General features: G+C 38.5%; 1 protein-coding gene and 1 pseudogene across 3 annotated transcripts; both read left to right on the forward strand.

Annotated features, from left to right (window-relative positions):
* Positions 1–284: 284 nt before the first annotated feature.
* On the forward strand, positions 285–28,024 carry LOC148873487 (isocitrate dehydrogenase [NAD] regulatory subunit 3, mitochondrial-like; annotated as a pseudogene). Its single transcript, XR_016105560.1, has 4 exons — positions 285–830; positions 24,358–24,597; positions 26,902–26,980; positions 27,523–28,024. The product of XR_016105560.1 is annotated as an isocitrate dehydrogenase [NAD] regulatory subunit 3, mitochondrial-like (transcript).
* Positions 28,025–36,092: 8,068 nt separating this feature from the next.
* Positions 36,093–56,678, forward strand: LOC148873488 (FRIGIDA-like protein 3). Of its 2 annotated transcripts, none has more exons than XM_088976904.1 (4): positions 36,093–36,465; positions 47,970–49,029; positions 50,250–50,422; positions 56,020–56,678. In XM_088976904.1, the coding sequence occupies exons 2-4, from the start codon at positions 47,982–47,984 to the stop codon at positions 56,428–56,430; spliced, it is 1,632 nt and encodes a 543-aa protein (XP_088833030.1). In that variant the 5' UTR covers positions 36,093–36,465; positions 47,970–47,981; the 3' UTR covers positions 56,431–56,678. The 2 variants fall into 2 exon arrangements, with proteins under 2 accessions (XP_088833030.1, XP_088833036.1); XM_088976910.1 differs by lacking the exon at positions 36,093–36,465 and adding an exon at positions 36,468–36,896.
* The last annotated feature ends 8,735 nt before the right edge of the window (positions 56,679–65,413 follow it).

Below are 65,413 nucleotides of genomic sequence, written 5' to 3' on the forward strand. Positions count from 1 at the left end.
CATTGTTATAAAAGCAACCTCACTACATCAGAGTAAGATGGGATTTTTGGTGCAAAACCAAACTTCTCTTTCTCAAGCTCTGGTTTTCAACATCTATCAATCATGTGCTCTAGACCAAAATAGCTTCCCGGTTTTATTAAATGTTTTAAAGATAATATATAGTTAACCAGGGAAATAGGAGCTGGTAGAACCTACTATTTTTTTTTTTGTTGAGGAGTTGTAGGATTTATCAACTGTTATCTCTTTCTGGATCTTACTTTATTAGGTAGAAGAGATCTCCATCCATGGCAAGAAGAATAGTACCAATTCTGAGGCAACTCCAAAAATCATCAGCCTCTATTCCACCCAACTCTCTTGTTCCAGGGCTGGGGTTACGTTTTGAGCCAAAGAGGTTTGTTACCTACATGCCTTGACCTGGTGATGGAACTCCTAGAGCTGTAACATTAATTCCGGGCGATGGAATTGGTCCTCTTGTCACAGATGCAGTCGAGCAGGTCATGGAGGCAATGCATGCACCGGTATACTTTGAGAGATATGAAGTTTGTGGTGACATGAAAGAAGTTCCCAAGGAGGTAATTGATTTAATCAAGAAAAATAAAGTCTGCTTAAAAGGTGGTTTGGCCACACCAGTTGGTGGAGGTGTCAGCTCATTGAATGTTCAATTGAGAAAGGAGCTTGATCTCTATGCATCACTTGTACATTGTTTCAATCTGCCTGGACTCCCAACAAGGCATGAGAATGTTGATATTGTTGTGATACGAGAGAATACAGAAGGAGAATATTCAGGGCTTGAGCATGAGGTGGTTCCTGGTGTAGTTGAGAGCCTCAAGGTATTCCTCTTGATCCATTTTCTGCCTCTTTTTTCTTTTCCTTTTTACCTTCTCTTGTTAATCTTGTGATCATTGCATTTGTTGCAAGTTCTTTGATTAACAAGTAACTCTAATGTAGTCAGAGTCAATATAAATTAAACTTTAAGGTTTATGGATTTAGTTAAATTTTAAAAGGAGTGTCACTAGAAGAGTTAAGCCATCTAGTTTCCCTTGTTTTTTCCTATTTTGACTTATAATTTGGTCTCTGAATGATTTTGAACTAATGAATTACATTAGGCCAAAAAATATGAAGAAAGGAAATTCAAAACTTATCTGTCTCATATAATTCCAATATCCTATTTATTTAACTTGGCTGTATTTCATAGGTAACAAGGAATCTAAATCAATTAGGATTTCTTGTTTTCTTGTTGCCAAAATATCTGACAGATGAATGTCTCAAAGCATTGATATTCCCCAATTTTCACCAAACAAAAATAAATGCCAAATGCAAGATAAAACCTACTTTTTCTCATTTTTGTATCTTAAATTTCCATGAAATTTCCTAAAGAACATAGTTTCAAAGCAAGCTAGGCATTATCATGAACTGAAAAAAAAAATGAAGCCAAAAAATGAAAGAACTGAAAAAAGAAAAGAGAAGAAAAGGATTTGATAATTCTCCTTCCTCATTGAGTTAATCATTTTTTGTTATAATGAAGAAAAGGATTTGACTAATCATTATTGCCATGTTCACACGTGCAAATGGATGATGCATTTTCTCATTTCATGGTTTTTGATGCGACAACAGTAGAGCAGTAAGAAGTAGGAATCTGGGGAGGATAGTAGAGAGTTAATTAGATGGAAGGTTGAAAATAGGAGAGAATGAACAAATTGTAATTACCGAGATGTAGAGAAGAAGACAAATTAACTTATAACGTGAAGTTGAGCTAAAATAGAGCTCAAGAGTTTGTTGAGAAAGGAAAAACTGTGATAAGAAGAAGAGAAATTCTATATATGCCCAGCTTGCAAGATTGTCTTCTAGCTTCAACTTGGGAACCCCTTTAGTCAAGAAATCAGCCAAATGATCAGCTTTGCAAATAGGATGCACACCTCTCCACTAGTTACTCATTCACAGATAGAATGTCCGCCCACTTCTATATCCTTGATACAGCTATGCTGAACCAGATTGTGGGTAATGTTAATGGCTGCTTGGTTGTCCCAGTAAAGTGTCATCAGTCTCTCGAGTTGAATATCCATCTCAATAAGGAGATTCTTAAACCATATCAACTATGATACACCATGAACCATTGCTGTTTGCTCTATTTCTATGCTAGACTGACCTGCAATGGATTGCTTCTTACTCTATTTCTTGTGTTGATATAGGCTCCCATTCTTAGATGTCCATGGTTAGCATACAGCAATACTTTCCTTGGGTTGTGTTTGTTTGCAATGCAAACGCAAATATGTACACTACATATTTATGCATTTTTCGGTTCATGAATGCAAATACGGTTCACATTTTAAACCGTTTTTGCATTCATCCTGTTTGTTTGAAATCGGTGCAAAGGTGTGGGCCCATCACTAAATGCTCCAACTATCTTATGCTCCAAATTCCTCAACTTTGGTCAAAAAGTTAATTATCAAATGAACACAAAATTGTATCCAAAAAATAGGTACAATAATGCTCTCTTTTTATAGTACAAAAGTGTCAAAAAATGCATTTTTGCTCTGATAATTATTACTTTTTTACGTTTCAAACAAACACTCGCAAATGCGAACCGGGGTGCATAAATACCCCAGTTTGGCATTTGTATCGCAAACAAACGGAGCCTTGGGGTGCCTTCTAAGTAGAACATAGTTATATCTACATGCATGTGAAAGGTCCTAAGCTAATGCATAATTTGACTAACCACACTAACAACATAAGAAATATAGAGTCCTGTTAACTAGAGATACAGTGACTGCCACCAACCTCTGATACATCCCTTTGTTAGGTTGGATCTCCCCATCTTCAGTTTCCAATCTGTGGTCAGGATCCATAGTGTGTCAATTGGTTAGGCACCTAGCTTCCTTGCATCCTTAAGAAGGTCCAAAACATACATATACTTTCTTTGAGGGACAAATTTCCCCTTCTTGAATCTTACTACCTTAAATACCCAAAAAATACTTGAGATCTCCAAGGTCTTTGATCTCAATTTTAGATACAAGGAATGCCTTTTGAATTTGAGATCTGAAACAAATTGTCCTAGTGATCACAATGTTGCCAACATACACAACCAATATGGTTTAAGAATCTTCCACTCTTTATAAAGAGAGTATTGTCGGCATGAGACTGTACAAACCTATACTTATAGACAACTTCTCTAAATCTATCAAACCACGTCCTCAATAATTACTGGAGGCCCATAAATCGACTTTCAAAGCTAACAAACATTTACCTAGCTATCTAGAGTACACATTCAAGGTGGTAGATCCATATCTATTTCCTTTTACAAGTAACCATTGAGGAAGGTAATTTTGATGTCCAATTGGAATAAGGACCAAGAGTGGTTTGTTTCCAAAGAGAATAAATTAGAGGATTTTATCTTGGCCATGGGAGCAAGAATCTCTTGGTAATTAATGCCATAGTTCTAGGTATATCTCTTTATTACAAGTCAAAGTTTATTACAAGAATCTCTTGGTAATTCTTGCCCTTGGGTAAAGATTTTCCATGTCTAATTATTTATGAGAGCACCCATCTCTAGGGTCATAGCCTCCTTTCATTGAGGTGACTCCAATGCCTCTATAATAGAACTAGGAATAGGAACAAAGGAAATAAAAGAAAAAAAAATGCATAATAGGAGGTAACAATAAATCATAAGAAATATAAGTAGATATAGGATAGGTGGCCACACATGTAAACAAACACATTGTCTTTTTTTCCTTTGTGCATAGAAATGGGAAGGTCAATGTCAGGATCAAGAAGGGAACTAAGTGGAGCGGATAAAACAAAAATAGGGGGCTGATGTTGATCACCTGAGTCCGATGAATCAGATTGTGGTGGTTGCTCAATATGCAAAGTCACCTTGTTGAAGTCAATAGATGTCATAAACTGTTCTCAAACTGCCCAAAAAAAAGATAATCAGTGCTGGGTAGCAAATACAGAGAGGAGAAATCATTACATATCCTCCAAAACTCATCCAATCTTTGTGAGGCAACTTCTGATCTTTTAAAAATGTCTCCCAAATCATCATTAACATCCATAATCCCCAAAAAACTTTATAGGGCACCAACAAATCCAGAAATCAAAGATTGCATTTTTCACCAATTTCCACATGTAAAATATAGAAATTAGGAAACCTCCTTGTTAGAGTTATCCAAATAAGGGTAGATTAGTCATCTCACCTTGGTTAAGTTATGAGCTTATGTGGCAGTCTTATTAGAGGTTCTCTGTCCCATACTTAAGTAGGGGCAGTTTAGTCCTTGTACATTTAATTAGAAGCTAATCACTATTAAGAGGTCGACTGATAGGGTTTAGCTATCAAGTTTGATAGTTCTTTCATCTTCTTCTTCTTCTCTTCTCTTTCTTCTTCTCCTTTGGTTCGGACTACTGTAGTAAAAAAAAAACAAATTGAATTGAAAACTATATGGAAGTTCTTCGAAACTCAATAACTATCAGGGGTATGGTCGTCTTCTTTTCAGGCACCAGCAGATCATACAGCCTGCCAATGTCAATCGCTAACAATGACGACATCAGCAACCAGCAACTCTCCTCATGACCAATGTGTTAGAGTCTGATCTGAGTCTGTAAAGCTAGAGGAAGAAGAAGACAACAACAGATTTGTGGGTGTGTCGAATAGAATGATCAACACCCTAAGAAACAATATTTATATTACTGTCAAAGGACCAAAAAGTCCTTAGAGTACAAAAGAAATAGTGTACAAGAAAAATAAAATACAACAAGAAGTAAATTACAAAAGTAGCCTCCTCGGCTAACTCTCTTCATCTCTACACACCCCCTCAAACTGATGCCTAGGAATGAGCATTAGTTTGTCCATAAGGAATAGATGTTGTGCCCGAGTCATCACCTTTGTCAGAAGATCAGTAAGTTGGAGGCCAAAGGACATGTGGGAAAGAAATAGTGCCAACTTGAAGAAGATCATTAATGAAGTGGCAATCAACTTCAATGTGCTTTGTGCGCTCATGGAAGACAGGATTAGAAGCAATTTTGATTGCACTGACATTGTCTGCAAAGAGAGGAACTGATTGTCGCAACTCCTATAGTATGTCATGTAGAAGAGCTCGTAGCCATATAATCTCACTACATACTGAGGACATAGCTCTATATTAAGCTTCAGTGGAAGATTTTGGAAGTGTAGTTTGTTTCTTACACTTCCAAGAAATGAGGGAGTTACCAAGGAAAACACACCAGCCTATGGTGGATCATCGACTATTAGGGCAACCAGCCCAGTCGGCATCCTTATAGGCAGTAAGGCTGATGGATGAAGAGGAAGAGAAGTATAAGTCATGAGATAAGGTTCCCCTCAGATACCTAATAATCCGATGGACTGCGAACAAGTGTGGTTGTCACGGAGATGACACTGTTAGAGGGAGGATTAGTTCGAACTCCTCATCCTCTAACTCTCCTTGCCGCAACTCTCTCTCTCTCTCATTCTCTAATCTTCTCTTGTTAGTTTTCTGGTTTTCTTGCATAGTCCCATACTTCTAGGACTGTTTTTCAACTTGGTATCAGAACGAGACTGAGCTTGGTGTGGCTCTCATGTGGTTGTAGTCCAGCCAACTGCATGAGGGTGTTTTAGGGTTGGAAGTTTAGACTCACTTGCCTGACTCTTGGAGGTCATTGAAGGGTGCCCAAGACTCAATTCACTTGGAGATTAGTTCGGTGACCAGGAAGAATCAGATAGATAGATTGTTCGACCTGATTTGAAGCTCAAATGAGAGATTCATATGACTATAAGTTGCTTCAGTTATTGCTGAGTTGTTGCTGGGTTATTTTTCTGATTTGGGGAGCTATTAAAGTACTCGAAACTCCTCTATATCTGCTCTACTATTCGGCTGTTGCTGGATTGTTTTTATTCAGATATTTCTAGGTTATTTTCTTATCTTATTGGACTATCAAGTGGCCAAAACTTATTTGGGCTCAGTGGTACGAGTCTCTACTTTAGTTCAGCTACTTCTTTGACCTATACGGAGTGTTTTTGAAGTGATTCCTGCTAGTTAACAGTGAAGTGTTGACTGCTGCATATATAGTGTTTGTAAAAAGGCCTCTTAAGTACTGTGGATTATATTTTTTGTTCTCTTTGGGAAATTATTGTTGGGAACCAAGAATACATTGTGTTTGGAGGTCGACTGATTGTTCCTTGAAGGCTGAATCAGGTCTTCTTCTTCTTGAAAGTGCTGCCACCGAACTTGGTTCTCACGGCTGTCAGGCCTGAATTGAGTTTGTGAGTTGCTGTGTTTGTTGTTGATTCAACTCAATTTGAGTTCTTTAAAATCAGTATACTATTGGAGGCTTGCCAAAACCCTAATTGAAGTTGTTACAGAATCGACTTCTCAGAAATTGAGAACAAGAGTACTGCTGAATATGGGCATACTTCGGGAACTACAACCGATTCCTTGTTGGCTGTAACTACAGTTAAACTAGATGGAACCAATTATTTGGCCTGGTCACAATCCGTAAAAAATCATATTTGCAGTAGAGAAAAGTGGGGGTTTATCTCTGAGAGCAAGAAAGCTCCCCTAGTGGATGATCCCTCTTATGAGAAATGGGTGCAAGAGAATTACACAGTGATTGGGTGGCTTGTGAATTCAATGCAATCACAGATTAGTCAGCATTATCTCTGGATGAATTCGGCTAAGGAAATCTGGGATAGTGTCGTAGAAACGTACTCCTAGAAACTGAATGTAGCCAAAACCTATAAACTAAGGAGTGATGTGAAGAATCTAAGACAGGGGAGAAATCCCTTGCAGCATATTTCTCCACCTTGAAATCTCTGTGGCAAGAAATTGATCTAATAGAGTTAGTGACATAGGATACTCCCAATGATGCAGAGACCTACAGGAAATTAGTTGAAAGGAACTGGGTTTTTGAGTTCCTAACTGGGCTAAATTCTGAATATGACATTACAAAACAAAATATTCTATCCAAGGAAAGTGTCTCACTATCACAAGCATATGCTTTAGTTAATAGTGAAGAAAGCAGAAGACAGGTACAGGTACAAGGAGTTGGCACTAATGCATTTACAAAGGACCAGTGCTGGAAAGAAAGAGGTTGTCTGTGAATATTGCAATAAGCCGAAGCATACCAAGGACAAGTGCTGGAAATTACATCCCGAACTTGTTCCTGCTCAATTTTAGAAGAAAAATGATAGTAGGAAGACAGGGAGTGCAAATGCAGCCACGGGTACAGATGCTGAAATTGAGTATGCCTGTGCACAATTGGCAGCCATGAAGGTTGAGTATGAAAAGTTTGGAAAGATGATCAGCCATCTTGAAGGAGTGACCTCATCATCCAACCCTTTAGAAAATTCAGGCACCACTGCATTTGCTCACTCAGGTATAAGGGCTTTTGCTAACCATGCAACCACCTCAGGTAATCCTAAGATCCCTTGGATCATAGACTCAGGTGCTTCTGATCACATGACCAATCTTTCCACTTTGTTTGTTTTATATGATTTGCTTCCTGGTCATAACAAAATCACCTTAGCTAATGGCTCTCTTGCCTCTATTTCTGGCAAGGGAACTGTCAAGGCTACAGGCTCCTTACTCCTATCCTCCACCCTTCATGTACCTAGATTGAATACTAATTTGTTATCTATAAGTAGCTTAACCAAGTCATTGAATTGTTGTTGTTTCGACTGTTGCTATAGTAGTCCGAACAGGAAGAGGAGAAGAAGAAGAAGAAGAAGAAGAGAAGAAGGGTCTTTCGAAAATCTAATGGGTTAACCCATTCAGTCGACCTCCTTAATCTATATTAGATTCTAATCATAGTTACAAAGACAGAAATAACCTTACTTAAGTGTGGGGCAGAGTAACTCTAATAACACTGCCACATAAGCAAGTTACTAAATAAATAGAAGAAGACTAAACTACCCCTATTCGGCACATCTTAACACTCCCCCTCAAGCTGGAGAATATATGTCATATAATCCCAGCTTGTTACATAGATAGTTCACTTTCCCTGAGCTTAGAGCTTTTGTAAACAAATCTGCCCACTGGTCATTGGAACCCACATGTTCTGTATTTATCTCTCTGGCAAGAACCTTCTCTCTCACAAACTGGCAATCAACCTCTATGTGCTTTGTTCTCTCATGAAAGATAGGATTGGATGAGATATGTAGTGCAACTTGGTTGTCATAGTACAATTTCATAGGTTTATCCATGTGAAACCCAATTTCTTGTAGGAGATTCCTCAGCCACACTAATTCACAGGTAGTGTGAGCCATGGCCCTATATTCGGCTTCAGCACTGCTTCTGGCTACAACCGTCTGCTTTTTACTCTTTCATGTCACAAGATTTCCTCCCAGAAATGTGCAATAGCCTGTACTAGATCTTCTGTCACTCACTGAGCCTGCCCAATCTGCATCTGTATACCCAACTACTTTAAGTTTTCTTCCTGGTTTATACAATAGCCCACGGCCTGAAGCTCCTTTCAGATACCTCACAATTCTAAGGACTGCATCCCAGTGAGGTATACGAGGGTTCTGCATGAATTGGCTCACCACACTAACTGCAAAGGAGATGTCGGATCTCGTGATAATCAGATAGTTCAGCTTTCCCACTAGTTGTCTATACCTTCCAGGATTTTCAAATACTTTTCATGTATTGCTGCTCAACTTAACATTTGGTTCCATAGGGGTCTCAGTCGGTTTTGCAGCTAACAGTCCTGTTTCTTCCAATAGATTAAGGACATATTTCCTTTGGCATAGATTCACACCTTGTTTTGACCTGGCAACCTCTATTCCGAAGAAATACTTTAATGTTCCAAGATCCTTTGTTTGAAAATGATTTTGCAGAAATACCTTTAGTTTGTCAATCCCCAATTTATCACTACTAGTGATGACAATATCATCCACATAGACCACTAGTAAAATCTTCCCAGCTTCTGAGTCATAGTTGAACACTGAGTGATCAACCTGGCATTGTTTCATTCCAAAACCCTTCACCACTTTGCTGAACTTCCCAAACCAAGCACGTGGAGATTGCTTTAACCCATAAATTTCTTTCTTCAGCCTGCACACCTTACCAATTTCAAGAAGATGATGATTCTTCCGTTCAGCCACCCCATTTTGTTGAGGGGTGAAAGCACACGAGGTCTGATGAATAATGCCATGTTGTTCTAAATACTGTTGAAATGCAATAAGAAAGTATTCACGACCATTATCTGAACGAAGAATTTTGATTGGAATACCAAATTGTGTGCGTATTTCAGCATGGAATTTTTGAAAAATGGAAAATAATTCACTTCTTTCTTTCATTAAGTAAATCCATGTCATTCTTGAACAATCATCAATAAAGGAGACAAAATACTTGTACCCATTATAAGACCCTATTTTGATTGGACCCCAAACATCTGAGTGAACCAAAGAAAAAGGACTCAACATACAACTCTCAACTCTTGGACTGAAGGACACACGGCGGTGTTTACCAAACTGACATGACTCACATTGTAAAACTGACAACTGACTCAATGATGGAACCAACATCTTGAGAACCTTGAGAGATGGATGTCCCAGTCGGCAATGCCATTGTAGAGGAGTAAGGGAAGTCTGAAGTGCAATTGAAGATCCACCGCCATCAAGGTAATACAATCCACCAGCTTCATTTCCCCCACCAATCTTCTTCCTCGTCTTGAGATCCTGAAAAACACAAGTGGAAGGAAAGTATGTAACAAAACAGTTAAGAGCTTTGGTTATTTTACTAACAGACATAAGATTGAATGGAAACTTAGGTACGTATAAAACAGATGATAAAGAGATAGCAGCCAAATCAACATTACCAACACCACAGATGGGAGATGAGGACCCATTGGCAAGTGTAACAGTTTGTAGTGTGGAGGTTTCAGCAAGAGAAGAGAACACACCTGGAGTCCCAGTCATATGATCTTAGGCTCCAGAGTCAATAATCCAGGAAGGAGTTTTAGATGACATGCAAGCGATACCTGATTGGGCATATGTGGCAGTGGTATGCTGTGAAGTAGTTTGAAGCAACCGTTCATACTCATCACGCGGAACACTCACCATCTCCCTCCCAGAAGTAGATGTAGAGGTGGAAGGTGTTAGGTCTGCCAGTTTACTATCACTAATAGCAACCTCGCCTGCTACAGCATGATTAGCCCATTTAGAGGGAGGGCCATGTAGATCATAACAGAAATTCACTGTGTGTTCATCTCTACCACAATGAGTACACTTCCTTGTAGAGTTATTTTTTCCTCTGCCACGGCCTCCCCCTGAGTCACGGCCACCCCTACCAATCATGGAATTGCCACGGCTCCCTCTGGAATGACCTCCCCCTCTTGTACTATGTCCACCACCTCTAGCTGTCACAAGTGCTGATCTATCATACTGTGTGGGGTTCTCTGTCTGGCCCAAAGAGATTCTACGAAATCTTGAGAATACTTCCTCAAGTGTAGGAAGAGTAGAGCCCCCCAATATTTGAGCTCTAACTGGTTCATATTCCGACTTCAGCCCCACTAAAAATCTTGTAACATCTAGTTGCTCCCTTTGTTGTTGCTGAACTTGAATATCTGGAGTAAGGGGATGATAGACATTGAGTTCATTTCTTATATTCTTCATGCAGGCATAATACTCTTCTATTGTTTTGGTTTCTTGTTGTAAATCAAAGTACTCCTGATACAACTTATATACTCTTGTTGTGTTATCTTGTACAGAATATATCTTCTTAGCATGCTCCCATATATCCATAGCCGTATCAAGGAACATGAAGTTGGCACTGATTTTTGGTTTCATACTATTCCACAGCCAAGTCATGATTTGAGCATCTTCTTGTTCCCAATCATCAAACCCTGGAGAGTCAACCGGTGGCTTATCATCTCTAACATGCTTTGCTTTCTTCTTTGCCTTGAGAAAAACTTAAACTGATTTAGCCCATGGAACATAGTTCTCCCCATTTAGCTTAATTGAGGTCATTTGTACTCCTAAGTAGTCGGAGGAAATTACTACACTAGGTTTCTGATCATTGTAGCCATCTCCTATTGCTGCCATTGTACTCTTTCATAGTTGTCTCTAACTTTACTTCTTAGCTACAAGCTGATTGATGTTGTTCACAGTTTGATATTTCAGCACCTATTGCAGCCTCTAAACACCACTGCTGACTTCACACACTTGTTCTTATTCACACTACTGCTGACTTCACACACTTACGTCCCACATAAGCATCAGTTTACCATTCACCAATCACAAGTAGAGGCCCTCTTACAACCACTCAAGCACCACAACACAGCCAAATTTGCTGCACCCAGTTCAGGCTTATTTAACACACTTAAGAGGGCATTACACAACCACAATGAGTTCGGCAAGATCACTGCATTCTACCTTACACCACTCGGCTACTTATAGCAGCCCTAACACCATTCAACGACTTACAGCAGCCCTACACCATTCGGCTATTGCACACACAGCCCTTCCTAGGGCAACAATGAACCTAGTTCTCTAGGTTCTACTCAGTACAACAGTTTCTTGTAGGGTTTCTACCCAGAAATATATGTAACACTAAAAGAAGAGAGAATCAACCTTCCTATGAGAATATCAATCAACCATTCACTACTGAAGTCACTTTCCTTGTTGAAGAAAGTTATGCGTAGCAGAGAGACAAACTGTAGTGTTTCTGACCTAGGGCGAACCAGTTCTCTCCATCGACTGATCAGAAACAAAGGTGAAGAGTCATGAACAATGCTGAGGTGCTTTACCAACTGACTTAGGTCAGGAGCATGGCTCTGATACCATGTTTTGACTATTGCTACAGTAGTCCGAATAGGAAGAGGAGAAGAAGAAGAAGAAGAAGAAGAAGAAGAAGAAGAAGAAGAAGAAGAAGAAGAAGAAGAGAAGAAGAAGGGTCTTTCAAAAATCTGATGGGTTAACCCATTCAGTCGACCCCCTTAATCTATATTAGATTCTAATCATAGTTACAAAGACAGAAATAACCTTACCTAAGCGTGGGGCAGAGTAACTCTAATAACACTGCCACATAAGCAAGTTACTTAATAAACAGAAGAAGACTAAACTACCCCTATTCGGCACATCTTAACAGTTGTGTAACATTTTTTCCTTCTCATTGTGTTTTTCAGGACCTAGAGTCTCGGAAGGTGATTGGGAATGGTCATGAAACTAATGGAATATACCTGCTTGACACTCCTGGATAATGCATTGATCATCCTAAGAATGCTGCCTTTGGATCTACCTTGTCAGAGTCTGTTAGTCGAATCATGTTGATTCATTGTCGTTTGGGTCATTTGTCTTTTTCTGCTTTAAGTCATCTATTTCCTGAACTATTTAAGGGAGTCAGTGTGTCCAATCTTAATTGTGAGTTTTGTCAGTTATCAAAGCATTGTAGAAACAATTACCCTTTGAGCAATAAAATATCATCTTCTCTTTTTAATATTGTGCAATTTGTTGTGTGGGGGCCTTACCACTTATCTCCTATGGGGGGCTACAGATATTTCATCCTGTTTATTGATGACTTTTCTAGATTCACTTGGATATACCTAATGAAATCTTGTGAAGAAGTTCCAAGACTTGTGAGGCAATTTCATGAATTTGTTTTAACTCAGTTTGATACCAGAATCAAGATTTTCAGATCTGACAATGCAAAAGAGTATTTTGAGAAGAGTTTATCCTTGTATCTCTCTGACATGGGAGTTGTTCATCAAAGTTCCTGTGTTAGAACCCCTGAACAGAATGGAGTTGCTGAAAAAAAAAATAGGCATATTGTTGAAGTTGCAAAGAGCCTTTTGTTTGCCTCACATATTCCCACAATATTTTGGGGTGATGTTCTCACTGCTACTTATCTCATAAACCATATGCCATCCAGGGTTCTAGGGTTTAAATCCCCCTTCAGTCTTCTTCATCCAGACAAGGATCTCTTCCCGATTCCTCTTCATGCGTTTGGCTGCACCTGTTATGTTCATATTCCAAGTGCCCAGAGACATAAGTTTGAACCAAAAGCCCTCAAATGCATCTTCCTTGGTTATTCCCCCACACAAAAGGGTTATTGTTGTTTTGATCCAAAGACCGGCACTTGATATGTCTCCATGGATGTTACCTTTGATGAACTTTCTCCTTTTTATGGGTCCTCTCAGGAAGGACATTGTCAACAGGGGGAGAGTTTGTCACAAGTGTTTGCTCTTCCTCTCCCTGTCCCAATTGAGTCTCTTGATGGGCCTGTGTCCTCACAAAATGAATCAAGGGAGGACCAATCACTTCATTCTTCTTGTCCTAGTACTCCTATCTCTTTACCTCCTCGTCCTACCCACAATCCCAAAGTGTATCAAAGGCAAAGGTCCAAGAATAAGCAGGTTGTTTCTTTTACGGCAGATGAGCCTCATACACTTCCAATCGCAGATGAGACATGTGTTGTTTTAACCTCTTTGGAACCATCTTTCCCGGATCTTGATGTTCCTATTGTTGTTAGGAAAGGAAAACGGAAGTGCACTGCACACTGCATTTCCAAACACCTTTTTTATGACCTACTTTCTCCTTCATACTTTGCCTATCTCTCTTCAGTTGCTTCTAACCCTATTCTTAGATCTGTGTCAGAAGCTCTTGAGATTCTAGAATGGAGAGATGCCATGCAATCTTAGATGGATGCCCTACACAAAAATGATACTTGGGAAGTGGTGGATTTGCCTGAAGGGAAGGATCCGGTTGGTTGCAAGTGGGTCTTTACCATTAAATACTGGGCTGATGGGACTATTGAGAGGTATAAAGCCAGACTGGTTGCCAAAGGGTACACACAGACGTATGGGATTGATTACTTGGAGACCTTTACTCCTGTTGCGAAGATGACATCTGTGAGAGTTCTCTTATCTCTGGTAGCTCACTTTGATTGGCCCCTTTATCAGTTGGATGTAAAGAATGCATTTCTGAATGGTGACTTACATGAGGAAGTCTATATGTCTCTCCCTCTAGGAATGCATGGAAATGAGATGCAAGGAAAGGTATGCAAATTGAATTAATCTCTTTATGGCCTCAAACAGTCTCCTAGAGTATGGTTTGAGAAATTTAGAACAGCACTTGTTAAATTTGGCTACACTCAGACACAATCAGATCATACTCTTTTTGTGAAGAGAAATGAATCCCTGGCAGTCTATCTCATTGTGTATGTTGATGACATTGTTGTGACTGGTAATGATGCCTCAGGAATTCGTGTTCTTAAGTCTTTCCTTCGTACAGAATTTGAGATTAAGGATCTGGGGGAATTGAGATACTTCCTTGGCATAGAAGTTGCTAGATCCAAGAATGGGATTCCTATCTCCCAAAGGAAGTATGTCCTTGACTTTCTTTCTGAAACTGGGAAGATGGGTGCTAGACCAGCTGCAACTTCTATTGATATGAGCCACAAACTTTCTGCTTCAAATGGGACATTGTTGGAAGACAAAGGGGTTTTTTAGAGACTTCTTGGGAAGCTTCTGTACCTGTGCATGACTCGGCCAGATATTGCATATGTTGTTAGTTGTATTAGCCAGTACATGCATGCACCTAGAGATTCTCATATGGCAGCTGCAAAACGTTCTGTGTTATTTGAAAGGCTCTCTGAGAAAAGGGATTCTGTTTACCAAGCATGAACATCTAAAACTCGAAGCCTATACTGATGCTGACTGGGCTGGAAATATTGATGATAGAAGATCTACTTCAGGGTATTGCAGTCTGGTGGCTGGTAATGTTGTCTCTTGGAGGAGCAAGAAACAATCAGTTGTGGTCCGATCCTCAGCAGAAGCAAAATACAGGGCCATGGCACATGGAGTCTCTGAACTGTTGTGGCTAAGGTCATTGATGGAAGAACTCGGGATTGATTATGACAAGCCAATGATGTTGTACTGTGATAATCAGGCGGTATCAACATTGCCCACAACCCCGTACAACATGATAGAACTAAACATATTGAGGTTGATAGACACTTTATTCGAGAAAGAGTCTTCAGGAGAAGTGTGTCTTCCATTCATTACCTCTGAAGGACAATTGGCAGATTTCCTCACCAAAGGTCTTCCCAAGGCAAGGCTTCAACATGACACTGGCAAGCTGGGCATGATTAACATCTATGCTCAACTTGAGGGGGAGTGTAGAGAAGATGGGCCGAATGGCCCATAGGCTGTTACTTTATATTATCTTTATGTTCTTCTCTATAATGGGCCTTATTCTGGGCCCATACTCTTCTATGTTTCTTTTTTGTAATTCCTTGTCCAACTAAGGACCTCTCTTGTAATTACTCAAAGATTAACTTAATAAAAGAGTATTAGAGTGTTAGAGGGAGGATTAGTTCGAACTCCTCATCCTCTAACTCTCCTTGCCGCAGCTCTCTCTCTCTCTCTCTCCTCTAATATTCTCTTGTTAGTTTTCTAGTTTTCTTGCACAGTCCTATACTTCTAGGACTGTTTTTCAACTGACACAAATTGGATCATTATCTAGATTGCATAAGATATATCCGACCAAGTCATCGTGAGATATATTATGCTGCCTACAAACTATCGATAAAGAGTAGGATCTTCAAGAAGAGAGCCATCATCCTCGCTTAGTTTCAGATTCATCTCTAGGGGAGTATCAACAGATCTTCTATGCTTGTTTTAGGCCATATAGAGACTTCTTGAGACGACAGACAAGCTGCGGATTTGTATCATATCTAGGAGGTGGCTTCATGTAAACAGTTCCCTTCAATTCCTCATGTAGGAATAAATTCTTCACATCCATCTGATGAATTGTCTAGTCTTTAGCTACAAAGATGACTAAACTTTTGTCTGACTTCAGCTTTATACCTATTTATAGCCTATCCCATATTCCTATTTATAGTCTTGAGCAACAAGTCTAGCTTTATACCTATCTAAACCCAATGAGAGAAGCTTCAGGAGGAGCTTTGACCAAATCCCAGGTGTCATTCTCAAGAAGGGCTTGGATCTCAGAGTCCATGGCATCTTTCCAATGTGGAATTGCTATAGTTTGTTGATAAGTGTTAGGAATATCTATGGTTGATAAAACAACAAAAAAGGAACTATGGTCTGGGGAATAACCATAACGGTCAGGAGGGCGGGAAATTCTAGAGGAACGACACAAAGTAGGTGTAGTGGGTTCAAGTGGAGGGTCAAAAGAACTTACAAGAATAGATGGAGTAACTGGATCAGCATCTGATGTCAGAGAAAATGGAAGGGGCATAAGAGTTGATGTAGACCGTTGTTTTCTGAAGTAGGTTTGAAGTTGCTGAACGGGTGATGTCAGAGCATTAGGAAGATCTGTAGAATCAAATCTGTTCAACAAAGAAACAGAAGGAGCAGGCATTTTAACAGTATGCTCAAAGAAAGACATGTGCTCAAGAAAGATGACATCGTGAGAAATCCTAATACGATGGGCTTTGGGATCATAACAAAGAAATCCCTTGTAGTCAGGACTATAACCTACAAAGGCACATAAAGGTGCCTGTGCAGTTAGCTTGGTGTGTTCATGAGGTGGAAAGTGAGCAAAGCAGACAACCAAATACTTTAAGCAATGATAGGTTTGGAGATTTATGAAAAAGGGACTGGAAGGGAGAAATGTTGTTCAAAATAGATGATGGAAGAAGATTTATTAAATACATAGCAGTGTTGGTCGCCTCCACCCAAAGCCAAGAAGAAACATGAGAATCTTACAAAAGAGTTCGGACTACACTCAGGATGTGTCTATTCTTTCTTTCTGCTACTCCATTTTGTTGAGAAGTACCAGGACAGGATTTTTGAGATTGGATTCCTTATTATTTTAAATAAGTCTAGAAATCCCCATCAAAGTACTCTCCCCATGAATCTGATCGTAGTACACATATTTTGCTCTCAAATTGGGTAACAACAGAAGCTTGGAATATAATTTGAATGTAGTGTAAGCATCAGATTTCTTACGAACAAATTAAATCCAAATAAGTGAGTGCAGTCATCAATGAAAGTCATAAAATACTTGTATCCCAATCTAGAAGTAACTGGGGATGACCAAACATCACTATGTATTAAATAAAAAGGAATAGTTGCATGCTCAGAATGTGAAGAAAAAAGTAAAATATGATTTTTGCTCAAACCACAAGTAATGCAAGATTTATTAACATTCTTAAAAGAAGTAGTGGAACTTGATAAATTACTAGAAGCAAACAAATAATCAAGTTTCTTAGAAAAAGGGTGGCCGAGGCGTCTATGCCACAAGTTCTAGTCATTATTACAACTAGACAATTCAAAACCAAATGTAGTGGAAAGTAAACAAGAAGTTGAAACAGAATCAACTTTCTTCTTCTCAAACTCCAGAGCAAACAGTCAACCCAATCTACGCCCCTTCCCCTTGACCTCCCTAGTTTGTTGATCCTGTATCAAACAACCATTACAAGAAAGCAAGACAGTGTTATCATCTTCCACAAGTTGACCAAAAGAAATCAAATTAGTGGTTAATTTGGGCACAAATAAGGTATGTAGGTGAAAGTAAGATAACTTAGAAGTAGATAAGTATAAATCATCACAACCAAGTATATCTAATTTTTCACCATTTGCAGTGATAATATGTCTATTAGAAAGATGGGGTTTAGGAAACTGACCAACGAAGGCCCCTGTCATGTGATTAGGTGCACCAAAGTCTCTGATCCAAAGGTGGTGTGATGAAGGGCATAAGGTGAATGACTTATTAGACAGGCCAATAGCTGAGAAAGCGGAAGATGTGGCCAAAGACATGAACTGCCAAATCCGTTCTTCAGAAATACCATTGGAAGTATCATTCTGTGAAGCCACTGAAGTAATGGTAGATGAGGCATCTGAATTCGCTACGGATGCCTGATAAGCTTTATAAGACCCTTTCTTCTGATTAGACCCATTTCCTTTTGGTGGCCGAATGGGACATTCTGTAATGATATGCCCCTGCTGCTTGCAGTGCATGTGTTCTTGTTGTAGTGTAAGACAACATGTTTGAACTCTTTGCATTCGTAGTACTTAATTCAGGAGAAATCATTTTTGCCCTTAGATTTAGTTGATAGAAAAACAACATCTATATTAGGATCCTTTCTGCCATCAATGGTAGTCTGTGTGATCAGCCTTGTTTATTCTCTCAAGATCTCCCCAAGAATATTATCTAGATTTAGAAGGGTCTCTCTAGTGAGAATATTAGACCTTACAGCTTCAAATTCAGGTCTGAGATGCATTAAGAAGTGCATGATTTTTTTTATCGGAAATGGTAACTTCATTAATATAACCTAAGAATAACTTTCCAGATTTAAGTACAGCTGTCATCCCCTAAGTAGGTGTTGAGCCCCCAGAAGAAGTGCATGATTTTCCTTCTGTCAAAATGAGCTCTCATAAACTGCACACAACAGCCTGAAGGGTTTTCACCCATGTGCACAATCTCGTATTCAGTCCGAAGGTTAATGAACCCAGCATAATATTCTTGGACTTTTCTCTCACATTGGTGGTATGAAAATATGTTAACTTCTATTTGACATTGCTTGGATAGGTTTGATTGTTGATATACCTTCTCAAGATACTAGTACATCTCATAAGCAGTTCTGTAACCTCTCATCAACGGATCCAAGAATCCATGATGCAATTTTTGCATTATCAATTTTCCACTGATTTAAAGCCTTAATGTCTGAGTCATTAGGTTTAGGTGTAGTTCCATCTAAATAACCCCAAAGACCCTGTGCCTCAACATGAAACTGAAAGTCAAACTTCCACAAGGCATAGTTTGATCCATTAAATTTGATGGGAAGGACATCCATTCTGTACGAAGCCATTATCATAGAAAAAGGTGCTGATTTCCAAGATTGATATCAGAAATCAAACAGATATGATGATAGGAAGGTACCTTTCACTCAGATATCCAAAAACGGAAACTGTTACAGTACGCCGAACCAAGAAAAGAATAAAACCCTTCTCGAACCAATCCGATTTCAACCAGGCTGAAGGATCTCACAAGAACTCCTTTAGGTGACACCAGATCTAAAGTTTCAAGTGGATCTGATGTCTCCAAGTGCAGATCAAAGAGAAGAAATAAAACTGGTGGCACAAACTCACAGGTTTTAGATCTGTCAATGTCTGATTGAAACAGCCTTGAGAAAAAAATTTCTAGGGCACCAAAGGATACCCTAGTATTGTTAGGAAGATCCCCAAATGCCAAAAGATTCAAAGAACAGAGAAAAAAACTCAGCAGATTTGATCGTGACCTGCTCTGCTACCATGTCAGAGTCTGATCTGAGTCTATAAAGCCAGAGGAAGAAGACAACAACAGATTTGTGGGTGTGTCGAATAGAATGATCAACACCCTAAGAAACAATATTTATATTAATCTGTAAAAGGACCAAAAAATCCTTAGAGTACAAAAGAAATAGTGTACAAGAAAAATAAAATACAACAAAAAGTAAATTACAAAAGTAGTCTGCTCGGCTAACTCTCTTTATCTCTACACAATGCCCTAATTTTTTATACCAACTTCTAATTATGAAGTTTTAACCTGAGAGAAAAATGAAAAAAGAGGATAAGAAAAAGAGAAAGAAGGGTGATGCATATCTTTCTTGTTTTCATGCCAATTTCATTAGTTTTTATATTAATTGGGTGTGTTACTACATTTACACATAAATTCCCTGATTAGATAAATATTAACAATGATATAAGTACCCTTTAGAATCTCAACTGAGTGTTTACAAATGATATTTATGGATGAAAATGAAATTTCTTCAAGATTGACCAGAAATTTATGGGCCAGGCTACAAATGATCATCCCTATGAGGAGTCCTTTGGACTCCAAACTAATTGGCCACATGCAAGATTCCTAGGTGTTGGTTGTTTGGGGAGCTTCTCTAAGCAACTTGACTAACAAAACAAAACCATTCCCTATTGATGGATAAAAAAAGGAACTATGTTACATGAATACAGCAAGGGCACAGTAGATACAATTACAGATACAAATTTTACACTAAAAAATGAAGTATGAAATGATACCAATTGATGGTGGCTCAATTGGTATATTCTCTGGCTGGTTATAGCAAATACTTGGGATCAAATCCTGTTGTCACCAGGGTTGGGTGGTTATGGGTATGGGGGATACCCCATGAAGCAATGATAATAATAATAATAATAATAATAATAATAATAATAATGATGATGATGATGATGATGATGATGATGATGATAAAGAAAGAAATAAATAAAGATATGACACGCTTGTACATTTATCTAGGTATCATAGCCTGGGAACATTGTGCACAGGGAGTTACATAATTGCATGCAGACATGCAATGCAGGGATTTGCAAGAACAAAGACAAACTGATTTTTAGTAATATGTGTATAGATGAGGGGTAGTTTTGTCTTTTTGTATTCTATTGTATACTATTATTGTAGTGTTAGCACTAGATGGCTTTGTACCTCACTATATTTAATCTTCTCTTGTAGGGTCAGTTTTGTCCTTTTATTCTTTTAGTATAAATCCTGTTTCTGGGTTGTATTGAATCATCAGACCAACCAACAGTCTTGGAGCATTCGTTGTTTCTCTCTTTTCCTAGGTTAACATGTTATCAGAGTAGGTTGTTCTCTGATTTCCTCTTAGTTCTTTCAAATCCTTTTGCTTTTCTTAGCTCTAGTGATTGGTTCAGGGCTGTTTTGATCAACCCTAAAACCAGTCTCCTCCGTTCTGTGCAATCAGCAAGAGAAATCTTATTAGATCTTTCATAGGACATATCAGTTCGTGGTAACCAGTCTCCTCTTTTCTGGACTGTGACTTCAGTTTTCTGTTTTCTATGTGGTTTGGACACCTTTTCTTGGCTGGAAGAGGCTTTATCTCTTTTCTCCCAACACTCTTGCTTGTTCTCAGTGATTGTACTGTTTGTTTCCTTTGTCTTCTCTATTCTTTGTTGACTATAGAACCTGGAAAAGGTGAAATCATCTCAGTGAAATTTAATGGCAGGAACTATGCACTTTGGAAATTTCACTTTCAATACTTTGTTGAAGGGAAAGGATTGTGTCTTGGATTCTTGGATTCTTGGATAGAAAATGCACAAGTTGTGTCTTGGATTCTTGGATCTGTCACTGTCGATGTTGCAATTCCAATAAGGGGAGTCAAGATTTCACAGGACATGTTTGAATACCCTGAGAAGGTCTATCAGCAGTCAAATATGTCTAGACAATATCAAACAGAGTCGAACATATTTTCTTATGCTCAGGGGAAGAAAAGAATTCAAGAGTACTATGCTGGTTTTGTGAACCTCTAGAACGAATATGAGTTGGTCCACCTAGGGGATTTATCTACAAACTATTGTGTAAAAACTATGAAGAAACACTTTAATAAGAGGAAAGTTATGCATTTTTTGATGCATATCCAGCCTGATTATGAGACTGTATGATCAAACATTCTCAGTAGGGAAGCAGTACCTGATTTGGATGTTATTCTTGGTAAGTTATTAAGAGAGGAAATCCAGCTTCATATTCAATCCTCTCTTGATAATAATGAGAATGGCTTGGATGAAATTTTTTGTCTACTAAACAAAAGGGAAACAAAGATTTTTCGAAGATGCAGTGCTATGAGTGTAAAGATTTTGGGCATGTGGCATCTCACTGCAAGAAGAACCTTTACACCTATTGCAAACAACAAGGGCACATTATTGCTGAATGCCCAACTCAGCCTCCCAAGAAAGGACTGCATAAAGCCTTCCAGGCTTCAGCGGAACTATCGAATGCTTCTTTTTCCTCTATTTCAGTTCCCAAAGCAGATTCTCAAGGTTCTCTTACTAAAGATACGATTCAACAATTGTTGTCTTCGGCTATTTCTTCTGCTTTTTTTTTCTATAGGTTTTTGGCTGGTAAGTCTACTTGTGCGCTTCTCTGTCCCATATGTGGATAATTGATTGTGGAGCCTTGAACCACATAACTAGGGTTTCCTTTGGTCAGTCTCCCAAACATATCCTACTAACAATCACATTGTTATTGCTAATGGTGAAACTCTTCCAATATGTGGATGTAATGATTTGTATTTATCTACCTCCCAATCTAATATGTTTTATCTCCCCAAACACTTTTTGTTCCTAGGTTGACTACTAATTTAATCTCTGTTGGGCAACTTGTTGATGATGTTAACAATGTTCATTTTTTCTCATGATGATTGTTTCATCCAGGGCCAATGCAGTGGGAAGCTGAAAGGGGAAGGGGCATAGGCTTGGGACGTCTATTTTCTTTGAAATTTAAGGACAATAATCCTTCTATGGCTTCTTGTTTTTTATTCTACTACTTACAATTCTCCATCTATCTCTTGTAATAATGTGTGGCATCTATGGCATAGACGCCTAGATCACGCTCATGCTAAAAACTTGGATTATATGTTTTCTTCTAGTCTTTTACCTGTTACTAGCTCTTTATTTAAGCATATTGGTAAGTGTTATTTGACTTGCTGCTATAGTAAAGTCCATGTTTTGCCTTTTCCATCTTTTTTTGAGCATGCTTCTATTCCTTTTCATCTTATACACAGTGATGTTTGGTTGTCTCTTTTTATCTCTCGCTTGGGCTACAAATATTTTGTATTATTTAGAGCATATGCCGATGTAGATTGGGCTGGTTGTCCTAACACATGCTGCTCCACTACTGGTTGGTATGTCTTCCAGGTGGCTCCCTGGTTTCCTGGAAATGTAAGAAGCAACAAACAATATCCAACTCATCTACTAAAGCTAAGTATTGCACAATGTCCTCTATTTGCAGTGGAATAGTTTGGCTCAAAGCTCTACTTCAGGATATGGGCATTGATCATTCCTCCTCCATTCCTCTTTTTGCCAACAATATGAGTTCCATCAAGATAGAATCCAATCCAATTTTTCATAAATGTACCAAACATATTGAAGTGGATTGCCATTTCATCGATCTTCTCCTTGATGACCGTATTTCTCTTCCCCATGTTTCTCATTGCCTGCAGCTTGCAAATCTATTTACCGAGGCTATGACATGGGCTAGACATGTGTTTCTTATGGACAAACTAATGCTTGTTCCTCAACATTAGTTTGAGGTGGAGTGTAGAAAGGGGTAGTTTTGTCTTTTTGTATTTTATTGTATACTATTATTGTAGTGTTACACTAAATAGCTTTGTTCCTCACTATATTTAATCTTCTCTTGTAGGGATAGTTTTGTCCTTTTATTCTTCTAACATAAATTTTGTTTTTGAGTTGGACCAAATCATCAGACCAACTGAACAGTCTTGGAGCCTTCATTGTTTCTCTTGTCTCTCTTCTTTCCTAGGTTAACAATATGAATAATATAATATATTTTCAGTTTGTCACCTGGTTGCCTAGTGATTGGATATGAGGCATTACTTGGAACCTGCCTATCACCAGTGACTACCCATAATTAAATGCACTCTATAGAGGCCCTGTCATGGGGAAGCTGGTTATGTGCCCAAGCAATGGTTTAATTATTGTATTTTGAAGATAGTTTTTCTCCTTAGAGCTGTAAAGCGGGTCATGTTGTCCATGGGCCAGCACGGCCATATATATTCCAATTTTATTGTAATTTTTCAATTTCATTTTATTATTTCATATGCATAAACAATTGTATACATCAAAATTCATATAAAAATAAAATTTTAAGATTTTTTTTTCAATTTCTTGTCTGTCTTGTTATATAATTTCCCTTTTTTCTTTTTTTTTTCAAATTTTCTGAAAAAACATCGTGTTGGGCTTCCCGTTTGAGGGGTTCCAAGCCTGGCAAGCACAGCCCGCCAAGGCTTGTGTGCCAGCCCTACACAGCCCACATTACACCTCTATTTCTCCTTGTCTTCTGTCAGTACCTGGAGAGACCCAATTGATTCCTTCTGTGTGTGTGTGTTGGGGGGGGGGGGGTGAGGAGGAGGTTTATGAAAAATTGATAGGATTACTGCCTGGGAAAGGGTAGGTTTTGGAATGGGTTTTTCAACTTCAACTGCACAATATGGCTCTCTCCTACTATATGGTTATAGCCCAGCTGTACTTCAAGTTCTCTCCTAAAAGTAAAGAGAAGAAAGGGTTTCCACTAATCCGTTCTACCAAAGGTTCATCCACAAAGGTCACCATCATCATCTGATAGCCGAGAGAAAGGAACAAAAGAAAAAAGAGCCAGCCAACAAGTTCTATAGCCCAATCCTTAAGAATAATGATCAAAATTGATCCATATGATGGCTGCCTTGTATGTTCTGCTTTGATTCATTACTTTCTGGATTGCTAATTTAGAGTTTCTCCCCCTCTGCAGTGGTTTAATTTTCAATTTGGCACCCTATGGAATTTTAATTCTGTTTCATTGTTAGCTTTCTAACTGAGAGTGTTGATCTAAGATATCTTTCCTAGAAACACTTTAAATTGTATCTAATTTAGCACCTTTTCTAGGTAATTACACAGTTTTGCTCAGAGCGGATTGCAAACTATGCTTTCGAGTATGCTTACCTAAACAATAGAAAGAAAGTAACAGCTGTGCACAAAGCCAATATTATGAAGGTTGCAGATGGTCTGTTTTTAGAATCTTGCCGTGAGGTCGCAGCAAGATATCCTGGAATAAAGTACAATGAGATTATTGTAGACAACTGCTGCATGCAGCTTGTTTCAAAACCTGAGCAATTTGATGTCATGGTATGTGGTTTCACAGTTTAAATAGTGTTTCTGGTCATATACTTACTTTTCCAATGAATCTTCCGGTTTCAATTATGTTGGTGAATTCCATTATTTATTTCTATTTTTAAGATAAAGTCAGAATATTTACAATGACTATGGTGCTAAAAAATTCTCTAATTGAATTATTTGTATTTTAAATAGGATTTGCTTTTGATGTTTCTGATTTGTTCAAGGACCTAGGATATGAATTTTAAAAATAAAATGGAGAAACACCAATGTCCTATTCATTGCTATCAAGGCAGCAAGGAAAGACTAGGCAACAAGATGCCACTTTGTCATCTAAGTGCCTAGGTGCCATGTAGAGACTGGTTAGGTAGTGTTCTTGACAAATAAAACCTTTAATTTATTGGATATGATCCATTTCAACACATTCCATATTTTCAACTTCTTATTATTTTGTATTGAAAAATATTAAAAGAAAACCAATAATGATGAATTTTGCATATCAAGACACACTGCATCACATAACGAAATATGACTTCATCATAATCATCATACTGAATTCAAAGCTAAGTACTGCAGCAAGAACCCAAGGAAACAAGTAATCAATGATATACTATTATATATGCTATATGCTTAACTTGGAGAACAAATAAAATACAAAATATGGTAAGGTCCCACCCTTACCTTTTTCATTGCCTAAGAGGATGCCAAGGAAAAATGATGTGATATAAAGGCACCCACTAGATAGCACCTTTTCTCCTAGGTATCTCCTTAATAACCACATGCCCATTACAAATAAAAGCTTCCAACCACTTATAGACTTAAGTAGTGACTAGTGAGAACCTGGGTCCACCATCTCACCTACTTTACCACATGTCCACGCAAAACTCATACTTCACAACATTACTTTTCCTATACATCAGTTTTTAAGGTGAGATTTGAAACTTTGAACCTCTCTCATCCCAAGGAGACCTTCTGTTCCTTGTAGGTCCAATGCTTTTTCTTTACACCAATTTGTCATAACTCCAACAATATCTCCTTGAAGCCACAGGTCTACCTATTAGACCTTTGAGAAAGAACTGGATACAGGGCTCCAACTTACAGGATCCTATGAGCTGTGATACACTACCAAGCGATCCTCTCCTTCTACATGATCTATAGGGGAAACCATTCCCAATTCCAATTCATCAATTTGGAAAATTTTCCTCTGAAAGTCCCCTTATTAATGATCTTATTAATTATTGAGTTAATTTTCTATAAAGCTTTATCATTTATCATAATAAAGAATCTAATCATATCCCCAAAAGTCATGAACAAAAAGTTTGCACCATGAATAGGACATAATAAGAAACATGATCCACCACCTTGCTGCTCTAATGAGAACATGTATAGCTCCTAAGGACATGTATGGATCCATGGATGTAACATTGCACCATTTATTCGTGCTTATATATTATTATTTAAGGTGAACGCATTTCTCATGGTTAGGGGTGCAACTTGGGCAGGCTCTGGTTGGGCCTTTGTCAAAATTTGAATAGGCCCAACCCGAGACCGAAGCAGTGTAAAATGCTGACTCAGGCCAACCCAAATTGCACCCCTACTCGTGGTTATTATGAAGCACTTTCCTTCTCTAACAATGATGCAAAGATGTTGAACAATTTGATGCCTCAGACTGTAACACAATAAAGTGCTTAAGGATTGAAAAACAATCTTGATAAATTAGACTAGCATTTCTGAAGTGCCAAAAAATTAATTTTGAGGAATGGCATTACAAGTTTCACTGCTCACATTTTTACAGTTATAAAAATTCTTCTCCCTCTTTAGAGGAAATATTTTCAGACAAAACCTTAGGTGTAAACCAAGGGTACCCAGGTCAAAGAATTCCAACTGAATCTTGTCTAGGCCCCTTCAAACTCTAAAGAATTCTCAAGTTGCATCCCTTTACCAAGTGGAGGAGACTTATTTTAAAATAACTGTAAGAAAATTGGACAAAAAGTAATAAAATATAAGGAAATATGGATTTAAGTTTTCATTATGGCTGAATTTTCTTCATGGACTGAGATTTGTTGTTACCAAGTAGTTTCAAGTTCCTGAAAAGATTGGGCATTACTAGTTATACGAGGAGAAGTGTTTTTTTACAGGCATATCGTTACTAGCATGCCAATTCATTAGCTAGATTACAAACATAATGTATGTAAACTTTGGCATTTTTCCTTTTTTTCTTTTTTGTCTCCTTTTATTTGCAATAGTTGTACCTCACTGATTTGATGTGCATATCTTGACCAACTCTTTACATGCAGATTCATTTATGTTTTGCAGGTGACACCTAACCTTTATGGCAACCTAGTGGCAAATACAGCAGCTGGTATTGCTGGAGGCACTGGTGTCATGCCAGGAGGTACTCACCGCCTATGAGTATTATATTAAAATTTCATCCATCTATCAATACTACTTTTTCAAATTTCCCTTTTTCCATTCATATAAACCAGTGGTGTGAATGCTAAGTACTATGATAATAGATACTTGCAAGAGGGGAGTTGATCAAGTCATTGATTTCTAAGGAATTCAGTCACTCTCTTAATAAGTTGTATCATTCAAGCCAATTCTTCGATTTTAAAGAATTTTTCTCTTTTGAATTCATGATGTGCTTCGATCATGTCTTGGAGGTACTTATTTGTTAATACTTTGAAAGGAATGGCATTTGCATCTTTCTTCATGTGACATGCATGCTGAAAAAAAGTACAGTAGAAACTGAAGGGATCTGATTGGTTGTTATTTGTTGAGAATTCAATCCTGTTTGCAGTTTATGCTAGTTTGTATAAACAAACTTTCAGTATTTGTGCTTACATGCGCACTGGCCCTGCTGTTTCCATTCTTTTCTTACCTTAGTTATGTATTCCTCGATAAAAATGATAGATACATGGATTTTGGTTTTTGCAGGTAATGTTGGGGCTGATCATGCCATCTTTGAGCAAGGTACTTCAGCAGGCAATGTGGGAAATCCTACGGTGGTTGAACAGAAGAAGGCAAACCCAGTAGCTCTGCTTCTCTCATCTGCCATGATGTTGAGGCATCTACAATTTCCTTCCTTTGCTGATCGGTTAGAGACTGCTGTGAAGCACGTGATTTCAGATGGCAAGTACCGCACAAAAGATCTTGGAGGAGACAGCAGCACTCAAGAGGTCATTGATGCAGTCATTGCTTCACTGGACTGACAAAGAATTTAACTCTTGATCTTTTCTCTTCCTGAAGACCATCTTTTGTGTCAGACTCCAAGCTCCAGTATCCTTATTTTTCTTTCTTTTAATTTCTTTAAATCGGATGGCAAAATGCCCTTTTCCACCTTTTCTCTTTTATTTTCAAAATAATCAAGCAACAGGATCATGTAGATTGCTTAATACAAATACCTCAGCAGGAAAGTAAATACAGTTTGTGTTCTGCACTTACATGAAGTCCACATTTTCGTCCTTCAGTTGAAAGATAGAAATCTTATCTATTGCAACTCCTTGCTGAAAATTATAGAAAAAAAAAATACCGTTGGAGGTGTCTAAACTTTTTTTATTTTAGTCTGTAAAATATTATAACCAGTTATCTCGAGTAAATAACTGGAGGTACTCTGGCAAACTTGGTTTTGTCGCTTAAAGGTCAGCTTGAAAACCTAACTCTAAGATCAACATAGATCAGCAGACTGGAGAGCATCTTTTATTTGTTTATTATTTTGGTGGAAGGGGGTACTAATCCTTTTAGCATTGATGGAACAAAAATAAACTTTCGTGCAATGGATTTAGAAGGGAGTAAATGAACGTTGGCCTAATTTATACATGGGTATATTTTTCTATGGTAAAAATAAGATTTCATTGAAAGAAAAAGATACATCCTGACAGAGTGACAGGTGATGAGGTATCACCACGTACAAGAAAAGAGCAATTTATAGATGGGTTATATAGCACATTAGCATTTGTGTCCCGAGGTTGATGTAATGCAGACGCCCCAAACAGCAGATTGCATGAACATGGATTGAGTAAGATCGGTTTCAGTCAGTGCAACATCCCTTCCAACCATGTGTTTTATTTCATGGGGAGATATTTCGAGGCTGTTCAAATGGATTTGCACTGATTGAAATACAGCCTGTGAGTGTGAGTATGGATTGAAATCAAATTCAGATTGACTTTATATAATAATTTTGACCGATCAAAACCCACCCATGAATTTTTTGATAAATAATACCTGTCAGTTGATTGGTCAAATGTTTTTCGGTTATCAAATCTTTTCCATATCATAGTCAAACCCTTTGAAATTAAAAAGTGACTTGTGTGTTGAATAGGTATGAGTATGAATTTTTTAATAAATAATACCTGTCAGTTGATTGGTCAAATGTTTTTCGGTTATCAAATCTTTTCCATATCATAATCAAAACCCTTTGAGTTCACCTAAAATGTGACGCAGAACAATCAATTGGGGTGGATGATCCAAGTGTACATGAGAAGATGTTCTTGTTGTGTCATGTGGAAGATTCTTGGGCCATGTACCACATTAAAATGACCCAACTGTACATGAGAAGATGTTCCTTTTATAAATATTCATAATATAGATGTGATTTTTTCCGGAAACTTTCTATTTTTTCTCAAACATGTGAAACACTGCCATCTGCCAGGCAGAATTTTGGCCCAAGAGGCCAGACTGTGTTGTAACCTGGCAGAGAAAACGAGTCCATCTCAATGCCAGATCTCTTAATCCATCTTCATAGGCAATTATAAAGCTCCCTCATTTTTTTTTCATCCTGTTAGCAAGAGAACCCCACCATCAGTTGGCCTCCCTGATCATTTATCCTTAATAGTTTTGTAATTGCAATAGACTAATAGTTGATTTTAAAGGAAAAGAGCTAAAGACACCCCCTAATAATATTTAGTGGCAAATACAGCTCCCACAAGGTAGCAAACTTTAGTAAAAGGTTCATAGATAAATGTCATATGACAGCATAAAATAAAATAAAATAAAAAACAAGAATGGTTACACATTGTTTGATACAACTCTATGTTCTTTTTTTTTTTTTGATAGATTTTTTTTAGACTATGATTGCTTTATAATGATAGTCCATTTTAGGCATTCCATGGGTCCTATGGCTATAGGATAGTTGTATGAATCACTTTATGGCCATCATCATGAAGGCTATTTTTTCTTTAATGCCTTCTTTTTAGATCAAGATTTATTTGTTTGCTTTTATTTGAACTAATAAATGTGTATATGCTTTGCATATGGCAATTCTAGATAATGATAATAATAGTAATAATTGAATTAGACATATTTATGATATTTTTATTAATCAAATTAAAAAATAATTAAATTATAACAGTAACTAAATTGGATACGTTATTGAAAATTTTGGATACATTATGATCATCTGCAATTGAAAAAGATGCTACTAATTTTCTATATTTATTTCTAGTATAAATTTTTTTATAATATTCAAGAAATGAAAATTTTCAAGAAATATTCATGAAATATTTTACTCCCAAAAATCATTTTAACGCTAAATGTATAGATCACTTCTAGAGAAAATGGCAAATATTTAGTTTTTTCTTATACAACTCTGGATCATCCTCTTTACTATTTCTTTTATAGAAAATGGCGACAATGGAGAGTAGGGCTGTTCATAAGAAGGCCCAACCCGAGTCGGTCAGGTTTTCATCAGCACGGGTCAGTTTCAGGTTGTGCAAATTCCTAAACTGATGATTCGGGTCGGTTTTGATTTTCACACAAGAAAACCGAACCAACTTAGTTCAAACATGAAGTTCCAAAGCCCATTAGACCACATAATTTTTGAATGGTTGCAAGAAACTTTGGATTAGTGAATAGTGATTAATGAACAACTTTTGTGATTAACTTTTCATTTAAATTTTATTATAGGAGATGGCTGAAATGATGTTCAATTTATGGTTGTTTTTAAAATTAGCAAGACTTTATCACATGGATGAATTTAGAACCGAAACCGACCCAACCCGACTCAAACCGACTAGGTCGATTTTGCTTAACACTGGATTGGTTTCGGTTTCTATGTCAGGTAACCCAACCAGGTCGAGTCGGTTGGAAAAATCGCACTGTGGGAAAGACTTGCTATTTCATAGAAAGCAACTTCATTCGAGAAATAAATACTACTACAGAAAGTGTGGGATTTCTTTCTACACAACAGCAAAGCTTTCTATTAATGGCACGGAAACGGTAGTTAATTTTTCTTTTTTTCTTTTTTCCTACTTGCAACAAAGCTTACAGTTTCTTCTACATTTAGCTAATTTTTCTTTTTCTACTTGTAGAATCATCAATTTTGTCATTGTATTTGATTTTGACCTAAAGATAATCGTCATGTTCAAATGCGGAATATGTAGTATTATGTTTTTTATTTCTTCTTTTTTTATGTATGAATCACGAATTTTTCAGTTCAATTTGGTAGTTGTGCATATAGTGTTGGATAATGAACTTTGATTTCATTTTTGTGCATCAATAGAGGTGATCCGTTGAATCTTTGTGATCATGACTATATTTTATTTCTATTATAAAAAAAACTTTTATTTTTATTTAAAAAAACTTTTATTTCTAATAATTAAATTAGACACATTTATGATATTTTTTGTTAATCAAATTAAAAATAATTAAATTATGATAGGAATTAAATTAGATACACCACTAAAAGTTTTGGATACATTATGATCATATAGAGTTGAAAAAAAATAAATGCTACTAATTTTCTATATTTATTTCTATTTTAAAAATTTTATTACCTAACTAAGACTTCATAGGTTGATCAATTTGATTTGGATGGTTGAATTGCTTAGCCACCACTTGGATAAATAATGGTTTTATTTTTTATTCATTTTAAATTATGAGTTTATATTATTAAAAATATTGACATAAATCTAATTAGTAACATTAAAGTTTGTATTAAAACTGTAAAAAATGACTTTTATACTCTTTCTCAAACAAAGAAATAGAGGGTAATATTAGTGAAAAAAAAACTTTCACTCTACATCCACATTTTTATATATAGTATAGATATAGAAGAAGGCATGTGTTTTTCATACCTATGACCCTCATAACTAAGGCCTGAAGCCAAACCCCTAATTGACTCTCATATATTCTGCTAGAGGAAATTGGTATTAGCTCTTTGGCCGAGTCGTAGTGTTGTTTTGTCTATTGTGTTTTTGCCAATTTTTTCAATTCTAGAGTTTTAGTAGTGTTTGTTCGATTTCTAGTTGTATTGTCTTCGGTCTAGTGGTGCTGCTGTCTTGTGTCTTTGTAACTTGTTGTGGGTATTGTTTTATTGAATCTGTTGGCTTTTGATTTTTTACCAAAAAATTAGAAAATTGTGACTAAAGCCTGGTTTGGTTGCAATGCAAATGTATATGCATTGATAAAAAACTATGACAGCGCAAATGATTTGGGTGCAAATTATGATTTATTTTTGTTTAAAATTCTACCTTGTATTTTGATTGGAGAGCAAATGAAGTACAATAAGACTTGAAGCAGAATAAAATAAAAGTCAAAACAAAACTAAACCAAAATTTGCATTCTTTTCACTTACACTTCTAGTTCAAATAAAATTTAACTGCAGCGCCTAAAATTTTCATCATATGTATTTTTTCCTCGGTATTGACTCTTATTATAATAGTTTCAGTTTCCTATTTTGTTTAAAGTCATAGTTGCAACAAAAATGGCTTCTTATAGTTGAACCCACACTTGCTGCAATTACTCTCACAACAAAATCTTGCGACCTCCTTGTTAAATATATATGGAGAAGCTAGCTACCATTCAACCCAGAAAAGTAAATCACCAAGGTGGTGTTTGGAGACATGGTGTGCATTCCCACTTAAAATCCACACAAGTGCCATACAACAGGGGCATTTTGACTTTGCCATACAACATATCATATTGGGCAGGTTTAAGTATTTAACTTCACATGATTGTATCATTTTTTTTTTTTATAAAATAAATGTGCATGGGTTTTCCCCTCAACAGGGGAGTTTCCACTTTAATTGTCTTTGTGCAAAATTTACTACAACAATTGATATTGGTTCCTTATAAATTTGATTAGGTTTCTTTGGGGGATCTCGTGGAGCCTTGTCCCCACCCCCACCCCACATGTTTATTAACTTTTGGCACCCCCTAAAAAAATCTGGCTCTTGGCTCTGTTGGATCCTTCTATTTTAGAATCTAGAAAATTGTAAAGGAAGTTATTGAAATTTGACAATATTTATCCCTATTTTTTAGAGGCTAGCAAATGTGGACATGCTTTTACATGTGGTAAATTTAGACGATGATTATAATAATAGTAATAATAAGTGTCTATACATATTATATTTATGTACAAAAATTTCTTATTTATAACACATTTTTTGTTTAATATGATGAATGCATAATGTTAGAGATTTCCTAAATGTTTTGTATTTCTTTCTTAATTTTATTTTCGTATTTTTTAATTTTATTAATTAATTATGACATCAAGGGTTACACATTTCATCCAAAATGTTGAATTGTTAACCCACTATTAATTAGGAAAACAATTTCATTTTTTGGTCGACTTTAAAATTTTTATTTAATTTCCATCATCAATAAAATCAATTCTTTTTTTCATATCTATTTTTCTTTAATTAGATAATACAAAATATTACAGATGTGTCTAATTTTTTACATGTTTTTAAATTTTATGTATTGATTTATATTTTTATAATTTTGTCATTTATGACATCATGGATTAACTCAATTGCCTCATATGGCTAGATTATTTACCTACCATTTGGATGGAAGAACAATTTCATTTTTAAGTCAGTTTTAAAAAGCTTAGGTTTTATGTTGTTAAAAGTATTGGATATAAATTAGAATTTATTGGTGAGAAAAAACACCTTGAATATAAGTTTGATTCAAATTATATTTTTCTGCCCTCATAGCCAAAAAATGGACCAAATTCAAAAATAGGGGTATTTTAATCAAAGAAAAGTCCCACAAGCTCATTCGTAATAAAGAAGAAATTGGGGATGATGACATTCATTCATAATAAAGAAAACAATAAAAGATGATTTAGTTCATGGAATTAGAACATGATAGGCAACATGAGAAGGCACACGTGAATCCAATGTCTTATAAGACCAATAATGTTGTATAGAGCATAGTGTTCACCAATCAACAAACATGTCTATAGAATGAGTGTAGAAAAGTGAATGCTAATATGGACAAATAGTAAAACTATAAAGAACAAGGTTAGAAATGAAGTCATTTGAATAAGCCTTTGAGTAGCTCCAATCTGTGATAAAATATAAAGAACAAGTAAGATTGAGATGGTTTGTTCACGTATATAGAAGGTTGTCAATAGAATCCAAAAGAAGTGATCTATTACAAGTTAAAGGAGCTTGAAAAGTTAGTTAGGGGTAGATTGAAAAGGACATTATTGAATTATTAATTGAGAAATGATTTAAGTGCTCATATTTTAATAATAGATAAACAAAATGGAATAGCAAAATAGGATTCATGTAGCAACCTCTTGTAGTTGGGACAAGGCTTAGTATATGATAATGATGATTAGAGACCATTGCTTGATGTAATGGTATAAAAGATGTTAGAAGTTAGGTTTGTATCATGTCAGCGCTTTCCTATAACTCTGAGTCCATAAAGAACCATCACTCAAGAAAATTAGGGTATGTTTGGTGTCCTTGCGTTGCATGCTGGTTTGTGTTTGTTCTTTCCACATAGGTGATTAGGCTTTATCAAAATCTAGTCATGTTTCATTAGGGGTGTCAATAGTATTCAAAAATCATATTTTAAATTCAAGAATTGACATAATTGAATCAAATTTGGATATGACCTGATTTGATTCGATAAATATCTGAATTCACTGATTATTTAATTCTTATATATAATATATAGAATATTTAAATATTTATACAATATATATATATAATGGTTAAATTATACAAAAAAAATTATATGTTTATATTTATTAATTACCTAAAATAATTAGTCGGTCAAATTTGAATCGAATCAAATGTTTGAAGATTCAATCAAATTTGAATTCAAACTCAACATTGACTTTTAATATTCGTCGAATATTGTATTGAACTTGGATATTGAGTTTTTTAATCCGATTTGAGTTCGAATATTGATTTATTCGATTTGAATTCGATCCATCTACACCCCTATGTTTGGTTAGGCTGAATAACTACAAATGTTTTGTACTACCTATTGTTTTGGGTTACGTAAAACTCACTTACTAAGGTAACACCATTTTGACATTTCATGCTCTTTATGGCCACTTTCTCGTGTATGCCACTACCGGTGCATAAATTCAGTACAAGCACAACACAAGACGATGATACCAAACCTACTAAAAGGGTAAATTACAAAAAACTCTTCTACAATGTGGTTAGTAACAAGGCCTCCTTGAACTTTAGCTATTAGACAAACACCCCCCCTCGTTAGCATTTTATTAGTTAACTTAGATTCTCATTCAATTGTTTAATTTTTTATATCCCCAGACTATTATTTTCTTATTTAATGAAAAGATATACAATTGATCAGATCACCATAGATTCTAATGAACATAGTGACAATTACTACTACTAGTAACCCATGAATCCAAATCACTAGAAATGGAAAAGTCCCTCAAAACCCAATATTTTATTAATCTCTGCAAGCATTGTTTTCTTTCGGTTCTCACCATTTTCTCAGGTTTTCATTAGATCCAGATATTTCCAAGGTATGTGACATCTTACACCAGATTCGGTGGCAACAAAGCCCTAAACTTAACCATTTAAATCCCAAATGGACACCCCGTCATGTGATCACGATTCTGAAAATCCACAAGGATTTGTAGTAAGTGCTACAAAAATCGAAGATCACACCTGCTGTCATTGCTCAATAGCGGAAGCTGTGGTGCCGAAAGACAGGTGCCTACTTGTACTTCGAAGATAATGCCAAAGGGAAAAAATCAAAGGATGTTCTATCACTAGTCCAATTGGAAAGGAAAGTGCGAATTTGTGCCCTAGGATTGCAAGTGATGACAATGCCATTGTTTAACTTCTTAGATTTGTTATTCATTAAGCTTCATTGCCATCAACTTTTAGAGAATGGGATTGCTCATTAGCGGAAGCTCCCTACATTTCCCTAAATTTTATGGTAATGTGACTTGTGGATAAAAAAAATAACACTGTACAGGAAGAAGAAGGCCGAAGAAGCTAAGTTGATTGTGAGTCAGATTTTCCCGTACGTGCGTTTTGACCCCATCTGGGGGTTTTTGACCGTGTGATTAAGGAGGGTCATGATTCGAATTCTGTCTACTTTGATCAATGCACTCCGCAGTGAAGATAAGTTTAATTAAGGCTTAAGAGAAGGGCAATGATAAAAACATAAAGTTGAGATGGATATTTTGATAATTTAACACATTCTATTTTCTCACTTGATGGTCCGGACTCCGGAGTATTTGTCACACGATAAAAATTCAGAGGGTAATTATCGCGAATGGCCCTCCGGTCTAATCCGATTTTGGTTGCCTACGGTACAAAACCAGGTCCAAGTCGAATTTCAGGTTTTCAGTGCCAGCCCCAAGTTACACCGCGATGTCTATTTATGAGTCGGTCGGTGCGTGGGTTACATTTATCGCATCCTCAGCGTGCATTAGCGAGTTAGCGAGTTGGGTTGGAGGAGCTCTGATCTGACGTCATGTCTTTAAGACTTGAGAGAGAGAGCAAGAGCGCTTTTCCTTTCGCTTCGATGTAAAGGACCGTAACCCCAGCCCCCATTTTTGTTCTTTTATATGATGTTCCTGTCGGTTTCTCCACGCTCACTCCCTCGTCGTCATTGCCTTTCCTTCCTTAATCTAAACCACATTCTTCAAAAACTGTAAGTGTCTCTCCTACTTCCATTCTCTTTTTATTTGTTTTACTATGGGTACCTGTACTTTTAGGGTTCTTCTGACTTCAAGCTTCAGTTCAAGGTTTAGGGCTTCAAAATGTAGTCTTTCGGAGCAAATTGCAATATTAGGAGATCAGGCAAAATATGGGTTTGGGAACCTTTTAGCTATCTTTCCATTCAGGGGTTGGTTTTCTTAAAATAGGCTATAGGTAGGTTGATCGGGGGTTTATTGTATAGCATTGCTAGGATTGCCAACTTTTCCACTGATGGGCTTTATAGATTTGGTTGTGCATTTCTTAATTCGTGAAGTAATACGTGTAGTTGGTGACCGTTGAACGAATGGAGACCTATTTTGATAGTCATAAATGGAAGTTTATTGATGAAGAAAATATGGAAAGAGCATAAGGAACACGTTGGAGGTTGAAAATTTAGTGATTTTTTCAGGATTTCTATTTGCATGTTTTTAGTGGGATTTTACTGCTTCGGTATGAGAGCCTTTGATGTTTTTCCACCCCTGCATTTCATGTTTTTATGGTTTTGGGTTCGGTTTTTTCTGAGATAACTTCTAATTCTTAGATTGTGAAAATTGTTGAGTTTTTTTTTTTTTTTTTTTTTTTTTTTTTTTTTTTTTATGTCTCCCACAAAAGAAAACAAGGTACTGGATCATTTTGAGTAGGAGTTTTCTTTGGGCACGGATTTTCTAGACTCCCTATACAGTAATGGAGTTTGGAATTGGGCAAGCTTGCAGCTCTTGTTTACCATTCCTCCTTTTTTTCCTTATTCTTTTGATAAGCATGGGTGGTGATTGTTTAATATATGAGAAGTAATATAGGGAAAACCCTATTTGCAAATGTTAATGATTTTGCATCAATGACACATGTACAGTCTATACAATCTCCATGGATTCAAAAAGTTTTTCTTCCCCACCATGAGAAGGTTTCTGAAGTTTACTTGGTGTGATGGTAAAATCTCAGGCCGCAATGTGTGAGAAAATGGGTTCTAGTCTGAGGGCAGCCACTTTGTGTGAAAAAATGCCAAAGGTTAGGACTGCACCCAGTCTACCACTCCCAATACCCAAATAATGGGACCAACATTGGACAATGCCCTAGATCTTCAAGATCTTATCTATATTCATAGTCTAATATGCTTAATTTTTTTCAATAACCTAAAATCTGGGCATCATCATGATCATCCACACCTTATCCCAACTATATGGGGTTGGCTACATGAATCCTGTTTCGCCAATCCATTCTATGTACTTTTAAAGCCATATTCATAGTTAAATTATTAGTGCTTAAATCATTTCTTACTTCTCATACTCATCCCCTTTTTGGTCTACCCCTAGCTCTTCTAGCCCCTTCCACTTGTAACAAATCACTTCTTCTAATTGGAGCTATTGGTTGTCTCCTTTTCATGTGAGCAAATCATCTTAGTCTGCTCTCTCTCTCTCTCATTTTATCACCCATTGGAGCTACTCCTAAGTTTCTTTGGATGGCCTCATACTTGATCCTATTGTTTCTAGTTTTTCCACTCATCTATCTTAGCATTCGAATTTCTGCCACAGTCATTTGTTGAACATGTTTCTTGACTTCCCAACACTCTGTTGCATACAACATAGCTGGCCTTACAACTGTTTTATAGAATTTTCCTTTTAATCTAAGTGGTATTCTCGTATCACACAAAGGTCAGATGCACCCCTCCATTTTGCCCAACCTGCTCTACATCCTCATCAATCTCTCCTTTGTTTATGAATTATTGAACCAAGGTACTGGAAATGGTCACATTGAGTTATCTCTTGGTCTCCTCAATCTCTCCCTTGTTCTGGGCATCTCTTGCCGTAAAAAAACTTCTTATTTTGCTCTATCCAAATATTTAAGAGATGGCAAGTGGGGCCAAATTCCACAATACATTAACTATTCTAAGAAAGTCTTTTGCTAATAATGCATAAGATATGTTGGCAGATAACCTATTTGTCAAAACAGTCTAATGAACTGCAGCTGCAGCATTATTTTCATGGAGGGGGTATTGGAGTAAGAAATTGTGAACCACCTCTTCTTGCATTTGGAAAAAAAGAGTCCTACCCCTACCTGTGGATGCCTTGGTTTCTTGATATAGGATAATCAATAGCGTGGATCTTATCCAATCATGCTATCTCATTTGGTGCCAATCCAACTTGGGGTGTGCCTCCTGTATTACTTTATTCTCCTCCTGGTGATTATCTTTGTCTGCTGCAGCTGGTCCAATAATCTGTTTGTTTTCCAATGATATTACTTAGTATTCAAAACAATGTTTCTAAATTACTGCTTTTTCCACCACTTCATAGCTGATGGCCCCTACAGAAAATCTTTTGGTTTTCCTTTTTTCCTTTCTTAGCTTCTTTGATTTTCCCTGAGGGTTTGTCTTGATTTCTTGTTTATTTGCTGCTTATTTCATTATTCAGATTTTTATCTCTAGTTAGACTTTTTTTTTTTCAATTATTTTCATTTCTTCAGGTAATATAATTTGGAAATCTACTTTTCATATGAACTAGTTTAATGCTAGTTTTTGCCTCCCATTCAGGCCAAAGCATTACAGTGAACTTGCTGGTTCCTGCATCTTGATATTACCATTTTCTAACAAAGAGTTATATTCTATACTGTGTTATTTACCTTACAATGGAACTTCAATTCCAATGCATGTGAGAGGTTCTATATTCATTATCTTTGATCAAGAAAAGGATTAGAATTCATTTTCCTCCATTCTCTGTTTGGCAAAGGAAGCTTCACACTGTATGCCTGTTTACATTGTACTAGTATTTTGTTCAATCTGTATTTGTGCATTTGTTGCAGTTAGACTTTTATTCTTTAAGTTGTATTATATCCAAAACGGTAGACCAAGCTTTGGCCTTTTTGATCTTCAATGTCTACCATACCCATCATTGATGTAAAGGAGGTCATTTATTTTTTTGATTGGTAACAATCAAATCTTTTTAATGAAATGTGAAGAAGTTCAAATATGTACAAGTATCTTTTACAGATAAGGAGTCTTATCTTGGCCCTTACAATTCCTTTTACTCCTTACAATTGTGCCCAAAACATATATTCCCTATCCACCCCTTGCTTTGCTAAAGCATCCACCAAGCTTTTAGGTTCTCCTGGAATCTATAAGACCTTCATCTCCGTGTTTCTAGGCAGCTACTTGAACCTTTTTTCTTCATTCCTGTAGCACCACAAATTGGCCTCTCCCTTTTGCAGCCACCCAACTGCCAGCTTGGAGTCTCCGTAAATAATTGGCTTTCCAACATTGCAGCCATAACTTCAATCCTCAATGAATCTCCTACACCAATTGGACCTAGAAACACCACAACAATATTATCCTCTTTGTTTCTAAAGTTTCCCATGTGGATCATTATTTATCTTTTTGTCTTTCATTCTTGATAATATTGGAGTTGGTATTAATAATGAAAGCCAGATTGAATCTACACTTGATGAATTTTAGTACATTAGAAGAATACATATACATTTACATCAATTGTTTTGAGAGAAGTAACAACTAACCAATATAAACAAAAGGATATACATGATGCATAGTTTTCAAGGCGCCAATGTTCGTGTTGATTAAACCCTAACAAATAAGAAAATAATAAAAAGAAATTAGTTTATAAACACAAAAAATGAATATTTTTGTAATTGTTTAATAATGTCTATTTTATAATTATAATCTCAAAAAAAAGTAACAATTTAAAAGTATTTTATAAGACACAATACAAAACTGCTAGGCGACTGGGCAAGGCGAGCCTCCAAGGGCGCCTTGTTGCCTAGGCGTCGCCTTGACAACTATGACAAGATGATCCAAAAAAGATACATGATGAAAGGTTCAAATTATCAATATGATATGCCCTGTATCAGGCTATTGTATTTTTTCTTTAGGGGTCTGATACACCTGTTTACATGTGTTTTTGAGAACCCTGTTTTATTGAATAATATTTATAAAATTGAAAATTGAAAAAAAACTAAAAAAATAAAAGGTGCATGGTTTAAAGTACCAATACACCTTTGCCGATACACAAAGGTGTATCAATACTTTGAACTTTTATAGGATGAACCAAAAAATATATATTGTCAAAGTTCCATCCTCAAATAGTATAGTGATGGCTAGTTGGCTAGAGTTTTTGCTATATAGAATAAAACCTTTTTGACACCTCTCCTGTTTAAATCATTGGCCAATGTGTCTTGGACCCTAGAAGTTTAGCTTAAAGTTGAAGGAGGGAGAGATGGTTTGCAAATTGTAGGTCAAATACTTATTGCCAATGAATGTGTTGATCAAATGCTTATTGCCAATGAATGTGTTGATCAAATACTTCATTTATAGAAGGAAGACAAATTGTAGATCAAATACTTATTGCCAATGAATGTGTTGAGGTGAAGAGGAGGAGAAAGGAAAAGGGTTGGTTTGCAAATTGGATCTTGAAAAGGCATATGACATGGTGGACTGGGATTTTTTACTAGAGGTTCTCAAGCGGAGAGGGTTTGAGGAGAGATGGTGCAATTGGGTAAAGGGATGCATTTCTTCATGTCATTTCTCAATATTGGTGAATGGTGTAGCTAGGGGTTTCTTTCCTGCAAAGAGGGGTATTAAGCAAGGAGATCCATTGTCCCCATTCCTCTTTACCCTAGTAGCTGATGTGTTGAGTGCCATGATTTCGAGGGCTGATGCTAACAATTTGATAAGAGCTTGGAGGATTGGTAGGGAGGAGGTGGTGGTCACACGCTTACAATTTGCAAATGGCATCATCTTGTTTTGTGACGGGGAGGAAGGGGAATTATGAAACTTAAAGAGTCTAGTGCTTCAATTTGAAAGGAAGTCAAATCTTAAAGTGAACTGGGGAAAAAGTTGTGTGGCATGGCTCAATTTAGGGGGAGAGGAGGTGGATTCCTTAGCTAGGATTTTGGGGTGTGAAGTGGGGGGATGGCCTTTACAATATTTGGGGCTACCACTGGGAGGGAGGAACCCAATGGTTGATAGTTTTTGGTACCTGTAATTGAAAGATTCTCCAAGAGGTTAGCAAATTGGAAGAGGAATTACATCTCTTTAGGGGGTAGGATAACCTTAATCAAGTCAACCTTAGCCAACCTGCCAGTTTATTTCCTGTCTACCTTTAGAGTATCAATGAAAGTAGCTAACCAGTTAGAGAAGATAATGAGGGATTTCTTGTGGGAACCAGGGGATACTAAGAAGGATCACGTAGTGAAGTGGGAGGTGGTTTCTAGGAGTAGGGATGATGGAGGCCCTTGGGTTAGGAAATATAAGATTAAGAAACACGGCTTTGTTGGGGAAATGGATTTGGAGACTACCGATGGAACATGACAGACTTTGGTTTAGAGTGATTATTAGTATTCATGGATTGGCAGATAACGGTTGGGATGCATGACTCGACCCTGGGGCTTCTCAATGTTCTCCTTGGAAAGCTATTTAAGGTATTTTGCCTCTTATGCTTCCTTATTTCAAATATGATGTCTGTGTTGGAAATAAAGTCTTGTTTTGGGAAGATGTTTGGGTTGGTAAAAACTCCCTTAGAGATAAATTTCCTTCTATTTACTCCTTGTCTGAAAACAAAAGAAAAGTGATCTCTTCATTGTTTGTTGATAACTACTGGGATTTGGGCTTGAGAAGAGGTCTAAGGGATTCTGAAATGGGGATGGTTGATGATTTGATCACTCAGTTAGGGGAAGTCTTTCTTGATCAATCCTGTCGAGATAACAAAATTTGGAAACCTTCCCCTTTTGGTTTTTTCAGTTGCTCTTCTTTCTATAACATTTTGCTTTAGACCTCTAACCTTGTAGGGAACTTTCCTTCAAAGGAGGTTGGGGTAGCCCTGTACCCCTAAAATTTAGGCCTTCTGTTGGGAAGTGGTACTCCAAAAAATCAACACCTTGGATTTATTGCAGAAAAAGAGGCCAAATATGTGCCTCTCCCCCCATGTTTGTTGCCTTTGTTTGGGTTCTGGTGAGACAATTTCACATTTACTAATCTCATGTCCCTTTGTGTTCTTTATTTGGTCTTGGTTCTCTTCTCTCTTTGGCTGCAGGTGGACTCCCTCCTCGAGCGTGGTGAACCTCTTTGATCCAGCTTTTTACAGGCAACCAATGATTTGTGAAAGGATTATGTGGAAAGACACTAGAACTGCTGTATTGTGGTCAGTATGGGAGGAAAGAAACAATAGGATCTTCAAAGGCAGTTGTAGATCCAAGGAAGAGGTTGTGGAAGGAATAACTACTAAGGTTATCCATCAGTTGAAATCCTGTGATCTTTTTAAAGATTTCTCAGTTGAAGACATTTATAGAAGTTGGGGTATTGTGGCATCTATTACTACCAGAGCTATGATCTAGGAAGTTTGGTCCCCACCAGCACAACAAATGGTGAAATTGAACTTTGATGGAAGCTAATCTTCTTGGTGACTATGTTCTGGGACCAAAACTCACCTGATGTTAGGGTCTGGACCCCCTCTTCTAATGGATTGTTCTCTCATGCTTCTTTTTTAACCTCTTAGTTAACTCCACCTCTTTGGGGGTGGCCTTCCCAGTGAAAGAATCAAAGAAATTTGGTGTAAACCCATTCCACCTAAAATTCAAACTCTGTACTAGGAAGTATTTCTTGGTAAGGTTAGCACCTATGATATGCTACAGAAAAGGAGGCCCAATTCTTGCCTATCTCCTTATATGTGTGTCCTTTGTAAGGCTTGTGGAGAATTTATTTCTCATTTAATCTTCTGTCCTCTAGTGTTTTGTGTTTGGGAATATTTTTGTTATCTATTTGGTTGCATATGGCCCCACAAGAAGTGGTAAGTTTATTCAACACCAATTTCCTAAGGTTCAAGGAAAAAAGAGGGAAGATCATGTGGAGGACAGTAAGGGTTGCCGTGGTGTGGACAATATGGGAAGGAAGAAATAATATAATCTTCAATGAAAAGAGCAGATCAAAGGATTAGTTGTTGGAAGCTATCCTAATCAGAGCTGCACACAGGGTAAAAACTTTGGAGACTTTCAGAATCTTTTCAATCAGCAATATTATGAGATCTTGGCGATGTTATTGATAAAAAAAAATATTATGAGATCTTGGCCTGAAGTTGCACAAATTGGAAGCCACCCTGAAGAGTTAAGACCATAGTTGTCAAGGTGGCACCTAGGCGACAAGGCGCCCTTTGAGGCTCGCCTTGCCTAATTGCCAAGCAGTTTTCTACTTCTTACTATAAAATACTCTTTTATTCATTGTTTTTTGAGATTATAATTATAAAATGGACATTATTAAACTAAAATAATCATTTTGTGTGCTTATATACTAATTTCTTTTTATTATTTTCTTATGTATTAGGGTTTAATCAACACAAACATTGCTAAATGCTGTATTGAACCCTCAAAGACTTAAAAACCTGAACCAATAAGTAAGAACTTAAAATTTTATATAATCAACACATTTTCCTCTTCTATATATTCTTCTTCTACTTCTTCTTCTTCTTCTTCTTCTACTACTACTACTACTACTTGCCTTGCTTTGGATTGTTTGGGAGAAAAGAAATACCAGGATCTTTGATGAGAAGGAAAGGGATGAGGTTAGTGTTTGGGAATTTTTAATTAATAGAGCCATCAACTGGGTGAAGGCTTTCGACCCTTTTTGTACTTTGTCCTTTGATGATTCATGGAGAAACTAGGAGTTGGTTGCCAAAAGCTCTAGTGTGAGAATTATGGAATGGAAACCTCTTGAAGGCGTCATCAAGCTCAATTTTGATGGTAGTGGTTTTGGCAATCCAGGGCAGTGTCTAGAAATGCAGTGGGTCTAATTGTTGCTTTATATTCTGTTCCTATTGGAGTTGGGGATTCAGTTAATGCAGAAGTCCAAGAACTGAATTGTGAATAGCTGTTAATTGAAGGTGACTCCAAATTGGTAATTGGATGGTTGAAAGAACTGGAAACAGTAGCATGGTCTTATAGGGGGGCTTTGAGAAGATTCAAATAGCTAATCACAAATATGACAGTCAGTTTTCATTGGGAAAGGAGACAGGCAAATGGATTAGTAGTTTCTCTAGCCAAACGAGGGGTGCATAGGAATCAGCTTTGTTGGGCTAAATTGCAACTCTTTGTGTTGATCTGAGGCTGTATCTTGTGCCTCTTTGTGGGTAGCTTTCTTATGATTTATGATTTCTTATTATTAATAAAACCGTTCATTACTTATCATAAAAAAAGTTGGCCTTGTGGAAAAGAAACTATATCTCACTTGGGGGAAGGATAACTTTGACTAAATCCATAATGGCCAACTTACCCACCTATTTCCTCTCCACTTTTCACATACCAGTTAAGGTGGCAAAGAAGTTAGAAAAATACATGAGAGACTTTTTATGAGAATTGGGGGATAAAAAGAAAGATCACCTAGTAAAATAGGAAGTGGTGTGTAGGGCAAAGGAGTGGTGAGGTTTGGAAATAGGAAATCTGCTACTTAGAAATACTGCCTTGCTTGATAAATGGTCGTGGTGCTTGCCTCTAGAAAACTAAAGGCTCTAGAATAAGGTCATATGAGTACTCATGGTGCTTTAGACAATGAATGGGATGCTAAAGTGGCTCCTAATTTTACATCTTCCCTTTCAATTCAAGGCTTAGTGACATCTATTTATTAATTTCTCCACTAGATTCCTTTGAAGAGAGTTTAGAGATGTGCATTTGAGAAAAAAAGTGATTCATCAGTTGCCAACATACAAGAGTTAATGATAATATATGTGCCTTTTGGAATTGGAGGGGTTATCAGGGATGAGGAATATATATATATATAAGAAATTGGGTCTTGAAAGGCTAATTATTGAAGGTGATTCCAAAACAGTTGTGTACTGGTTAAAGAAGGGGGAAGGACTTTCTTGGCACCTAAGGAATGACCTCATGAGGTTCAAATGGCTCTCTAGGGACTAGGGCTGCAAGTCGGGCTGGGTTAGGTTGGGTTGAGGTCAACCCTAATACAACTCGACCTTCAACCCGACGTACCCAGCCCTAACCCTAACTAAATTCCTTCAACCCTAACCCAACCCAAAGTCAACTTCGGGCGGGTTGGGCTGGGCCTAACCCAACCTTCTTCCCATCCCTTAAAATCTCGTAGAACTTAATCTTAGATCTTAACTCAACTTTCATTACATATAGTAATCCTATGTTTTATTAGTATTTGTTTATTTATGTTTTTATTGGTTCTTCAAGCACAAAATTCAGATAAAAAAGTGTTTGAAATAACTATAGTTTGTTATGATGACTTATAATAGACCTTTTATGGGCAGCAAGCTATGGGTGGCAAACAACAGAGATGGGATAAAGAATAAAATATTAAAAAACATAAAATATTATTATCAAGGTTTTAGTATTTCCAATTGGGTTTAAGTGAAGTGATTATCTTAAATGAAATAAATGATAGTATGTGGTGGTGGCTATACAAGTATACAACTATCATGCATCTAAACAAATCAATGTATTATATATATATATGACATATGTTTGTATATGATATGTACTATAGAGTCGGGGTGCTTGAGGGGTCAACCCTAACCCAACCCGAAGTAAAGTTGGGTTTATAACTTTCAACCCTAACCCTAACCTGAGCATCAACCTGATCCAACCCAACTCGACTTTTTCGGGTTGGGTTTGGGCTAACCCGGCCCAAGTTGCAGCCTTACTAGGGACATGTCTATTCAAGTTAACTGGGTTAGAAGATCTGCCAACAGTTTGGCGGATGGTTTAGCTAAACAAGGGGTACAAAGACAGTCTATGTTTTGGGCTCAGTTGTAATATTTGGGGAGTTTTGACATTTGGTAACTATTTGTATCCTTCACAACTTCTTGTTGTGTTACCTTAATTTGCTTAATGAAATCTTTTTTCTGAGTTATTGATAAAAAAAACATACAAGAGCCAATGAGAAATAAGTTCACTTTTTTAGTGCTGCAAAGAACGCTACTTTACCTTCAAACATTTGATTATTTCTGAACATGCATTATCAGCTTTTACATCTTCCCTTTCAATCCAAGGTTTACTGGCATCCATTTACTAATTTCTATGTTCTAGCATATCCATAACATCACCAATTCCAAATCAAACAAACCGAGGGAAAAAAAATCTAAAATTCTTCTGGTGTTTTGACGGTGTGGCAGTAAGTCCATGTCTTTCAAGCACATGGTACATGCTTGGGGAAGATGATCTAGCATATCCATAAATCACCAATTCCAAATCAAACAAACCGAGGGAAAAACAATCTAAAATTCTTCTGGTGTTTTGACGGTGTGGCAGTAAGTCCATGTCTTTCAAGCACATGGTACATGCTTGGGGAAGATGAGCAGAGCTCTAGGTTGCTTCTCTCTTTTTGAGCAAATGAACATGAGTGTTTTTCCTGTGTTTTGCTGGTCCCAAACAGAGAAGAATATTCTGTGAGGAGCAAAGGGGATGTGTTATCAACATGTTGACTAGTCAGTTGAGGATTTGATTGACTGCATAACTAACTAGTTGATCAATACTCATGATGCGGTCACCTAGGACAACTAGTCATTGACTAGGTTGACTAGTTATTGGTGATTTTCAAACCTAGTCAACCACAAAGGCATTTTAAAGTTTTTATTTGTTTATTTGTGTATCTAATCGTTTGAAATGATATGAAATATGTTTGCACTTTGCTATATTCATGCTGTTGCTTTAAATATTTGTGATGGAATATGATTAAATGATGGTATATAAAATATAAAAAAAATCATAATCATAAAATAAAAATAGTCAGTGGAGGAGTTCTTTTAAGTTTTCTTCCAGTCAGTGGTACCACAAACATAGGGCACATCTTATGGTCAAGGTTGCACTTTTCTTTTGAAAACAAAGGCTGTGATCCCCTATTCTAGCCTATTCAACTTAGCTTTTTCTTTATTTGCAAAATGAAGACTATAAACTAAATGTTCAATATCATTCTTTTCTTGTATAGTTGTAGTTTATATTAAGTTATTTCTCAGATTGCATCAATATCTTTTTTTTTTTGATAATTCATCAATATCTTAAATTTTAGAACATATCTTTTTCTTGTTGACTAGTCAGCACCTAGGCACTAATTCTAACTATTGATCGCATTGATTAGAGAGACCAAAACAACTAGTCATCGTTTTACCACATTGATAACACTGCAAGGGGTTGTAAAATCCTTGAAACTGTAAATACCTGGGAAGCTGGGGTAGAAACAGTAGCTTCAGAAAATGGATAACTCAGATTTACATCATAAAACCGTCTTCAATGCCCTTTGCTTTTTCTTTCTTCATGGGTATGCTAAATGCAAAATTTGGACAAAGATAAGTGCAAAATGGTAACTGTAGTAGTGTTTCATGTATTACTTAACTTTTTAAAATTTTCTTTTAAGACCTCAATCATAATTGTAAAAGTATGCTAGCTAAAATAGTAACTATATAATTATTAATTATTAATTATTGAAGTGTGATTAACCATTTCCTTTATCTCTAGGGCTCATCTACCATGGCTGATACACAATCAGTTGCCACACTCATAGACTGTGCAACCTCAAAGATACAACAGCTTCAACAAGCTTTTGCTGAGCTTGAAAGCCACCGTGCTATAACCTTGAACCTGAAATGGAAAGAACTTGAAGAACACTTTCATGGGCTTGAAAGGTCCTTGAAACAACGGTTCAATGAATTGGAGGAGCAGGAGAAGAAATATGAGACCAAGGTATCAGAGGCTAGAGAGATTCTGGAGAAGCGTGAAGCTGCAGTTGTGGCCAAGGAACATGCCTCATTAGAGAAACTCCAAGAAAAGAGAGATGCTGCTCTCTCTGCTATAGGAATTGCTGTTGAGAAGTGCAAGAATGAATTGTCTTCAGAACCTGCTGTTTTTAACAATAAGGAAAGTGGTGGGGCTGAAGAAATTGTGGAAGAGAAACCACCCAATGCCAAAGATAGTTCCATTTCAGAAAATGTGCAAAACCCTTCTATTTATGGAAATATGGAAGTCAAGCCTCCTTCCCAGTTAACTAAACTCTGTGAAGAAATGGATTCAAAAGGACTCCACAAATTCATCTCAGACAATCGTAAGAACCTAGCTGCCATTCGGGAAGAGATTCCTGTTGCACTGAAAGCTGCAACAAACCCAGCGCACTTAGTTTTGGCCTCTCTGGAGGATTTCTATCCCATGGATGTGTCAGCAGTGGATGCAAAGAGGGATGCAAACCTCTTGGGTCTCCGAAGAACCTGTATCATGTTGATGGAGTGTCTGAGCCAAATGTTAGCAGAAGATCCCAGTGCAGTTTCTGATGTAATTTCTGAACATGTTAAGGATAAGGCAAAGGTGATTGCCAAAGAGTGGAAGCCAAAGTTGGATGATCTTGATGTTGATGCTAGCAGTGGCAACTCCTTGGAGGCTCATGCATTCCTACAACTTCTGGCCACTTTTGGCATTTCATCGGGCTTCAATCAGGAAGAAATAACCAAGCTAATACCAACTGTTTCACGTCGTCGCCAAACAGCTGATCTGTGTCGCTCTCTTGGATTGACAGAAAAAATGCCAGGTTCGCCTTCTCTTATATCTGAAACCTTTTTATCCATGTTGGTGGGTATGCACATTTAATAGATTTTATTTCTTTTTTTGGTATTTTTAATTTTCATCAGTCTCCACATCTTTAGCAGTTTTATATATTCCCCCTATGTTTTTAGGTTTTGCATTAATCAACCTCTTGCCTCTTCTGTCAAAAGCAACTTGAAACCGTTAGTTTAAATCATCTATAGCTGACTCTTCCTCTAGGAAACAAAAATTCTCATTGGTTTGATGGCAGCAGTGTGTGTAATCCTGGTCCCTCACATTTGTAATTGGGGGGGGGGGTAACTCTGTAATGGGTTTGATTTTTTCTCACTTCTTGTTGTATTCTCTTTCCTTTTATTCTCAATAAATTTCTGATTTCTGTGTTTCTGATAAAAATCATGAAATAAGAAATTCGTAAAGGTATAAATTATATTTGTTTTAATTTAGAAATCTGCGCCTTCATGTTTTTTCAATTCAAAATCCAAATGTTTCTGTTGCCTCATAATTTGAAATAATTATTTTAGGTTGCCTTTAATGGTAGGAGCATGGATGCTGCCAATCTGTAAAACATGGGGGGAATATACAGAATTGCCTCAACATGTGGGTGCAGATGCAATGCCCTTTTTTTGTGGGGGGGGGGGAGAATTAAACAAATCCTGTTGTAGCTTTGCTCAAATAATATACTAAACTTCATCAAATTATATATATATATATATATATATATATATATATATATATATATATATGGTTCTGACCCTTTTGGATTTGTGAATTGGATACAAAAATCTTAGTCAATTTGTCTCTTTCATGTACACTTTACATTTGGTGTTATCAGTGCTCAATGTTTATCACTGTGTAGGCAAGGTACCATCCAGCTGGTTGGTAAGGTCTCCTGCTGGTCGTAGCGGAGACTTGGGATCGAATCCCGCCTGTACCTGGGTTGGGGGATGGGCTACCCCGTTGTGTAGCCCTTCAAAAGATATCAAAAAATTTCATCACTATGTAGTGTGCTCCTTAGTCAATGTTTGAGGTTGTGGGGCTTGAGTTGCATTTTCTTTTAGTTCATTACTAGTATCTCATTGATTTGTTGCTTTTGCAAGAAGAAACAGAAAAGAAAAGAAAAAGAAAGAAGATGACCAGCCCTTTTCTGCCGCTCAACTTTAATCGTTCCATTTACATATTCTCAACCTTCTGTTCCTATATTTTCAGGTGTCATTGAAGTACTCATGAACAACAGTAGGTATATTGATGCTGTTAACTTGGCTTATGCATTTGACCTTACTGAACAATTTTCACCTGTGCCCTTACTGAAAAACTACTTAAAGGAGGCAAGAAAAGCTTCTTCACCAGTCAAACCTGGAAACACATCTCCAACTGCCCAGGTGTGATTTTCGTATTTCAAGATCTTATGATTAATGTTTAATTTTTTCCCTTCTCAAAGTGGTGATAAGGCACATGCATTAAACGCACTTCTTTACTCATTTAACCTAGCCATCTTTTCTGTGGCAAAACATTAACTTGGTCTGAATGTCTCAACTATCAGTTTATAAATACTTTTTTGATCATTAATGAAAAATATATTAAGAGATCAAACAATACAAGGAATACGAAGAGAATAAGCAAGACATCCCAAAACATCTGATCCGATTATTGATCAAATGCAATTTCTAACATCCAAATCCGAGTTAATCAGATTTAAAGTTGAGTCAGGTATCGGGCTTTCAAAGTCCATTGACAACCCTAATGGGGTTTGCTATGAGCCAAGTCAACCTCTAGAACATGGTTGCCATGGTAGAACACAAGTTTCTTTCCTGGACTGCATTTGAAGCTAGCATGGGTTGCTCACAAGGATTTGGAAGTTTAGGGTGATGGTCTGACTCTATCTTAAGGTTTGGGAATGACACACATGGCACTATACTATCTGTTGTTGCTGAGACAAGTTGAGTCTTGGGGTCGTTGGGCTTGAGGACCGTGAAGATCACCGTGATGTAGAGAATGAAGATGGAGAGCACGGGGAGGATCGCCTCCATTGTTGCTACATGACACCAACATTTATTCAAGAGGATCACCAAATTGGACATGTCAAATATTGACCTCAGATTGAGGAGTGTAGAGGAGATTAGAATTAGGGCTGTTTTCTTTTATAGTTAGTCACTGCATGAAATCATTTGATAGAGTATTGACATGGATATTGCATTTGGAGAGACAGAGTTTGGAGCATCAAAATATTGTCGGAAAAGGGTTGCAAATGAATTTATTATTTCCAAAACTCTCAAGAAGCAAAGATTTATCATATCTATGTTTGCATCTGATTTGTTTATTTGATTTCTCAGGTATTGCTTTTGGTGGGACAACTTGAGAAGAAAGGAAATAGTAAGTTAATTGAAGGATAGGCTTGGTAAATGGAAGGTACTTTTCTGACTAAGCAGACATAAAAAGGTAGTATAGTCATTTTAATCTGTCTGTCTATTCAAACTAATGAAGGGGTCTCTTTGGATCATTATCCGAAATGTAAAGGGAGGTTTTGTGGAGGTAAAAACTATTGTCAAAAACTACAGGGGAGGTTTAAGTATTTTACCCTTAATTAAATGATGGAAACAAAGAAAAGTTTCAGAAGAATGGAGAAAAAGCATCATGGTGCCTACATTTGAAGATGAAGGGGAGGTTAAAGCCGTTGTCAAAAGCTACAGGGGAGGTTTAAGTATTTTACCCTTAATAAAATGTTGAAAACAAAGAAGATTCCAGAACCATAAGAATGGAGAAAGAGCATCATGGTGCCTATGCCTGAAGGCAAAGGCAATATGCGATACAAAGTTGCAACAGTTATTGTGGGGTTAAACATATGAGCCTCATTATAATACTTTAGGAGAGAGAGATTGAGCAAAGGTTATTACATGAAACAAGTATCTCAAAAAAGCAAATTGGTTTTATGTTAGGTAGATCAACCATGGACGCTATCTTTTTTTAAGATGATTGATAGAAAAGGTTAGGGAGAGGAAGAGATATATTCACTTAGTATTTATTAATTTGAAGAAAGCATACGATAGATTCATAAAAGAAGTATAGGATAGAATCTTTTGAAAGATAGTTATGGTGGGGTTTGGAAAAAAATGAGTACCAAATAGGTATTTGAACTTACCAATAAAAAATTTATGTGGACCTAATTAAAGACATATGTGAGGGTGGAAAAATCAATATTGGAACACTTGCGGGAGAGACATCGGAGTTTCAAGTTGCAATGGGGCTTCAGCATGAATCTTATTCTACCCTTCTACTCTGCTCAATACCATATCCATTTTCACATTATGGGCTGTCAAATTGTTTCACTGCCTGCAAACATGCCCTTTTGGACTTCCCTCTACTTTTCTAGACCCTTTGAGTCGCAAGAGATTCTAGATGCACCCCCGCATTTTTGCCCATGCTGCTTTAATTCTATGAGCAACATCCTCATTAATCTCTCCCTTGTTGTGGCTATCAATATTGTGCAAGTAATCATAATCTATCATATGACAAAGAAACTAGCCATCCCTTTCTCCTTGGGTGCCATGGGTAATCCTACATTCCTACTTAGGAAGGGATTAATGGAGAGAAAAGAAGTGTTCTCTTTATGAGAGGACATTTGACACCCCCATTGAAAGAAGTGGGACACCTCAAATAAGAGGGGGGTTGGGTTCTAGATGTCTAGATGTTTCCTAGTGGCCTCACAAAGTGGACCCCTTAAGTAACCATGATTGCAATCCTCACTTAGATTAATTTAGGGCTTGCTTCCCCTTTAAGTAGGCTCTACTACATGCCCATTTCTCTTAATTAGACTATCCTAGATTGCCTACATAGCTGGGTCTATATGAATGGCTTTTAATGAAGTATATTCTGTTACTTTTCAAAGAAAGTAAAAGAAAAAGAGAAAGAGTAGCTTAGTATCCTGCACCCAATCTAGCATAAATAAGATCATAGCTTTAGGCCTCAACTGATGTATTGGATTCTTGTATCTCTAGGATTGGTTACCATATCCATGTTTTCCCTCTCCTATGTTCCATCTTTGCCTCTGAGTAGTGTTATTACTTATTAGTAATAGGAGCTTACTCTTTAGGTTATAGTGGTTATGGAGACCTGCAGAAATTTGAAACTTGGAAGTGTCATTTGCAGCTAAAGGAATCCACTCTTGCAATTTTTTTGGGGGGGTAGTAAAATATAACTTTATAATAGAGAAAAAAAAAGGAGAGAAGGTACAAGAGGCCCAACTGCTGAACACCAAAAAGCCCAAACCCAGAGCCACCCACAAATGAGCAGACCCACCTATCATGCTGGGGCAAAACAAAAACAAGCCTACAGTAAAAACAATTAGCCCAAAAGACCAAAGCCATCAATCACAAATAAACTATCCCACCTATCAGGCTTGGCCGAACAAAAGATCAGGCCCACACTAAACAACAATAACCGGACCTTACAAAAAAGAACAAGAGGAAATAAAAAACGATACCAAACTACAAAACCAAGAAACCGCTAAAAAAAATTCAGTATCTTTTTCTTCCTCTGCCACCTCTACCTTGGCTTCTGATGCCTTTGCACCTCTTTTAACTTCCCCACAACTGCATCCAGAAAAAAAGGTTCCCCAACTCCTTTGCTTTTCTGAAGCCAGGAATGCCCCCAAGATAGTAAACGAGTTCATCATCACTGTCCACTAGATTAGGAGCAGAATAGTCTTTGGAGATCTGTTCATCTTCACTAGTCTCCACATCTGGGGATCTTTTATCAAGCCATACTACGAGTCTGCCAAATGATCTGACAATATAGGGAAGTGTTGCTCCAACTCTTGAAATAAATTGCATGCACCCTCATCTCCAACTTGAAACAACCGAGTTCATCACCACTCTTGCAAGCTTAGTTTCACTTAGGTCCAACATTCATTGAGAACCCACTTTCTTTAAATCAGAAGATTATTCTTCTCTTTGGGTTGAGAGGAACTTTTTTTTTTTTTTTTTTGATAAATTGGGTTGAGAGGAACATTGAGAGGGCTTAAATAGAGCTTTATCTGGACCTATGTTAGATCGCCCAATTATGTTGCATCAAGAGAAACTCAACCTATCTCCTATTTAATTTGAAAACATGTTGTTAAATTGTCCTTTTAATAATAATGTTAGATTGGTAGGGAGAAGGGGACATGGAGGCAAGATGGAAAGGATATAGATTTTGTTAAGGCGCTACAATTCCTAAAAGCTAAAATTAGAATTTGGAATAAAAATGATTCTTGGAAGAGTGGAGAAAATAATAATGAAATTGTAGAGTTGAATAATAAGGAAGCTCAAGGACAAATGTTTGAAGAGGAAAGGAATCAAACTAAAGGAAGAGCTGGAAACACTCCTACGAGGGGAAGAGATGAGCAAGAGGCAAAAGTGGGGGATGCAGTTAGTGCAGAAATATGCAAGCTGCTATACAGGGTGCACAAATGCTAAAAGGTTGAACTTTGGGAGATTGATCATTGACGGTGACTCTAAAGTGGTAACTGGGTGGCTAAAAGAACCAGAGACAGCAGCTTGGTCTTTTAGGGGGAGAGATAAGGAGATTTAAGTGGCTTACTTCCAATCTCACAGTGAGAGTTCAGTGGGAAAGGAGTTCGGCAAAAGGGCTGGCAGACTTAGTAGCTAAGCAAGGGGTGAACAGGGATCACTTGTTCTGGGCTCAATTGTAATTGTAATTTTATTTTGATTTTCTGTGCTTTGGAAGGCAGCAACTCGTGCCTTCTGGGAGGACTCTGGATTGTATCCACTTGTCAGTTTACTTTATTTTCATTCTAATAAAATTATTCATGATTCATCAAAAAAAAAAAAAGAAATGGGATGGTAACAGAAAGTTCTTTCAGTACCTGGTAAACATGAGAAGGAAAAGAGCACGGTATCTAGACTAGTGATAGATGAGTATGTTTTTACATAAGATGAGGAAACCTTGGTGGGTCACTTCAATTCTATCTTGCACATACTTCGAGGTAGAATGCTTTGTATTGGAAAGGCAAGTTATACATACATACATACATACATAGTGGAGGTGTTCAATGAATTTCATGGGAGAGGAATTGTAAAATCATTATAAAGTCCTATCTTTGATTCTTAAGAAACCCAATTTAAGTTTCTATTTTCTTCAAATGAAGTAGGGTAAGGAATAGGCAAAATTACCCAATTTCCTTCTTTCTTTCTGTTTTCTCCCTCTCACTTTGTTTTTCTTAAGGATTACTTTAATCACTACTAAAACATTGTAAATATGGCACTTATCAAGTTCATAAGTTATCAAGGTGCCTGCCAAGGCTTGCCAACAAGGCAGTGAACCTACTTCTCTTTACTTTTAGTGGTGTACACCCTATTATATGGCTCTATATGTGTCCTATCTATTTTTTGTCTTTCTGGTGTTATTTGTTACATGCGAGAAGTACAATTAGTACATAATTAGAAAAAAAAGGTGTTTATTTTTTCTATTAACTTTCTTGCTCTTGGCTAGGCTCCATTTCTTTTGCTCTCTCGCATCACAACCACCTATAAAGCAGAGGCGTTGCTCGCTACTTTTCTTTTCATTTTCTGTGCTGCTGCTTTTCTATGTTTTTTTCTTTAATGCTGAATTATTGCTGTTTAAAATATTGTTTAATTTGTTAGGATATTGGTTATTCTCCATAGGCTCATTTTTTTAATTGTATTTTCAATAAAGTGAAAATAAATATCAACATGGAAATGGAAAGTATTCTGCATACTATAGGGCCTTTTTTTTTTTGATCAATAACCACAGATTTCATTAAAAATGGAATAAAGTTACCAAGAAAGGGAGCTAAAAATTCTTAGCTCCCAAAGGTATGGGAATACTATAGGACCTTATTTGTCAAAATGCATCACGTGGGCAGTTGTTACTTAATCGTCCAGGCATAACCACCATCATAATTTATAATTTATTCTTAGCTACTTATTTCTTACTTGATTTCCTATTAAAATTGCTTCAGAATGAGGTGAATGAACGAGAGCTGGCTGCCCTCAAGGCCGTGATCAAGTGCATTGAAGACCACAAGCTCGAGGAGCAGTATCCGATGGACCCTCTTCAGAAAAGGGTAGTCCAGCTTGAGAAGGCAAAGGCTGACAAGAAGAGGGTGGCTGAAGCTGCAAAGCCTCAATCCAAAAGGCCCCGTGCTAATGGTGGGGGATATGGTCCCCGGATCACTAACATCCCTGATAAGAGCTTCTATACCAGAGCAGCTGATAGGTACCCACCTTACATGTATGAAAGGCCATATCTCTACCCTGGCCACACTGACAACCATGGTTCTTCACTCCTGGGTTCTGCCTATAGTCTCTCTCCTAGCCATGGAAACTACTTTGGGAATGGGTATCAGTACCAAGCCCCATATCTACATTAGTGAAGGTAAGAGTTGGTCCTCTATTTTAACTGGTAGTCTTAACCTTTTGGAGCTCTCTTAGTGTCGCTATGTATGAACAAACTCAAAGAAAATGAAAAAGGAAACAAGTTTTTTTTTTTTTTCTTTGTATCTGAGTGTATAATCAGATCATTCTCCTAACATATGCAGTCCAGTTCTGATATTTACTTATACCGTGTTGTCTTTTTCGTCAAGTACTATGAAATTTGTACATCAAGTTCCATTTTCTATGATTTTATTGTCCAGTAATCACAAAAGAAAGAAAATTAACTTATTGAAGATTTGATGGTTTCGTTGGGTTAGTTCTATTTTGTCATATTGCGTAGGGCTGCAAATGGGAATTCAAATTTGACCTATCCGGTTCCAGCTAAGGGCCCATGGATGATGCAAATCATACCAAGTGTACTAGTGGGGGCATCAAAAGAAAGATCTATCGTTTCAACATCCTCGTGGCATAAAGGATGTTGGATCAATATGAGCTGAACGTTTAGCCAAATCAGCACAAACCGGCAAGGCTTCTATTACAAAACCTCCATAGAAACATTTGGTGCGAGGAATGAGTTATTTCATCTTCCATAAGTTCTTCCAAGTAAGATTTACACAAACTCAACTGGCATGAGATGGGTCAGATTCGTTTTGGTGTATAACTTGCATGGCAAGTGGAGTTTTCGAACTGTCGTTGACCTGGATGGTTGGACTGTTCATTTCGGAAACTGTTCAGGCAACTGGTTCTGTTTCATCCAATCCTAGGTTAAATCCATTGACTTGGTCAGAGAATCGCTGACCCAGATGGTTGAATCATGACTTGGTCAGAGAATCGCTGACCCAGATGGTTGAATCATCAACCTGGACAGCGGTTCACAGGTACAGCAGAGAGAGAGAGAAACGATCTCAGATACAGCAGAGAGAAGAAGAGAAAAACGAAATTGCAGAGATCAAAGATTGGAGAGAAATCAGATCTCAGATCTGCGTTTTTGTTGTTGCTGCCGTCGCTGTTGCCATTGTCATCACCAGTGAACGAGGAACCCCCTCCCTCTTTTCTCTTTTTTTTTTTTTTCTTCTCTCTTTCTTTCGTTCTTTTTTTCCTTTTTTCTTTCTTTCTTAACTGATTACCACAACCTCTATTTTCTCAAAAAAATTAAAAGTCTAAAAGACTAAGTACCAACATTTGCCTTAATAATCTACACCATCTGAACTGTTCGACTTGGATGGTCAAACTACTAACCTGTAACTGGTGGCTACTGCAATTCCATTTCTGGGTCGTTTTTAAAACCTTAATTGCAAGTGTAACGACTAATGACCATAGGGAGTAAGTCGTCTCCACAGTCCACACCACTCAAGTCTTCTACAAATTGATCTGTTCTCTGGAGCCGAAGTTGTGTCTAGCGTGAATGACATATTCTGGAAAATGGGGCTGCAAAAAGGAGAGATTTCAACAGTTGGATTGTCTATCGATGAGCATAGATACCTTATTGCATGGTAAAGACCAGCGGTTTATCCAAGAGAATCCCAGCCACCTAAGGCTCCATCATCAAAAATGTCAACCTTCCAACCCCATTAGAAATCAACCAGCGGTTTATCCAAGAGAATCCCAGCCACCTAAGGCCCCATCATCGAAAATGTCAACCTTCCAACCCCATTAGAAATCAACCATTTACACCTCTTCAAGAGGTCATCCTAGCAAGTTAAGAGACTTGACCAAATCGGGGAGTCGGTTGGTCTATTCTTTTGACGCCAGTAAGTGGAATCTCTCAAATATTTAGTCTTCAAAACCTTCACCCAGAGAGCCATTTTCATCAACAGCGCTTTGTTCACCAAGTTAGGATCTTGAAACTAAGTCCCCCTATCTCCAATGGGCTTATAAAAGACCTCAAAGCCTTCAGATAAATTGATTTAAGGCTATGAGATCAGTTCAATCCAATAGAAGAGTGAACACAAAGGATGCCATGTGACAGAGTGGGAGTGAGCTGAGTGTGGACTTAATGAGTGTAGCTTTTCCTGCATGTGAGATTACACTAGATTTCCACCCCTTCAATTTTGACGTTACTCTGTCAATAATGAAATTCTAATTTCTATGAAGAGCACCTCCTATTAGCACCCAGTAATGGAACACCGAACACCCAAGTAGACATTATTCTTCTGCATTTCCTTACACATCCAGGCTATTCAAAATGGTCTCTTTCAATTTGGGGGCAGTGTTCTTGCTGAAGTAAACAAATGATTTATTATAGTTAACTAGTTGGTTGGATCATTCATAGAACTTGTCCAAAATGGCTTTCATCTTTCGCACCTCCAGTATAGTAGCTTCACCCAAGATGAGTAAATCATCTGTGATGATGCGCAATCCGGTCGGTCCTAGTTGCCGGTTACCTTGCCTCTAACAAAGTTGGAGGTGCCTGAAACAAGGAAGAAAATGGAGACTTCCGGGGAGGAACCCAGTCGGAACACTCTGAAGCTCAAATCAGTGCTCTAAAGAAGGCAAAGGAAAATGAGAGACTAAAGACCAGAAAGCACAAGAATCACATACCTCCTTCTTTGGGAGATGGGGGCCTTTTATAATCGCCTTGTACACTCACTCCCATACCTCTATCAGATCGGGCTTCATCACCTCTGCCAGATCGGGTGTCATCATTTCTGTCGGACACCAATTCGGGTGTCATAGCTTCTGCCAGTTGCCAGTTCGGGTGTCATAACCACCACTGTCCTTGTTAGGGCCATCTCTGCTACGTCTGAGATGGCAGTGGCAGGTGGCCGTTGGGGGGCGGCTATCATGTGTCGGACCTCTAATCAGTCAAGTGCACCGCCTTCGTGTACGGGCTTCCTGGGCGTCAGGTACGATTGTACAGCCAGGCGACTTGGAGCCGAAGTGGTGTGCGAGGTGAAGTCTTGAGTTCAGATAGAAGTGTGGCCCAAACTGCCCCGGGGTGGGTCAGCTCGGGTTTTTTTCCTTTGCGCTCTTTGTAAGGCTCAGGACCTCCAAGGGAGAGCTCGGGTTCTTCCTTGGGGAGCTCGGGTCGCTGGTTCCTTTCTTGGGGGAGCTCGGGACTCCCTTTCTCGGAGCTCAGGTTGTGGGCCCGCTGTCGTGTCGAGCTGGCGCTTCTGCCAGGTCACTCTCGATTGCTTCCACGTGTCGCGTGGCCAAGGGGTCGGGCCAAATCTTCCTCCATCAATTGCCACCCACTCCCGTGCTCGGGATCCTGACCTGGCGTGGAGAGTTCATGGGATGACAGGTGGATTTGCCTCGTGACGCTTTGGCCTTGGTTTGGAGCTTCTTCGGTCTGACCTGCTTGTGTTTCTGGCCCGATTAGAGCCGGCTTGGTTCGACCAGGGGTTAATCCCGGGTTGCGTGTAGCTCACGCGCGGATGCCAAACAATTTCAAATTTTTGAACGTAAAAAATGCATGCCAAAACTGACTTCTCCTTGGGGGGTGTGCAACCAATTTCATGGGGAGCCATTTGATGGTTTTGATCTTGGTCGTTGATGCATGAGTATAGTGGCTATAAATAGTGGGGGGCTCTTGGTCACTTCCCTTCGCCATTCTCCAGCATTCGTTTTTTGAGCTCGCGTCATCTTTCATAGTCCAGTAGCTTTTCCTGGTGAGTCCTCAGCCTTCTCTTGATGTCTAGCTCGGGTAGTTTAGATAGTCTCCTGGGGGGTCCGATGCTGGTTCTACGAACCGAGTTGCTGCCCCCGACAACCTTAGTGAGTTCGAGGCGGGGCCTGAGGTAGAGCTTGAGGAAGAGCTCGAGTTTGAGCTCGCAGGCCGAGTCACCTTGGGTAGTTTGGCATCCACCTCCTGTCAAGGTTGGGTGCCGGATAAGTTCAGACCTTCCATTATGACGCCCGAGAGGCTTTGGTCCCTTATCGCGTAGTACAACCTGCCCGGGGAGTATACTTATATTTTACCCTCGGGCGACTTTCCTTGGGAGCACGGTCCAGACGAGATCGTGATATTCTGGGAGCAGCTTGTTGTCGGGCTGTGCCTTCCCTTCCATCCCTTTATTGTCGAGGTCATGAACAACTTCGGCGTCACTATGGGTCAGCTTCACCTGAACTCCATCCGTAACCTTGTCGGGACCATCTCCCTTTGCTGTGAACATTGCCTTCCCTTGGACCTGAAATTTTTTTCTGCTATTCTCATGCTTAAGAAACAAGCGAGTCCCTTGCCCGAGCGTAGGAGGGCGTACTACTTGTCACCTCATCCGAGCTTCAAGCTCTTACACGATCTCCCAAATAAGGTCCCGGCATGGAAGCAGGACTACTTCATGGTTCAAAGTGCTACGGGGTGGCCATTTCCTATTGAGTGGGGGTTGGTCGTTCCTGACCCCAATGTCACATTAGACGAAGATACGGTGAAGGGCCTCTATGACTGGGCCTGACTTGGGCTCAAATGCGAAGTGTACCTGACGGAGGACAAGCTTATTCAGGCCGGTCTAAGTTTGGGCAGGTTTCTTGCTCATGCGAAGATACTTTTGCTTTTGTTTCTATTCTCGTCTTTTGACGCCGAGCTCCTTTTTGCAGGTGTTATGGAGGCAGAGAAGATTCGAGGTGCGAGTTTGTTCAATGGTATGAAAAGGAGGAAACAAGCTGCTAAGTGGGTCCGTGGCGATCCTTCCCAGGTTGCGAAGCCTGAGGCATCAAGAATGGAGCCTTCTGGGGAGCCCGAGGTGCCCCCTCTATTTCAGGAAGTAGCAGGGGTCCCCTGTGCCGAAACAGGTTACACCCGAGCTATGCCTTCAGGCTCGGGAAGTCAGGACGAGGTTGGGAGCGTGTTGACGCGGAGCTACTCTCTCTGAAAAAGTAAGAAGGCTACTTGCCCAGAGGAGGTCGCAGCGTGGGCCGATCTTCCTACGAATCTCATAGGTGCTCATGCTGCATCTCATGCCATGGTGGTAAGTCGGAGTAGTTTCTTTTTTTTTTTTTTCGAGTTGATTTGTTCCCGCTTTGGTAGGTGAACTCCTCTATCCACGCTTTGGCAAACTAGGAGGAGAGGGGCTTGAAGCGAGCACAAGCTGCCGAAGCGGCTTTCCGTTCTGCGTGAGTCGAGCTGACGAGGTCTCGGAGGGACAAAGTGGCTTTAGGAATGGTGGTGAGACACATGGAGGACCTGAAGTTGGACATGGAGCATCAGGTCGAGTACCTTCAGGATGATATTAGGGAGAAGACTCAGATCTTCTCTCAAGCCGTTGAGGAGGCGAAGGTGAAAGCCGTCGAGGATTACATCGCTTCGTTGTGCTTTGACAATATGATGGTGGGCTCGTACAGGAGGGGTTTCAAGTTGAGCCGATGGATGATAAGGAACAAGTACCCCGAGCTCGACATTAGTGCCATAACCACTTCGCGCATCACTCCAGAAATGGCTGTTGCAACTGATGATGATGTGGATTTCAAAGACAAAGCGGGTCCTTCGGGTATTGTTGAAGTCCCTTCTGAAGACGAGGAAGATGTACCTCTGGGCTTGTGAGCTTGTTTGTATTTTTTTTTTTGTTTGAATACTGTAAAGCAAACATTTAGCAATGAAGTACTTTTGTTGTTCAAGTGTTGTGCAAATATTCTCCTTTTGCCGAAGTGACTATATTGCCGAGCTGTGTGGAATTAGGTCCCCGAGGTCATCCTCAGCTCGACGCTTTAGCCCTTAGGATATTTTCCTAGGTTTTTGCCCATGCCGAAGAGGCAACTAGGTCTTGTAGTGTCGATGTCTTTATTACCTCGGTGTTCTAACCCTTAGGCTCTGGGAGCGTCTCACAGTTCGCCCAGTTTGGTAGCTTATAGGTAATATCACCTTAGGTTGACGATTTTCAAAGCTCGGGGTATTTGTTTACCCTCTAGGATCTCGAGCTCGTATGCTCCTCTAAATGCTCTCTTTACTCGTTAGGGTCCTTCCCAGTTCGGCCCGAGTTTGCCAACGCCAGGCTTGGGTACCATGACCTTGCAAAGAACTAGGTCGCCGACGCAGAAGTTTCATCTCTTAACTCTGGCATTGTAATACCGAGCTACCCTTTGTTGGTACGCTGCGGTCCTGATGTATGCAAGGTCCCTTACCTCGTCAAGTAGGTCGAGGTTGGTACATAGCTCGTCGTTATTAGTATTGTTGTTGTATGCTTCCAACCGAAGTGAGGGGATTTCGATTTTGGCTGGGATGACTGCCTCCGTGCCATAGGTGAGGTTGAAGGGAGTTTCTCTGGTGGCGGTCTTCTCTGTAGTTCGGTATGCCCATAGGACATTGGGCAGCTCGTCTGCCCACAACCCTTTAGCTCGGTCTAGCCTGGCTTTTAGTCTACGGAGGATAGCTCTATTTGTGACTTCTGCCTGACCGTTTGCTTGTGGGTGCGCAATCGACGTGAAGTTTTGTCGGATCCCCATGCCTTGGCACCACTCTTGAAATTTGATGTCCTCGAACTGCTTGCCATTGTCGGAGATCAGCACCTGAGGTAACCCAAAGCGACACACTATGTTCTTCCAGAAGAAGTTCTGGATGTTTGAAGCTATGATGGTTACGAGAGTTTCATCTTCAACCCACTTGGTGAAGTAGTCTACTGCCACTACTAGGAACTTCCTTCCTCTTGTTGCTGGCGAGAATGGCCCGAGTAGGTTGATACCCCATTGTGCGAAAGGCCACGGGTTGGTGAGGTACTTGAGGTCGGCGGTGGGTTGGTGGTGAATATTGGCGTGCTTTTGGTACTTCTCTTACTTCTTGACTAGCCCGACGGCGTCTACTTTCATTGTTGGCCAATAGTACCCTTGTCGTAGTGCTTTCTAGGCGACGGCCCTGCCCCCTAGGTGTCCGCCACATAGGCCTTCGTGGAGTATGAGCTTGGCTTCGGGAGGTCACAAGTAGCACAGGTAGCGGAGCGTATAGGATCTTCGGTACAGCTGTCCGTCTATCATGATGTACTTGACTGCTTGGCGCTCTACCCTCTTGGCAGCATTGCGGTCTGCGGGGAGGGTTCCATGTAGCAGGAAGCTCGGAAGTAGATCAATCCAGTTTGGTTCTGCTTGGGCAACAGGAACAACCTCCTCTGCCCCCCGGAGAATGCTAGGCCAAGGTAAGTCCTCTATGTACACAGTTCTCATGGTGTTGTCGCTGGTGCTGGCTATCCGGGATAGGGCGTCGACCTCAGTGTTCTTTGACCTCAGGATTTGCTTGATGAAGTGTGACTGGAAGCTAAGCAGAGCCTCTTTTACCTTTGCCAAGTAAGCGATCATAGTTGGCTCGCGAGCTTCGTATTCCCTTGTAATTTGGTTTACCACGAGCTGGGAATTGCTGCAGACAACTATGTGTTTTGCCTTTACCTCTTGCGCCAGGGCTAGCCCGGCTATCAACGCCTCATATTCTGCCTCAATGTTGGATGCCGCAAACTCAAAGCGTAGTGCGTACTCCAGTTTCATGCCACTCGGACCGTGGAGAACTACACCGGCTCCGCTGCCCTACTGATTCGGGGAGCCATCTACGTGAAGGATCCAGGGCTCTTCATCCCAGTTCATGCTCGGCCTAACCAGGAGAGATACCGAACTGGGTGCGACCTCACAGGGCTCGGACTCAACCGGCTTGGGAGCATCGAGCTCACCCGAACTGGGAGCCTCATGCTCAACCAGGCTGAGGACCTTGGAGCTAAACGTGCATTTTGCAACAAAATCCGCCAAGGCTTGAGCTTTGATAGCGGTTCGTGGCTTGTACTGGAGATTGTACTCACTGAGTTCGATGGCCCACTTCGTCAATCGACCATAAACCTCGGGCCTGAGTAATACTTGCCTCAAGGGTTTGTCGGTGAGAACGATGATGGTATGGGCTTGGAAATACGGATGAAGTTTGCAGGCTGCAATGACCAACGCATAGGCTAGCTTTTCTATCTTCGGATATCTTGTTTCTGCTCCCTGCAAAATTTTACTAACATAGTAGATGGGCCACTAGACCCGATCTGCTTCCTTTATCAATACCGAACTGACCACTTCGTCGCTTGCCGAGAGGTACAGTTCTAAAATATCACCCTCTTCGGGCCGAGTCAACACTGGGATGCTAGCGAGGTATTTTTTGAGCTCGTTAAATGCGAGCTGGCACTTTGGGTTCCACTCGAACCCTTTGCCTTTTATTGCCTTGAAGAAGGACAGGCAACGGTCTACTGACTTAGACATGAAACGACTCAAAGCAGCTATTCTACCATTTAGCCTCTGAATCTCTTTCACTTTTCGGGGTGGTCTCATATCTAGGATGACTTTTATTTTGTCCAGGTTGGCCTCAATACTGCATCGATTGACGATGTACCCTAGTAACTTACCTAAGGTGACACCGAAGACACACTTGTTTGGGTTTAGTTTCATGCTAAATTGACGCAGAACTTGAAAGACAGAATTTAAGTCTTGTATTAATTCATGCGAAAACTGTGTCTTGACGACCATGTCATCTACATAACATTATTTTTTTTGTGCCAATTAAGGATTGAAACAACTTATTCACAAGCCTTCAAAAGGTTGCTCCAGCATTTTTCAGTCCGAAGGGCATAACCTTGTAGCAGTATAGGCCGAACTCGGTTACGAAGGCCATTTTTTCCTCGTCGGTTGGATCCATCCTGATTTGGTTGTAGCCTGAGTAGGCACCCAAGAAACTTAGCAACTCGTGTCCCGAGGTCGCGTCTACTAGGTGGTCAATCTAGGGGAGGGGGAAGTAATCCTTTAGGTAAACTCGGTTCAGGTCGGTGTAGTCAATGCACATGCGCCACTTGCCGTTTGCCTTTTTTACTAGCTTGGGTAATGAACTTCCCTTATGAAGTCTGCTGCGAGGAGCTTCTCGACCTCCTCATCGACCACCCTCCAGCGTTCTAGGGCTAAGTTGCGTTTCTTCTATCTAATAGGCCTAAATACAGGGTCAGTATTGAGCTTATGAGTTATGAGCTTAGGGTTTATGCCAGGCATTTCTGCCGCAGACCAAGCAAAAACATCTAAGTTACTGAGTAAGAAGCGTACCAG

Source organism: Nelumbo lutea, chromosome 1 (genome assembly GCF_056320005.1).
Source record: "Nelumbo lutea isolate HS-2025 chromosome 1, American lotus-T2T, whole genome shotgun sequence".
In the NCBI taxonomy this organism is placed as follows: Eukaryota; Viridiplantae; Streptophyta; class Magnoliopsida; order Proteales; family Nelumbonaceae; genus Nelumbo; species Nelumbo lutea.

What these genes read in the sequence shown, in the direction of transcription:
- LOC148873488 (XM_088976904.1), top strand. Translation starts at nt 47,982, where the DNA reads ATGGCTGATACACAATCAGTTGCCACACTCATAGACTGTGCAACCTCA. An exon ending in ATTGACAGAAAAAATGCCAG is followed by an intron (nt 49,030 to 50,249) that starts GTTCGCCTTCTC and finishes CTATATTTTCAG; the next exon opens with GTGTCATTGAAGTACTCATG. An exon ending in ACACATCTCCAACTGCCCAG is followed by an intron (nt 50,423 to 56,019) that starts GTGTGATTTTCG and finishes AAATTGCTTCAG; the next exon opens with AATGAGGTGAATGAACGAGA.